The sequence below is a fragment of the Notamacropus eugenii genome, chromosome 3 (assembly GCF_028372415.1).
Source record: "Notamacropus eugenii isolate mMacEug1 chromosome 3, mMacEug1.pri_v2, whole genome shotgun sequence".
NCBI classification, from domain to species: Eukaryota; Metazoa; Chordata; class Mammalia; order Diprotodontia; family Macropodidae; genus Notamacropus; species Notamacropus eugenii.
Window position 1 is genome coordinate 228,786,818 of NC_092874.1, and position 72,089 is coordinate 228,858,906.

The 72,089-nt window shown below is 36.5% G+C and overlaps 3 protein-coding genes and 1 long non-coding RNA gene across 4 annotated transcripts; 3 read left to right on the forward strand and 1 right to left on the reverse strand.

Moving 5' to 3' along the window:
• Positions 1–27,280: 27,280 nt before the first annotated feature.
• Positions 27,281–28,219, forward strand: LOC140531399 (olfactory receptor 6C3-like). Its single transcript, XM_072650355.1, has one exon. The coding sequence runs from the start codon at positions 27,281–27,283 to the stop codon at positions 28,217–28,219; it is 939 nt and encodes a 312-aa protein (XP_072506456.1).
• A 17,631-nt stretch (positions 28,220–45,850) lies between these two features.
• On the forward strand, positions 45,851–46,804 carry LOC140531977 (olfactory receptor 6C1-like). The gene has a single exon (XM_072650575.1). The coding sequence runs from the start codon at positions 45,854–45,856 to the stop codon at positions 46,802–46,804; it is 951 nt and encodes a 316-aa protein (XP_072506676.1). The 5' UTR covers positions 45,851–45,853.
• Positions 46,805–55,304: 8,500 nt separating this feature from the next.
• Positions 55,305–59,605, forward strand: LOC140531400 (olfactory receptor 6C1-like). Its single transcript, XM_072650356.1, has 2 exons — positions 55,305–55,576; positions 58,617–59,605. Exon 2 carries the CDS (start codon positions 58,642–58,644, stop codon positions 59,578–59,580), a length of 939 nt encoding a protein of 312 aa, XP_072506457.1. The 5' UTR covers positions 55,305–55,576; positions 58,617–58,641; the 3' UTR covers positions 59,581–59,605.
• Positions 57,645–58,886, reverse strand: LOC140534194 (uncharacterized). Its single transcript, XR_011977210.1, has 3 exons — positions 58,798–58,886; positions 58,495–58,618; positions 57,645–57,856 (listed from the first exon to the last, which is right to left on the reverse strand). It is a non-coding gene; the product is annotated as an uncharacterized lncRNA (long non-coding RNA).
• Positions 59,606–72,089: the final 12,484 nt, after the last annotated feature.

The window sequence follows — 72,089 nt, forward strand, 5'->3', positions numbered from 1 at the left end:
CCCCCTGTTTATGCTTTTAGTTCTCTCTTCTCCATTCCCCTCCACAATAGAGTTTTAATTTTAGACCACTGCCTCCCTCAGTCTTCCCTCCCTTCTTTCAACCCCCTTTCTTTCACTCTGCTTTTCACTTACTATTTCTTCTTTCTCCTTTAGCATTCCCTCCATTTTCTTCCCCTCTTTCCCTACTACTGCCCATTGAGTTAGTTAGATTTCTATATTTAACTGAGTTTGTTGATCCCTCCTTGATCTAAGTGAGATGAGAGTAAATCTTAAGCTCATCTCCTTCCCATTTTTCCTTCTACTGTAATATATTTTTGCCCCTCTTCCTATGATGCATTTTACCTTTTTCTGCCTCCTCCTTTTCACATCTCCCTTACACAATCCCTTCACACCCTTAAGTCACATTTTTATCATCACATCTTTTACTCTGTACCTGCTCCCTACATCTATATATAACCCTTTTATGTATCATAATAAATATGCAATTCTCAAGATTAACTAGTATCATCAAGTATCATACATATAGGTATGCAAACAGTTTGGTCATATTGAATAACAAGTTTTTTTCTCCTTGTTTACCTTTTTATGTCTCTCTTGAGACTTGGGTTTGAAGATAAAATTTTCTGTTTAACTCTGGTCTTTACATCAGGAAGGTCTGGAAACTCCTCAATTCATTGAATAACCACCTCTTTGCCTGAAATATTATGCCCAACTTTGCTGTGTAATTGATCCTTGTTTGTAGTCCCAGATCCTTTGCCTTTATGGAATATCACATTCTTAGATTTTCTCTCCTGTATCTGCTTTCCAGGTCAGTTGTTTTTCTAATTGGATATTTTACATTTTCTTCTAACTTTTCATTCGTCAGATTCTGTTTGACTGATTCTTGAAGTCTTATGGATTCATTAGCTTCTGCTTCCTGATTCTAATTTTTCAAAATTGTTTTCTTCACTTAACTTTTGCATCTCGTTTTCCTCCTCTCCAATTATTCCTTTTAAGGAGTTATTTTCTCCAGTTAGTTTTTGTACTTCATTTTTCATTTGTCCAATTTTCCTTTTTAAGGAGCCATTTTCTTCATGAATTGTTTTTCATATTTTTAAAATCATTGATCAATTTATCTCCTGTTTCTCTAATCTGACTTTTAAAATCCTTCTTGAGCTCTTGCAACAATGCTCTTTGGACTTGAGACCAATTTACATTCCCTTCTGAAGTTTTAGATGAGAGTACAGCCTTAATGTTGACTTCTTTGGTATTTCTGTTTTGGTCCTTGTCCCCATAGAAAGATTCTATGATCTTTTCTTTTCTTCTTTGCTTCTTACTCATGATGATCACCCTTTTCCTGGTCTTTAAAATAGATCTCTGTTTCTTGGGTGCAGGAGGCTCTGTCCCACAGTTCTTTTGTCAAGAACTTTAGGCTTTGTGTGATGTGGCCTCTTGTTCTTTCAGCTAGAAGCTAAAATGCTACAGTTCACCTGGTGTTGAATTGGCTGTTGTGAGAAGGCAGAGGCCTCATGAAGTCTCTTTGGGTTTCCCCGGTGTTACCCTGGAGCTAGCTGAGTTAAGTGTGGGGAGGGGTGGTTTGTCCACAGGAGGTCTTTGCTGAACTTGAGCATAGGCAAGCTCAGTGGTGATGAACCTTTCTGCTCTAGTATCTTCCAAATTCCCCTTGGGTACTGAGGCACTCCTGGGGTCCTGGTGTTGGTGTTTGCAGGCTTCATACCCCTGAGACTCAGGATCTCCTCCTGGTTTGCTGAGGTGGGGCTGTCTATGACAGCTCTGATCCTGCACTGGTCTCCTTCAGTCACAGCATGAGGGACCCCCCTTTGTGATTTTCCTAGCTTAATGGGCTAAGGGATTGTTTGCTCCTTCAGTTGTTCACATTGTTCCAGTATTTTTCTTGGGGAAATATTTTATGGGTTTTTCAAGGTCAACAAGGGGAGTGGTAGATCAGTTACTGATCACTCCACCATCTTGGCTCCTGGGGAAGATTGCTTTTCTTATTAAAATATCAAGTGAATTTCTAATGTCATTAATTTATTTGTTTGTGCCAATGATGCAGAATACAATCCCTCCAGGTCTGCCTATTCTGTGTAATCCTTGTCCATATTCTCCATAAAAATTTTTATAAGGGATTCACACAACATACTGGAGTTTTTCCCAGATTACTCATGAAAGCCCTAGGGTAAGATTAGAACAAAGTGACTATCAAATCACATTCCTTGCTATTGTCACAGAAATAGTCCAAGTTCTCCTCCTATAACAACATTTCTTAATGGCATTTCTTTTTACTCATATATAACTTTAGAGTTCTTGGCTGATTGTATTTTTCAGCTTGTTTACTTCTACCATCCTCCATATTTCTACTTTGTGTGACTTCCAATGTTCAGTATCACCCAATACTTTTCCTTCTATCACCTCCCTTTGTTTCTCAGGTTATGGAAGACTCAGGACTTACCAACCACTCTATGTGACAACTCACGAAGGCTATAAACTTTCTTCCCCATTTGCTATCAAATATTGCCCCTATGATTTCCATTCTGTTCTGCTGTAGTAAATATAGCATGTGAATATTTAAAGCAAATATGGACATTTAACTACCCTTAATATGTTCCCATTAATGTCTGAATCCACTTCCTTCCACCCCTTCCACTGTGCCCTCTGCAACTGCCATTCCACATTGAACGTACTCTTATTCATTCAGCACCTTTCTCTGCCAGACACTTTCTATCTACTAACCTTCATGTAGACCAGGCTCCGCTCTGACTGCACTGAATGCTTTATTATCCTCTCCAGCCTGGGTTTACCTTTACTTACCTTATTCTCTCATGCCTGTACTAGAAAGAGTGTCAGAAAACTCTTTGCACTTCAATGGCTTCCTTCAGTTTATCCTTCTTTTAAAATCCACTCAATTAAAATTTTCTGCCCAATCAAAGTTATGGTAACTGTAGTATTCAAGTGCACAGGCAAATTTTCCTCATTTCTGAAGGGATTTAACACTTGACTCACCATCTTCTTTTCCTTCTCAACCACTTTTTTTGAAGACTTTCATACCCATGTAAGTTCTCCCTCAAGTCCCCTAAACTGCCATTGTGTGAATCTCCTTAAGCCCCAGTGACCTACTCCTTCACTCCTCTTCAGACACACTTAGGGATGATCACACACTAGATTTTGCCATTAGTACACTATTTCCCTAATAACAAATTATTTCCCTAATTACAAATTGCCTTACCTGATCATAACCTCCTAGCCATCAATTCCTATTCCACTGCTTCTTTTGCTTCATCCCTACTGAACCCATTAATTTTCTCATGACTAATTCCACTCCCATTCAGCATCTGTCAGGCCATTATCCCTATTCTGACTTCTGTCTCTTTCCTCTCGTCTTGCAGAAACTTAGTGCAAGGTTGCTCCCATCATAAGACTCTTCTCATGAGCTGCTGAATGAAATTGGGAGAAGAGCTTTTACTTCTGAGCTGTAGTAAGTGGTTGTGCAAGTAGCAGTGAGTTCCCCAGCTTTTGGTCCCCCCTCACCTGGTTTTCTTTCATCAACTCCAACACCTTCCCACACTGTAACCCTGATGGAACAGTTCTCTTTTGCCAAAGGCTTACTGGGTGGTGGCATAGCCCCTGCTTTCTCCAAGACTGCGGTGGCCCCCATCCAAAGAGTTATGCTACTATTTCAAGTGCAGCATGCGAGTAAACAAATTGCTGCAGATAAGCAGGACAAAAGCATAATGGATTGTGCAATTTGATCTCCAAAGGAACAAAGGGTGCCTTCCTTCTGGTGGTGTAACTTAGCAAATATCATCAGATATTTCACCACCCAGACTCTTAATTATGCCTTTAAGGATAAGTAAAAGTAGGTATTTTGGAGATGAGTGTACAAGCACACATAGTTTTGGAGGTATTTTGCTGGCAATCTTGCCTCTGATGGTGCAACTGGGGTCACATTTCTCTGCTTTTATACTCCTTGGATTTTGTGAGATCCTGCTTGCCAGCTAAGGTTGGGAAATGTGTCACTGAGAGAGAATTCAAAGACCTGGGAGACTGATGGTGACATTCACCAAGTCTTTTGGAATCTGTGACTTGTATCAAGGTTTCAACTGTCTCAGTGCAGGTACCATTATCTGTAGAACAGTTTGCTTTGGAATCTATGATACAGCAAAAGGTACGCTCTCAGATCCAAAGGACACTCATATTGTGATAAGTTGGATGACTGCAAAATCAGTGATAGCTGTAGCAGGTGTGGTCTCCTATTCCTTTGATATAGTAAAGTGATGAACGGTGATGCAGTCTGGGCACAAAGGAGCTGATATCATGTACACTGGGACAATTGACTGCTGGAAGAAGATTGCCAAATATGAGGGTGGCAAACTTTCTTCAAGGGAGCCTGGTCAACTATTCTTAGAGGCATGCGTAGAGCTTTCGTGCTTGTCCTGTATGATGAATTGAAGAAAGTGATCTAAGTACATCCTAACAAAGGAACCAGTGAATATAGATCATGCAGAATACTTAACCATACTTAACATTTTGGACCACTGACCTTCAAAAGATTCCTGTTGTATTTTTATCCAGGCAAGATCATGTTTATGGGGGAGTCAGAAAAAGCTCTTAGAGAAAGGAACTCATTTATTGTGATCCATTATTCACACAGTTTAAGTAAGGACGATTCAGTATATTGATTCTATTAGTTTTTTTGGAAAATAACAGTTTCTGTGATTTCAAAGAGGCAGATCAACTGAGACCATACAGTTTAAATGCTCTTTTGGAGGATCATAAATTTGCATGAAAGTATTCATTTAAAAACATCATGTCTCCCATTTGTACTTAAGCACTATATATAGTCCTTTGAACAGTTGACTCTTTGGCAGTTATAATGATATGTTTTGGGCATTTTGCTGTTAAACAATACACAGAAGACTCTCAAAAAAAGGAATTGGGAGCTAACTTCTCAAGGCTACTAACTGGACACATTATAAAATCATGTTATCCAACTTCAATTTGACCTTCATTCTAACAAGGCAGTAAATGTTTTTATTTCTGCCTAAATGATTCCCATCTTACTCCCCAGAGGATCTAATGCAAAATTTATGTTTAATTCTCTTATATTTGTGCTCCCATGCCCACACCTCCTTCTTCCCTACAACTCATCTGACTATCTTGTTACACTCCCTGGATAAAATTGTGGTCACTCAATGTGAATTTCCTTCCCTTTTCTCTTCATCAATGAGTTCAGTAAGTGACTCAAATGTTTTCTCCTCCCCAATTCCGTCCCTGGTGTTAGGGGATTTCAGTACATCAGTACACATATTCTAACAACTTAGTTCCTCAACTTAATAATTTTCAATGACTCACCCTTCCTTAACTTAAAATAAAGACGGTAATATCTTTAATCTTGTCATCATCCATAAATACACCACTTTGTAATTCATAAACCTTGAATTCCCTTATCTGATCCCAAAGTATTGGCATTCCACCTCTTTCTCAGTTTTCCTATTTCAAATCTTGCTCTTAATCTCAGTTTTGAAATCTAATCCTTTTATCACTCAGTTCTTTCCGAGGCCATCATTCCTAAACTAGCTACTCTCTCCTTTTATTTTATTTTATTTTATTTTATTTTTTTGTATTTAAATTTATTTATATGTTTTCAGCATTTATTTCTACAAAATTTTGCAAATTTTCTCCCCATTTTTCCCCTTCCCCCACTCCACAATGCCGAGTATTCTAATTACCCCTGTCACCAATCTGTCCTCCCTTCTAACATCCTTCCCTTCCCTTATCCCCATCTTCCTTTTTGTCCTGAAGAGCAAGATAAATTTCTATACCCCATTACCTGTATTTCTTATTTCCTAGTAGCAAGAACAGTACTCGACAGTTGTTCCTAAAACTTTGAGTTCCAGCTTCTCTTCATCCCTCTCTCCCCACCTATTCCTTTTGGGAAGGCAGGCAATTCAATACAGGCCATATCTGTGTAGTTTTGCAAATGACTTCCATAATAGTCATGTTGTGTAAGACTAACTATATTTCCCTCCATCCTATCCTGCACCCCATTGCTTCTATTCTCTCTTTTGATCTTCTCCCTCTCCAAGAGTGCTCCCTCCTCCCACTGCCCTCCCTTCCATTATCCCCCCATTCTGCTTATCCCCTTCTCTCCCACTATCCTGTATTGTAAGACAGGTTTTCATACCAAAATGAGTGTGCATTTTATTCCTTCCTTTAGTTAAATGTGATGAGAGTAAGCTTCATGTTTTTTTCTCTCACCTCTCCCCTTTTTCCCTCCACTGAAAAGTCTTTTACTTGCCTCTTTTATGAGAGATAATTTGCCCCATTCCATTTCTCCCTTTCTCCTCCCAATATATTTTTCTCTCACTGCTTAATTTCATTATTTTAAGATATGATCCCATCCTATTCAATTCACTCTGAGTTGTCTCTGTATGTGTGTGCGTGCGTGCATGTGTGTGTGTGTGTGTGTGTGTGTGTGTGTATGTGTGTGTAATTCCACCAACTACACAGTTACTGAAAAAAGTTTCAAGAGTTACAAACATTGTGTTTCCATGTAGGAATGTAAATAGTTCAGCTTTAGTAAGTCCTGTATGACTTCTCTTTTGCTGTTTACCTTTTCCCACTTCTCTTGATTCTTGTGTTTGAAAGTCAAATTTTCTTTTCAGCTCTGGCCTTTTCATCAAAAATGCTTGAAAGTCCTCTATTTCATAGAAAGACCATTTTTTCCCCTGAAGTATTATACTCAGTTTTGCTGGGTAGGTGATTCTTAGTTTTAGGCCTAGTTCCTTTGACTTCTGGAATATCATATTCCATGCCCTTCTATCCGTTAATGTAGAAGCTGCTAGATCTTGCATTGTCCTGATTGTATTTCCACAATACTTGAATTGTTTCTTTCTAGCTGCTTGAAATATTTTCTCCTCGACCAGGGAACTCTGGAATTTGGCCACAATGTTCCTAGGAGTTTCTCTTTTTGGATCTCTTTCAGGCAGTGATTGGTGGATTCCTTGAATACTTATTTTGCCCTCTGGTTCTAGAATCTCAGGGAAGTTTTCCTTGATAATTTCATGAAAGATGATGTCTAGGCTCTTTTTTTTTTGATCAAGGCTTTCAGGTAGTCCCATAATTTTTAAATTGTCTCTCCTGGATCTATTTTCCAGGTCAATTGTTTTTCCAATGAGATATTTCACATTATCTTCTATTTTTTCATTCTTTTGGTTTTGTTTTGTGATTTCTTGGTTTCTCATAAAGTCATTTACCTCCATCTGTTCCATTCTAATTTTTAAAGAACTATGTTCTTCAGTGAGCCTCTGAACTTCCTTTTCCATTTGGCTACTTCTGCTTTTTAAAAACATTCTTCTCCTCATTGGCTTTTTGAACCTCTTTTGTCAATTGAGCTAGCCTATTTTTCAAGGTGTTATTTTCTTCAGCATGTTTTTGGGTCATCTTTAGCAAGGTGTTGACCCACTTTTCATGCTTTTCTTGCATCTCTCTCGTTTCTCTTCCCAATTTTTCCTCCACCTCTCTTACTTGATTTTCAAAATCCTTTTTGAGCTTTTCAATGGCCTGAGCCCATTGAATAGTTATTTTGTATGTTTGGGATACAGAAGCCTTGACTTCTGACTCTTTCCCTGATGGTAAGCATTGTTAGTCCTCATCTGAAAGGATGGGAGAAGATATCTGTTCACCAAGAAAGTAATCCTCTATAGTCTTGTTTTTTTCCCCTTTTTTGGGCGTTTTTCTCAACCAGTTACTTGACTTTCGAGTCCTTTGTCAAGAGTAGTGTATACTGTGGGAATCTGTAATATCTCAGTTCCTCCAAGATGACACAATCAAGCATGTACTGGTCTGGACACAGAGAAGGATTTTTGTGTCCAGAATCTTAGCAGTTACCTCTCCACAGCCACCTGGCTTCGAGTTCCTCCAAGTCAGCACTGGGGGCTGATTTTCAGATAAGCTGGATGGGCAGGGCCACCATTCAGTGTGAGACAAAGACCACAGTTGCCAGGGCCTCCACATAGGGCCAAGGCAAGACTCAGCTCTTCAGTGGCCCCAGGGGTTATTACCCTCCAACAACGGAGCGGTCCATATGGGCTGCTGTGCAGCCTCTGCAGCAGCTGCCTAAGGCTGGAGCTACGAAAGGTCCTTCTCCCTTCCTGGCCAGCTGAAAAAACCCTGTCACTGATCTTTGGCACCTGTGGCTTGAGGGCTCTGTGAACCTGCTGCTGCTGAGACTGGGGATTCCATGACTGGAGACTCTGCCCCCAAGGGCTGTTCAGAGCCATTCCATGAGGCCAAGCCTGGGCTGGGCTCCATGCTCTGCTCCAGGTCCGAAGCAATCAACATTTCCCATGGGCCTTTCAGGTCACCCTGGGCAGGAAATCTCCTCCACTCTGTTGTTCTCCACTTCTGCTGCTCCAGCATTTGTTGAGAGTCCCTCCTGCAGGTGTTTAAGGGCTGTGAGGGGAGACCTTGCGTATGTGTGTCTTTTTACTCTGCCATCTTGGCTCTGCCCCTCCTCTCCTTTTGTTTTCATTCTGACACTTTAGTGAACTAGTTTTTCTCTACACTGTCTTCTTCTCCTGAGTCTCTTATTTCCTTACCATATTATCAATTGTGCTCTGCTACACCTCGGCCTTGGGTCACTCTTACCATCCACTGTCTTCCCTCCTACATACATGATACTGAAGATCGAAAAAATCAAACAACCAGTATGAGAAGGACCACTACAGATTTATGTTACACAACCTTAACAAGACCCTCAATGCTGCAGTTTGGTCCTAAATTTCTCCATTCTCCATAAATCTGATACACTATTCCTTGCTCACCTAATTTGTTTATAATATCAATCTATATAGCTAAATCATGTATCGATTGGGACTTTATTCTTATGTTATTTTCATTGTTTCTCCCATTCATTTTAATTCTTCTATACAACATGACCAATGTGAAAATGTGTTTAATAAAAATTTATATGTAGAACCATATAAGGTTGCACACCATCTGGAGGATGGAGAGGGGAGAGAAGAGAGAGGGAGGTGGAGAAAATCTAAGAGTTATGGAAATTATTGTAGAGAATTGAAAACAAATAAATTAATAATAATAAAAATGTGAACAACAACAACAAAAGAACTAAACCTATTAAAGTTGCTAAAAAAAATCAAGCAGTGAGTTTTAACAACAGTGGTGAGCCACAACAGCAAGTGAGGCCAGGTTGCCTAGTATCAAAAATTTATTCGTAGCAGGTCTTTATGAGCAGGATGTGAGTCTTGCTGGTGGTTGACTAAGCTCAAGGACTGCTAATTCAGTGATGTAGATGCAGAATAGGTCATCCAGAGGGTGAGTGCAAAGGATTGTTATTATGCCCAACTCAGGGCACAGTGTGCTTGCTGGAAAAGAACGTCTCCTAATAATAATAAAAGAGAGGAGTGAAAAGAGGAGTGCTTTTTATAGCGGCCCTGACATTCCCCCATTTTGATGAAGTGATATGGCTCTAAAGGAACAATTTAAGAGCACTCTTTCAGTAATAAGCCAACATGCCACAAGGAGAATTGCAAAGGAAGGCATGATGTTGAGAGTAAGATAGACTTAAATATTGTAATATCAAAGGTAGCCACTAGAAGAGCAGACAAGGGGAAAGTTAGAAAAGGAGTGTCACAGGTGGCCCACTTTGAGATGGGAAACTCATAAGTAATTTGACAAGGAAGAACATAAAAGAAGAACATCCAGGAGCCAAGATGACAGAGTATGCAGTAAATCACATCAACTATCCCATATTCACCTCCAAGTAACCACAAAATAGTGCTTCAAAACAAATCCTGGAACAGCACACAGAACCAGCAAAAATCCTGACTGTCAAAGTGTGCTTAACATCCAACATCATAAAAATGTGATTTTATGATGAATAATGAAAGAATATATATTGAAATTCTTTGAAATGAATGACAAATTTTGTAAAAGAAATGCTTTAAGAAAAAGGAGAGTATGCTGCATATCAAATATCTTTCAAAGATGTAAAAAGTTATAACATTTTATACCAACCATTTCAATCATTTTACTTTCCCACAAATTATTCATTTACTATTGTAGGGTCTTACAGATAACTTAATCAATTTTTGCTAAGATGAGTGTGATTTATGAAATAGTAATTTTGGGGGAAATGCAGATATGTCACAGTGGTTTTAATATATAAGGTAAATAGTACAAAGCAGTAAATTGCCTACTAATTTATGACAACCACTAGGCCCAATGGCCCTGGGGCACAGCAAAGTGACTCTCCATTAGAGATCCCTCGGCTCTGGACCCGTGTACTCAGTATCTGGTGTTCAGTCCTAAAGAAATCCATGGACCTTCTTTCTTTGATTTATAGAACATTCCAAAGTTATCTAACACCATCTGGAATGTCAGAGGAAGACAGCAAGAAGCTGAACCACTTTTCTTTAAAATATTCATTGACGTTGCACCATTGATCTTGAATAAGAGTACAAGTGAAAAGATACATAAGGGCTAGAGGAATGTCCTATGCAACCAACTATTATGATTCCAGAACACCAATGAAACTCTAGAGGAAAATGAGACTTACTTTTTCAGGCATGGCTGATGCTTAAATTTATTTTGCTTGACCTTTCCTATTTGTTGCAAATAGCTTTTGCTTTAACTTTTTTCTTTAAATTTGAAAAGGGTGGGAAATTGTTTCAAGAAAAACATGGCAAGGGGGGAGGAGCCAAGATGGCGGAGTAGAAAGACATGCATATGCTAGCTCTGAAACCCACAGCCCATAAAATACCTGTAAAGAAGAACTCCCAACAAATTCGGGAGCAGCAGAAGCCACAGAACAATGGAGTGGAGGAGATTTCTGTTCCAGAGAGCCCTGACAAACCAATGCGAAAGGTCCATTGTGCCCCAGACCTGGAGCAGAGCCGAGACCTGCCTTGGCAGCGTGGCACAGAGGGGAGCAGATCCGAGCAGGCTTCAGGGACAGAATCTCCAGCAGCAGAGCAGGTCCCTCCACCAACAGGTTCCGAACGTTGGTGAGAGGGTGCCTTTGGCTGATCGAGAGGGGAGTGGGGTGTCCCCATGGCTCGTGCCCCCTCGGGAGGCAGCAACAGGGGTGGGGGTGGACAGGGGCTCCCAAAGCAGGCAGGAGCTCGGATCCATTGTTGAAGGTCTCCACATAAACCCCCTGAAGGAACTGAGCCCCGTGTGGTGGCCCTGCCCCCACCTGAGCACCCAAAATTAATCTCACACTGAAAAGCAGCCCAGCCCCCCCCCCCCCCCCCCAAAGTGCTGAGGCTGGGAAGCAGCATTTGAATCTCAGACTCCAAGCACTGGCTGGGTGGATCTGGAGGCGAGGTGGGGGTGGAAAGAAAACTCAAAAGTCAAGTCACTGGCTGAGAAAATGCCCAGAAAAGGGGAAAAAAAAAAGGCAACATAGAAGGCTACTTTCTTGGTGAACAGGTATCTCCTCCCTTCCTTTCGGATGAGGAAGAACAATGCTTACCATCAGGGAAAGACACAGAAGTGAAGGCTTCTGTATCCCAAACAACCAGAATAAAGATTCCATGGGCTCAGGCCATGGAAGAGCTCAAAAAGGATTTTGAAAATCAAGTTAGAGAGGTGAAGGAAAAACTGGGAAGAGAAATGAGTGACATGCAAGCAAAGCATGAAAAATAAGTAAACACCCTGCTAGAGGAGACCCAAAAACATGCTGAAGAAAATAACACCTTGAAAAATAGGTTAACTCAATTGGCAAAAGAGGTTCAAAAAGCCAATGAGGAGAAGAATGCTTTCAAAAGCAGAATTAGCCAAATGGAAAAGGAGGTTCAGAGGCTCCCTGAAGAACATAGTTCTTTCAAAATTAGAATGGAGCAGATGGAGGCTAGTGACTTTATGAGAAACCAAGAAATCACAAAACAAAACCAAAAGAATGAAAAAATGGAAGATAATGTGAAATATCTCATTGGAAAAACAATTGACCTGGAAAATAGATCCAGGAGAGACAATTTAAAAATTATGGGACTACCTGAAAGCCTTGATCAAAAAAAAAGAGCCTAGACATCATCTTTCATGAAATTATCAAGGAAAACTCCCCTGAAATTCTAGAACCAGAGGGCAAAATAAGTATCCAAGGAATCCACCGATCACTGCCTGAAAGAGATCCAAAAAGAGAAACTCCTAGGAACATTGTGGCCAAATTCCAGAGCTCCCCGGTCAAGGAGAAAATATTTCAAGCAGCTAGAAAGAAACAATTCAAGTATTGTGGAAATACAATCAGGATAACACAAGATCTAGCAGCTTCTACATTAACGGATCGAAGGGCATGAATATGATATTCCAGAAGTCAAAGGAATTAGGACTAAAACCAAGAATCACCTACCCAGCAACTCTGAGTATAATACTTCAGGGGAAAAATTGGTCTTTCAATGAAATAGAGGACTTTCAAGCATTCTTGATGAAAAGACCAGAGCTGAAAAGAAAATTTGACTTTCAAACACAAGAATGAAAAGAAGTATGAAAAGGTAAACAGCAAAGAGAAGTCATAAGGGACTTTAGTAAAGTGGAACTGTTTACATTCCTACATGGAAAGAAAATATTTGTAACTCTTGAAACTTTTCAGTATCTGGGTTGTTGGTGGGATTACACACACACACACACACACACACACACACACGCACGCACGTACATGCACACACATAGAGACAGAGTGCACAGAGTGAATTGAATAGGATGGGATCATACGTTAAAAAAACGAAATTAAGCGGTGAGAGAGAAATATATTGGGAGGAGAAAGGGAGAAATGGAATGGGGCAAATTATCTCTCATAAAAGAGGCGAGGAATAGACTTTTTAGTGGAGGGAAAAAGAAGGGAGGTGAGAGAAAAACATGAAGTTTACTCTCATCACACTTGACTCAAGGAAAGAATAAAATACACACTCATTTTGGTATGAAAACCTATCTTACAATATAGGAAAGTGGGGGAGAAGGGAACAAGCAGGGTGGGGGGATGATGGAAGGGAGGGCAATGGGAGGATGGAGCAATCTGAAGTCAAGAATCTTGGGGAGGGACAGAAACAAAGGAAAGAATAGAAGAAATGCGGGGCAGGATAGGATGGAGGGAAATATAGTAAGTCTTAGAGAACACGACTATTATGGAAATCATTTGCAAAACTACACAGATATGGCCTATGTTACATTGCTTGCCTTCCCAAAGAGAATAGGTGGGGAGGGAGGGATGAAGAGAAGTTGGAACTCAAAGTTATAGGAACAACTGTTGAGTACTGATCTTGCTGCTAGGAAATAAGAAATACAGGTAATGGGGTATAGAAAGTTATCTGGCCCTACAGGACAAAAGAGAAGATGGGGACAAGGGAAGGGAGGGATGATAGAAGAGAGGGCAGATTGGTGATAGGGGCAATCAGAATTCTGGATGTTTTGAGGTGGGGGGATAGGAGAAATGGGGAGAAAATTTGGAACCCAAAATTTTATTAAAATTAATGTTAAAAGTTAAATAAATTAATTAAAAATTAAAAAAATAGAAAAGGGTGGAACAGGAAACCATCAATTCAATTTAGCAAATATTTGTTAAGCCCTTTGTCAGGTGCTATGATAATGGCTAGGAATACAAATAAGAAAAAAAATTATTACATTCACTAAAATGAAAGAAGAGAGAAAGAATTATGAGAACAAATATACAGGTCATGACAAAGGATTTAAGGGATTTCCCTTATGAAGTGGAATCAAATACTTCTGTGTTTGACACCAGAGAACATTTTTTTGTGAGGAATAAGCATTTTGGGAAGCAGGGAATGGCATTCTTGTGAATTTACAGCATTCCTAGTGATAAGAACCAATAGACTTGCCCTCATAGTTAAGCAGTTCTAGAGAATTCTGGACAGGAATGTTATCTCATAAGATCAAATAGTTAACCAGTCTGACAGTTTGGGTAATAACTAGAGATTTCCATTTGGCAACCTCCCTTATCTTTCCTTAGGTATTTAGCTTGCCAAAAGTTTGTTTGCTTGTTTGTTTGTTTTTGGTCTCTTTGGGCACTGCTTTGATTCCCAACTTGTGCTAAGGAGATTAGATTTTATATTCCTTAGTGCTTTCTAAACCTACTTTTCCATGACACCTTTACCTTGTTGTATGAATTTATCCTCCCCAGAAGATATCAGTTATAGTAGAAAAGACATCTTTTGTATTTCTAGAAAGGTATAGTAAGTATTGAAAGTTTTGAAGAACCTTATATTCTCTATAGAGTTGAGTGAGGTATTTCTCCCAACTAAAAGCAGTAGAATGTCTCCAAATCTAAAAGACAGATCATATTTGAATAGCTATATAAAAATATAATTCCAGATATGCACCATTGGATGACAATGAGCAGGAGCCTCGGAGCTTTTCTGAAGAAACCTGTGCTGGCGTGAGAGGTAGTGGACAAGCCTGGTCATATGGTCAGCATGAATTCATTACTTCACAGTTTTTAGGCAAACTCTGTAGGTTATTTTAGATAAATTTTCAGCAACAACCTATCAAAGATTGCTCAAGTAGTAAGTATTTGTCTTCTTGCATTATCCTTTTTTATCTTTACATTGGCATTTTTTCAAACACAATTGCCTCTGTGCCAGATTTTTGATCTTTGCCCCAAATTACTTTTATTTTCTCTTTCTGTCCATATGCGTTGTGTAGTATCCTCTAATGACAAAATTACTTTTAGTTTTCCCTCCATTGATCTTCTCTCAAATGTTTTCTGCCATGCTTTCCCAGTGGCCTTGCTATGAATTTTGAATTTCCTCACATGAATCTGCCTTCTTAAGATGTAACGCGACCTTCTTCTTTCTATCTTTCCCTCATTTTATTTTCTTAAATATAAAGTATATTCATTCAGAGTCATATTTCAACCTTGTCTCAATGACAAGTCTCAATGATACCTATGGTATGAGATCACATTAACTCCTTGGGTTAGAGTTTCTAGTAAGATTCCTTTGTTCTGTTGCCTAATCTTTAGGCATTTGTATATAGGCATTTTATTACTGCTCCTTTCTTAGATTTTTGTCTCCTGTGAACTAATGGGTATTTCCTCTGAAATTCTTCTTTCTTTGTGGTGGTTCTCTGTGTTATCTAGATTGGTCCATATAAATAGCCGTTTTTCTTCCTCCACACTATCCTTTTTCATTTAAAGTTATTTTTTTCAAGTCTCTTGATAAATACCTTTTCCTCGGTCTTTGGTAGATATAAACCATCCTTAGCCAGACATCTGTTGTCTCTATGACACCATGGTGCAGAAATCCATATCTGATTCCCAGACTCGTCCTTCATAGGGAGATGTTTTTATCCCAAATCAATTTGTCTCTTCTGTAGAAGAGTCACTGGCTTCAATGGGTAGCAGTGAGGAAAATTCCACTTGTACCCTATGGTCTTATGGTTCTTGACCAAGACTTCAAAATCTTCAACATGGTGTCTCATGACATTTATTTTAGCAATATCATTAGTGCTCATTACTAAAAATGGACAGCTATGCTAGTGACTTCCCTTTCAAAATAATTTTCATTGAACTTTTAAAAAATTTTTATATCTGTCAAGTTTATTACATTTATACTGTATATATTTAATTTGTGCTTCTCTCCTCCATTGAGATATAAACTCATTCTGAAAATAGATTGCTCCATTCTCTCTACTTATATGTCAAAAATAGTGTCCAACACAGAGTAGGCACTTAATAAGTACAACTAATACAATCAATTAATTAATTAATATATATTTTCTCTGTCATATCTTGCATAAATGCCCTGAGAGAGAAAAATAGTTCTTTCCTTAATGAACCTTCTATCAATTGAATGCTGAGCATATTGCTGTTCACACATACTTCACTTGTTATATTTTGAAGAATATCTATTATTCCAAAGAAACATGTAAAAGTTGTAGCTCTTAAGAGCATATTTAGATTACAGTTATTATTTTTAAAAGAGGATTGGAGAGATCTTACAGTGACTGCATGTTTATGATTATACAGGATTAGCTGGAAGAATATACAAAGGGAAATGAAGTTGAAGATGAAAAACATTATAAAGAGCTAACAAACTATTAAAACAAAATAACAAAAAACAAAACAAAACAAAAAAACCTGGTTTGTCTTCAAAGAATGAGGCAAATTCCTGGAAGAATTATAGAAAGAGATAAGAATGATAGAGAAAAAAATTGAGAAAGTTTGGCATATGAGAGCAGCTCCCATGGGATTGAGCATTATGAGAAGTAGGAAATGGGAGTTTTGTGAATTTACAGTATTTCTGGTGATAATGAATACTAGGACTTTACCTCAGAGATAAGTATACTGCTCCCAAGAATTCTAAACAGCAACATGATCCTATATGATTAGAAAATTTATCAAATATATGGTGTTGGAAATAACTGCAAACTTCCATTCAGCCACCTGCTTTCTACCTAAATGCATCTAGCATATCAAAGACAATTTTGGGGGACAGAGAGGGCAGCAAGGTCTCTTGAGACCCCTAGTCACCTAGCTTTCTTTTCTAACTTGTGCTAAGGTAGATTAGATTTTATGTTCCTCAATGTCTTCTGAAGATGGCCATCCATGGCTCATTTGTCTTGTTTACTGAATTAATCCCTTTTTCGCTGTATCAGTTATCATTGATTAAATACCCATGGAAAGCTAAAATTAGTTTTAAGAAGTACCTGCCATCATGATAATTGTGCTGGGGAATTTGTGAGGAGGAAAGGGTAGTTTCCCTCATAGCCAGGAGGTTCCAGAGAGACTATTCAACGCCAAATATTGCATAAAAGGTAAGGAAAAGAATGAGAGTGGAACTTACATTTTCCTTCAAATTCTAGTGAGTATATATTTCTGACTTGATCCTCTTATCTCCTTTTCCTAAGTGTTGTTATTACAGGATCAAGGGCCTACTGTGTCATCATCACAAGGCATCAAATCCTTCAACATTGCTTCCCACAAATGGTTCACAGAAAATGTCCCAAGGCTGTAAAGCTGACAGGGGTGCTGATTACTCCCTTTACATACTCAAAGCAGGAAATTCTTTGGCAACATTCATTAAAGGATTCATTTGTGTTTGTACATCCTTCATTGCTAAAGAGAACCATGCCATCAGAGAAATAATGACATGACTTGCACTTGACTTTGTTTTGAGGGAGGGAGGGCTTTGTGGGCTACCAGCCTCACTTCTCCTCCAGAGCCATCTGAATCCAGTGACCAGATATTCCTCAGGATGACTGGAGATGACCCAGAATGAGGTAATTGGGGTTAAGTGACTTGCCCAAGGTCATACAGTTAGTGAGTGTCAAGTGTCTGAGGTGAGATTTGAACTCAGGTCCTCCTGATTCCTGCACTAGTGCTCTATCCACAGCACCACCTAGCTGCCAAAGGATTCATTTAGTCTCTGCATGAATAACCCTAGGGAAAGAGAGTTTACTATCTCCTCATTATTCTCCTTCCATTTTGAGATGGTCAGATACAATAGGAGGGTGTTATATTTCAGAACCTTAATTTCTCTATAGGCTTCAATAGAACATTTCTAAAAGGTAAAGTCATTAGAATACCTTAGAATAAAAAAGTCAGGGTCATCTTTGGATCAATATGTAGAAAATGGTCCTAGACTTTACCCATTGACTGACTTGGAAAGAACTCCAGAAAGTAAGTGAGCATACACTTGTGTGACAAACAGAGAACAGATATAGTCGGCCTATGAGTCTCATCATGGCCAGCACTAACTTAGAGTAGTTAATTTTTGAGAAAATCAAGCAAGATACATGGGTTAAATCTTCAGTAGTTAGCTATTGGGGATTGCCAGGAAAAGTGTGTTCATGTTTGTCATATTTATTTTCTGCAACTTTCTGTTCATTATGTATTGGAACTCTCTTAAAATTCCTTCTTACACGTGACTACAAGCAACATGTCCCACTCCTAACTGTAAATTAAACCAATTATCATTGAAACCACTTAACACAAATGAATAATGCTTCATCAGTTGTCATTTTTTCCTGAACTATTTATTTATGTATTCTTCTCTATGTGATACTGGTGTTAGGAATTTTTATTTTTTGGCCTTCAATATACAAGATCATAGATTTTAAGCTGAACTCGTTCCTAGTTGAATATCTTAATGATATGTGTAAACCAGTTTTCAAGCTTGGATTTTTTGCATGGTGCTGCTTTCGTGTGATCCCAAATTGGTGGAGATAATAACTCATTGTGTGCCTCCATGAGAGGCAGAATTGCTGTGAGAGCTTTGGAGAGGAGGGATTTTCTTCATTCTTGCTTTGAAAGAGTCATCCAGATGCTCTTCAGCACCAGTTTCAGAGAGGAGAAACAGAAAAGACTCTTGAAAAGACATGTCATCTCTCACAATGTCCTTGATATTCAGGTTGCTCCCCAGAGACTTCAAGTGAACTTCATCTACTCTTTGGATGATAGTGGAACCTTTCTCTTAGTTTAGCAGAGAAATGTCCTTAGAATTATTTATTTGAGTTGCATAGCAAAGATAGTGACATTGTTTCCAGAAAAGTCAATATTAATATAATAGCGATGATAGTAGTTTGACATCATTCAGAAAATGTTTGGTGTACTACTTATCTGTATAAATAAAGTTGAACTCAGCTTCTTCGTCTGTTAAATCGAGGGGAGAGTGGTGGTAGTGTTAAATTAAATCTCTCAGGTCTCTTTCATCTTTTAATGTGTAATTGTTTGATTAGAAATTGAAAGGGAGTCAATTACATAGAAAGAGTGAGGAGTAGCAGATGTACTGTCCAGATGTTGTACCTGGTATTTATGGTATATAAAAAAAAACCCTAAAGGGGTATCCATTAGGATTATTCTTAAGGCGATTTGTAAGAAGGTATGAGAGACTGGGCAAGGTGACACATTCCTATAATCTCAATTACTAAGGGAATTGAAACTGGAGCAGATTTCTTGAATTCAGGAGTTCTGAACTGCAGGGGGATATGCAGTAGTATAGTATGCATGCCATCATTATGGAAAGCCCCCAAAACTGAGAGTGAAGTGGATACCAGGTTTCTTACAGAAGGGCAAACTGGCCCAAGTTGGAAAGAGAGCAGGACAAAGCTACAAGGCAAATTAGTAGTGGAACGGGGCTGTGAATACCTGGGAAAGATGGGGTTGGGGGACAGAGAGAGAGAGGGAGAGAAGAGAAGAAAGCAGATGCATAAAAATGCATCTCCATCCCTCCCTCCTTCCCTGTTTCTCTGTCTTGGTATGTGTCTCTGGGTGTGTCTCTGTCTCCATATCTCTCTCTCTCTCTCTCTCTCTCTCTCTCTCTCTCTCTCTCTCTCTCTGCCTGTCTCTCTTTCTCTCTCCCTCCCTCCTCATATTCATTTTGCCCACCTGAAAGGGAAGCAGCTTCTCATTGCTCTAATCCCACTCATGACTGACACTGTGCCTTTGACCTGCTCCATTGACAACCTAGTCCAGTTTTCCCCTCCATAGGCAACCTTCTCCATTCTCACTTTTGGGGGCTTTCCATATTAATGCTCCACCCCAAATGAAGTGTGACTATGCTTCAATCTGTACTATTAGAAGACTATACCTCAATAAGATTATGGATTCATTAAAGAATTGGAATGTTAATAGTTTACATATTCATAATTATTAAATATAAATAATAATAGCTTACAAATGGTTACCAAGCACTTCACGTAACACCATCTTATGTGATGCTCATAGTAATACTGTGTGAGTAGTATTGCTCCCATTTTATAGATGAGGAAACTGAGACTTCAAGAGCTGAAACAACTTCACTCTAATCACACAGTTAATTAGTGGCACATCTAGAATTCAAATTCAAGTCTTTGAATCTAAATAGAGTATTCTCTTTGCAATTCTGTATTGCTCAGATGGTAGAGTGGATAGTGTCCTGGGCCTGTCAGGAAAACCTAAATTCAAATCTGCCTTACATTGATTAGCTGTGTAACTCTGGACAAGTCACTTAATCTTTGCCTCACTGTACTCATCTGTGAAAGGGAGATAATAATAGTATCCACCTCTCAATGGAGAAAATATTTACAGAAATTTTCAGAAAAATGTGCCACTTGGAAAGAATGCCAAATGATGTTTAATTAACAAACTGAGGGTTTAGTTTTTTTTTATATCAAATTTCACATTAGAAGACAAAAAAATGTCTTGCCCTGTAGTACATTCAAAGAGAATAAACAGAATGGTGAGAAACCTTGAAAATATGTTGGCAAAAAAATGATTTAGAGGAAACATGACAACTGTCTGAAAATATCTGAAGCATCTTATATAGAAGAAAGGTTTGTCTTCTTTCTACCCTAGAATGCATAAATTAGGAGCAGAAGTAGAATAGAATTCCTTGGGTATGCTGAACTCACTAACATTGGATGCTTTCAAGCAGAGCAGTCATGGTAACGTGTTGGTTATGCCTCAGAAAAGTTTAGACAACCTTTGAAATCCTTTCTAAGCCTACGTGCTACAAGTAGGTATAATGCCAGTCATGGCAGCAGACCTGAGGAAAGCTGCTATGATTAATTTTAAGGATCACGGGGCAGAGCCAAGATTGTCAAGTAGAAGGGTGGACTTGCTCTAGTTCTACCCCAATAACCCATAACATATCTGTAAAAATGGCTTTAAACAAATTCTAGAGCAGCAGAAGCCACAAAAATACAGAGTGAAAGAGATTTCTAGCCCAAAATAGCCTGGAAGACTGACAGGAAAGGTCTATTGCATTGGATACAGAGTAGAGTGTAACCTGGCTTTGGTCATATGGCACAGACAGGACTGGAACAGGCTTTAGGGCATGTAATCATGGAGAGCAATGGCAGTTCCCAGATTATTCAACCTACAAACACCAAAGACAGTTCCAAAGGTCAGTAAGAAAGGAGTGGAGGGAGAGAAGTTGGAACTCAAAGCTTTAGGAACGAATGCTGAGAATTATTTTTGCATGCACCTGGGAAATAAGAAATGCAGGTAATGAGGCATAGAAATCTATCTTGCCCTACAAGAAAAGAGAGAAGATGAGGATAAGGAAAGAGAGGATATGATAGAAGGAGGGCAGATTGGGGGAAGGGGTAATAAGAATTCATGGTGTCTTGGGGTGTGGGTATGGGAGAGATGAGAAGAAACTTTGGAATGCAAAATCTTGTGGAAATGAATGTTGAAAACTAAAATTAAATAAAAAAAATTAAAAAATAATTTTAAGGCCTTATTGAATAATATAATGAACTCTCTATTCAGCAACAGACTAAACATTGTTCAATAAAGTAGAGTATAACACTCATAGCAACATCCTTAAGCAGAACATGCTATTTGATACACATATGTATGCATATATCACTGCATCCCCAAAGTCAGGGTGTGTCGGGATAGAGTCTTCCCTAGCATGATGCACAGTTAAGGGTAGCAGAAAATATCACACCATTCACCCATAGGTCACTGTAAAAATAATCTCCTTAATCAACACACAGTATCCAAGTAAAGTCCTCTCTCAACTTGACTCAAGGCTGACTTCCAAATCCCATGGCTCCTCCTCCATGGGCCTACCACTCCCAGCTCCTTCCTGAGTTCTCACATAGGCAGCCCTCTGCTCCTGCTCCTTCTCTCAGCTCACAAACACTTCCCACTTCTGCCTGATAACAGGCTTCAGGGGATCCTGCACACAGCTTCTATTTCTAGAAAACAAAGCTTAACAGGGTTATAATAATATTTATACACATTACCAGCACCATTGCAACAGAACTTCTGTCTGTGAAATTAACATAGACAAATAGATAGGACTTCTTTCTGAGAAATCAACAGAGATCAAGAAAAAGAGCACCTACATCACAAAAATTCTTTCTCTTAGGCCTTCCCGCAAGCTAGTTCTCCTAGCTGACTCACACTCACTTCTCTCTCTCAGCTCTGCTTCTGTCTCTACTCTCTCTTCTCCCTCCAAGCAATACAATGTACATGCTGTTTCCAGTCAAAGACTCTTGATTCAGTCAAACACTGGATTCAATCAAAGGCAAGACTCAGTGAAAGGCACTTGATTATCTAAAACTCAATCCAAGAAAACATCAAAGAATACCACTTTGCTTGCCATTACAACTGGTGAGTTTAAGTTGCAAAGGATTACTGAGGGGAGTGTGGACATAGCAGCATAAAAGTATGAATAATCATCAATCAATTGATCAATAAGTATTTATTTAGTATTTTACTTCAGCTATATGAAGATATAAATAGATTTTTTTTTGTTTTGGCTAGTCTGAGATCTATCCCCCCACTGTTTTTATGAGGCAATGTCTTCTAAGTGCAAGACAGAAATGTATCTTAAGAACATTTTCCCCATTTTGATGTTTTCAAAAAACATTATTTGAAATTATTTTAAGTTTCAGATTTCTATCAACAATATATGCATTAGCCTTTGTTAAGCTGCCTGGTAGAAGTGGTGAAAATTCTAGTTTTTTAGAGTTATTGAATCTGCAGCAACACAAAATTTGCTAAAAAAAAAAAAAAGATACGTTTTGTATATTTTTTCTAGGTCATAGTGTGCTTGAAACACTCAACCCTGCAAATTAATCCAACTTCTTCATTCCCAAGTAATAATTTACACAGCTCAGAGCATATCTTATAAGAGTTGTCTAAATTTGTTTTGTGGAAAAAAAAAATTATAATTGCTTGTAATCAAAATAAGAACTATACATTTTCCCCTAATGTTGTGTGTGTATATATACAAATACACTTTTTAGGAAAGAAAAATACAAACACTTAAACTGCTTTCAAAGGAAGGTTAAAAGTGAGCACTTCTTTCACTATTCTATGGGACTGTTGTTATTTACAACATGGGGTGAAACAGTGGAGAAAATGTTGAAACTCAAAAAGTTCATAGCTGATCCTATATTTTTTTCTCACAGGTTCCCTTCATCAGTTTGGGTAAATCCAAGAATCTTAGATACATATTCATCAAAATATTATCAAACTACATTCTGAAGGATTATTTAAGAATTAGCTAAAATTTATTTCTCTTCACACTGGTGACTTGAACAGAAAAAAGATTATAACAATACATATTAATATAATACGTTAGCATCTTGAGGAGATGGTCTTCTTTCCTCCTTCCCTCTCTTTTCCTACTCCTGTCTTGATATTCCCATTACCTAGTACAGTGTCTGGAATACACTTGTTAAATAAGGAAACTACAGTGAGAGTCAAGAAATATGGAAAGAACCAGTGATTGCTCCAGTAATCTAGTCTTGTTATTTGTACTTGATAATATGAAAGATGCCATGTTAAAATCTGCAATCTTACAGGCATAGCCATCAAGAAAGTAATATAAGAATGGTCATGTACAAGCCTTAAACAAGTATGTAAGAAGCATCTGTTCAAAGCATGAGGAAGGAGGAATGGATTTTGAAATAGGAATTGTATCTGAGATCATCCCTTCATTTCACAGCTTAATTAGAAAGATCCATTATAGAAGAGGAAATGAGATGTTGGGAGACCAAAGGACATTCCAGTATCCCCTCATGATGTAAAATACTAGAGCTGTCTCCTGGATGTCCCCAGAGAGTTTAGTGCATATTCTCCCTTGAGTTCAGAGAAAATATTATTTGACCAATATGGGAAGTCACCCACATTGAAAAGCCAACTTTGCAGTCACTCATCCTGATATTCATTTGCATGGTTTTATAAGATCTTTCTCAGTTGTTTCTGTTATCTCTATTCCCTAACATTCTAATCAAAATTTAATAGTAAAAGGACAATGTCATATTTACTCATATTATGCTTGTCTCTTTCTAACATACTGGTTTTTGTTTTCTGAATGAATTCATCACAGCCCATAGCAAACAAAAAAAAAATAAAAATGAACCTGTTTTTAAAATATATGAATTACTCAATGACCAAAAAACGTGGACTCAATTTACCTTCTATTTCTTTAGAGAAATTTTTTTTTTACAAATATACCTAGTATTTGGTAGAATATATCTCAGAATTTCAGTGAGTAAAATTTAATAGTATCTGAAATCCAGGATAGTATTTGGGTAGACAGCAACAAAATGAACTGTGAAATATTCTTTTGTTTGTCATGGGATGGATGTAAAAAGGGAGAATTCTTTATCTGATGCTAAAATGTCTGTGTATATGAGTGATCTCTATGGGGAAGATAGAACTGAGTTATAAGAAACTGAAAAATGATTCCAGCTCTTACAGGGGAATATTGGATTTCAATTCAGTTTTAAAGCAAATTACACAGGATATTCAGGATTCAACTTTTTGATGAAATCATCTAAAACTGTCCAAAAGTGAGTAATATTTACCAATGAAGATTTCCATCATATCTTTTTACTTTTTGGTTAACTTTTAAAAAATTTTAATATCATTTCTTAATATGTATGATTCACAGGTTTTCAGAACCAATCTTCTCCAAACTTGCGTATTAAATACAATGTGAGTAGCAAGTAAGCCCAGAGATGTCACTTTGATTCTCTAACTCAATATTTTATCCTTTTAGAGGATGTCTGGTTATTATTATTATTGTGGTCCTGCATTATCTGAGACTTTCAAGCAATTAGGTTATCAGGAAAGATTGTATTTCAGCCCCTTTCTTAAGAGACTCTATATGTAAAAGCTGAGGCTGAAGAAGTCCTATGTGGAAGTAAATATTGCTGATCTTGGGAGAGGAAGATGATATTTCACTAGGTTCAAGTTACGCATTTTTCTAGAATTTTTTAGAAAACATTTTAAAACAACTAAATGTTGTCATTCATAGAAAAGCTAATCAGTATCTCCTAAGGAAGTGACTTTTTATTCAATGATGGAACAGAGTCAGAAGATTAATTTTAGCTAGGAACAGTATTTGGATTCATCATTGGCCAAAACAGGAATAAATGGAGTCTTGGAGGTTTAGGTAATATTGTGAGAAAAAAAAAGTTTAATACTGTTTGGAAGAAGAAGAAGCAAATGGCAGGGGAAATGAAACCTGACATCCATATGTTCATCTTTAGTTTCTGTCATCATTTATTGAGCTATTGTTAGAAAGTAGTTAGCCATATTCACTTAAGTTCTTGAGCACTTTTGTGAAATGAGAAATCAGAAAATGTCTTAAGATTTGATAGATTATTATTTTGGGTTCCTGTAAATGAGAATTCCATAATTTAAGCAGCAATGTCTTCAGTCTTGAAGTTAAAGATTTAAAAAAAAAAAACTGGTTGACATTGTTGTTCACAGAATATCATTATAAATTAATCTATAATGATTAATGCAAATGTCAAAGTTTTAGATAGTCATTATATCACACAGGGGAAGAGTAGGTCTCAGATAACTAATATAGAATTGATTAAAGTGCTATATTTAACTCAGCATTAGCTTTCACCTAATTAACAAATTGTTATTTGTATTTGATAATCTGAAAGATAATGCAATGTTAAAATCTGCAATCTTACAGGAGTCACCATTAAGAAAGTAATGCAAGAATGGTCATACACAAGCCTTAAATAAGCATGTGAGAAACATCTATGCAAAACATGAGGAAGGAAGAACGCTAAAAGGTAGAAAGAGAAATATAACATTGTTAACGCTTATATTAAATGAGGGATGTAAGGCTGAAGAGAAAGTATATGTGCGTAAAAAAAATTATGAATTGTAGATTTTGTAGCATTTTTTTCAATTTATTTGAAAAGGTGGAGGATTATTTTATGAACTAACTTTAAATGTTAAATGAACAGTCTGCTAAATCTTCAAGAATCGTTTCTTATTCCACCATGATAATCATTATAGTTTGCATATGATTTTTTTCTGACTTGGCAAAAAGAAAATGTTAAATCTGAAGATGACTATTTTTCTCCATATATTTACAGATATAAAGAACAATAACTTGTTATTACATTTTACACATGAAAATTTTTAGTAATAAAAACAGTGATAGACGTATGTATAAAATATTCCCTGAAGATAACCTTGTCCATAAATACAATGAAAGGTCCCATTTTTGAATCTTAGGCTCTTCTAATCACTAGCTTTGTAAGTAGCTTTTTATTTATCTCCATGAGCCTCAGTTTCCTCACCTGTAAAATGAGGGTAATAATATTTGGGCTATACAACTCAAGTTGTTATGGAAAAGCCTTTGAAAGATAAGTTTAAATAATGTCAAAAAGTATTTTGAAAGATCTGACAAGTTGGCATTCTGGGACAAACTTTATAAAAGATTAAAATTAATAGGGATTAAGTTAAAGTCTTATATCGAGAAGGGAATAAGCATTAATTGAATGCCTACCGTGTGTTACATACTATGCTATACACTTTTTAAAAATCAAATTTAGAGATTCAAAATAGAGAAGATGCGACTGGAGAAGAGTTTTTTCCTGAAAAAAATGGATTTGTGGGGGGCATGAGATAGAAAACTGCAAATGCAACTTGTGAATTTATGATATGGTAGCAAAAAAAAAATTCATGTGATTTTAGGTTTTATTAAGAATGGCATATAATCTAAGATTAGGGAGATGTAAAGCTACTCTACTCTGCTATTTAGACCACATTAGGGTTATTGTGTTTGGTTCTGGGTGCAACACTTAGGATTCACAAACTGGTGACTAAGTTACATACCCAGAGGAATGGAGCTAGGACAGGAAAATGCCGTATGAAAATTGGCTAAAGGAAAAAGGTACATTTAAGCTCTACAGCAGTGAACTTAGAGGGTTACAGGACAGTTATCTTCAAGAACTTGAGGGACTGTCATGTGGGCATCCAGACGGCACAGAGTCTTCCTTCAAATCCAGCATCAGGCACTAACTGTGTGACTCTGGGGAAGTCGCTTAACCCTGTTTGCCTCATTTTGTGCATCAGTAAAATAAGCTGGAGAAAAACATGGCAAACCATTTCAGTATCTCTGACAAGAAAACCTCAAATAGAGTCACAAAGAGTCAGACATAACTAACCAACATGAAAGTTCACTTGTTCTGCTTGGTATATGTGTGGAGAAGGGGAAAATAACCTGGGAATAAGGATAAAAAATCCGTAAAGGCAGACTTTTTATACAAAGAAAAGCTTCCTAAAGGTTAAGAACTGTCCAACATTGGAATTGACTTACTTGGTACATGATAGGTTTGTATTCACTAAAATGATCAAAACATACACTGAATTTTTACTTCCCTTTTACATTATAGAATGAATTATTGCTGTGATAGGTGTTTTTTTTAAGTTTTCAAATTTTAAGAACTGATTTTGTTGTAGGTATATCTTTCATCTCCATTTGTGCTCATTCTGCTTTCTTGTTTTCACTAGCAGGTCTGGTAGTTGGAGGATGAAACAAAAATGAAAAATCACTCAGTGATCAGAGAGTTCATCCTCCTGGGATTTTCAGATGATCCAAAACTTCAGGCTGTTATTTTTCTCTTTTTGTTTATTGCTTATATCTTAAGTATTACTGGGAATGTGACCATCATCACCCTTACTCTGGTGCATCCCCACCTACAGACACCCATGTATTTTTTCCTCCGCAATTTTGCTTTCCTAGAAGTCTCTTTCACTACTGTTTGCATTCCTCAATTCCTGAACTCCATTATTACTGGAAACAAAACTATTTCTTTTAACAACTGTGCAGCTCAGTTATTCTTTCTCATTTTTATGGGGGTAACTGAATTTTTCCTACTTACAGCCATGTCCTATGATCGTTATGTTGCTATCTGCAAGCCCCTGCATTATACAGTCATCATGAGCAATAAAGTCTGCATCTTTCTTGTCCTTTGTGCTTGGCTTGGAGGATTCTTGACCATTTTCCCTCCACTCATGCTTCTTCTGCAGCTTGATTACTGTGCATCCAATGTCATTGATCACTTTTCCTGTGACTTTTTTCCTCTGTTGCACCTCTCTTGCTCAGATACAGAGTTCTTAGAAGTGCTTGCTTTTTATTTTGCTTTGGTGACTCTGCTATTTACTTTGACATTAGTGATTCTGTCCTATATGTATATTATTGGGACAATTTTGAGGATCCCTTCTGCTAGCCAGAGAAAAAAAGCCTTTTCCACATGCTCCTCTCACATGATTGTCATTTCTATCTCTTATGGCAGCTGCATCTTTATGTATGTGAACCCCTCAGCAAAAGAAAAAGCATCAGTAACCAAAGGAGTAGCCATTCTCAATACTTCAGTTGCTCCCATGCTGAACCCTTTCATTTACACCCTAAGGAATCAGCAAGTAAAACAAGCCTTCAAGGATATTGTTCAAAAGGTAGTGCTCTTCTCAAGAAGGTAAAGTGGTGTATTGTCATCAGTAAGAGACAGTATGAGGTTCAGAAATGTTTAGTGGATCACCTCTTGAAAATCACTCTTTCCCCTCATTAAAGTTGATTTCATCTTTTCCATCTTTCTCACTTTTCCATCAGTATATCTTTTCCCATTCTGTATTATGTGTTTAAAACTTGCTTATGGCCACAATGGAAAGGCTGGCTCCTACTTGAAAGTACTTTTCTCCAGATCTTACTCATCTATCACATATAGGTTTAATTGAATCTGGGATTTGGATTTTGTGCACAAATGAAAATCCTGTTCTTTGATTGAAATTTTGTTTAATGTGCTATATAGTTTAATGAACAGGTTCAAGTGTAAGTGGCTAATTTTCTAATTGAAATGAAAAGAAAACTTTCATGTTCCTAGTGGAGAGCAATAAAAGTAGTAAATATAACTATCATTTATGTAACACATCAAAATTTATAAAGCATTATAACATTAACTTATTTAATTCTTGTCATCACCTTGGAAAGGAGGTGCCATTCTTATCTTCAGTTTACAAATGAGGACACTGAGGCTGGGAAAGATTATGTGACTTGTCCAAAGTCACATGCCTAATCAGTTGTTAAGCAAATTTCAAACTCAGATGATCTTGACTCTAAGTCCTGTGCTCTATCTGTTGCTTCTCTGAGCTTCCTATAGGTCTTCACTTTAGAAATATTGGACTATAAATTAATTGAGGACAGGCTCTGAATCCTCCCCCCTTCAGCATTTGGTATGGTGCCTTACTAACTTGTAGGAAATTAATAAATATTATTAGTAATAAGTCTAAGTGATTAATAGTAAACACATTCCATATCATCTCAAATATTCAGCCTTAACCTTAGTTGAGATTATTATCATCTTTCACTTAGACTACTGCAATATCTTCTTAGTCGGTCTCCCTGTATCCAGTCTCTTACTTGTACAATTCATCTTCCATAAAGATTCCAAATTGATATCCTTAAAACACAATCTAATAATGGTTTTCTGTTGCTTCTAGAATAAAATACAAATTTCTGATTTGACATCCACTTATTGTACCTTTACAATAATATTTTCTATTGTTCTCCATTCCTTTTTTTTTCAGTGTACAAAGTAGAATTTTATTAGAACATTTTCAAGCTGATTCATGTACATAGCATCTACTAGTGCCTTTGTGCCAAAGTAGGAGAGACTGTTTCTCTTATTGCTTGGCTTTGCTTAGTACTTCTGCTTGAGGCATCACAAATCAAAATGAATATAGTTTGGCAACATTTTTTAATTCTTTTTTTTTCCAATTTATTTATTTAGTTTTCAGCATTCATTTCCACAAGATTTCAAGTTTCAAATTTTCTCCCCATCTCTCTCCTCCCCCACCCCAAAACACCATATATTCTGATTACCCTTTCCTCCAATCTACCCTCTCTTCTATCACACCCCTCCCTTCCCTTATCCCCTTCTCTCTTTTCTTATAGGGCAAGAGAGATTTCTATCCCTATTACCTGTATTTCTTATTTCTCAGTTACATATAAAAAGAATTCTCAATATTTGTTCCTAAAACTTTGAGTTCTAACTTTTCTCCTTTCCTCCCTTCCCACCCATCGCCACTAAGGTAAGCAACTCAATATAGTCCATATGTGTGTAGTTTTGTTAAAGAATTCCATAATAGTCATGTTTTGAAAGACTACCTACATTTCCCTCCATCATATCTTGCCCCCCCCCATTTATTCTCTTCTCTCTTCTGACCTTATTCTTCCCTAAAAGTATTCGCTTCTAATTGCCACACTCCTCTCATTTGCCATCCCTTAGATAATTCCTGCCACACCCTATTTATCCCCTTCTCCGCTACTTTCCTGTAGGGGAAGATGGATGTTCATACTTAATTGAGTGTGCAGGTTATTTCCGCCTTAAGCCGAATGTGATGAGAGTACACTTCACCTTTTCCCTCTCATGTCACCCTTTTCCTCTCCATTGAAAAAGCTTTTTCTTGACATTTTTATGACAGAAAATTTGCCCCATTCCATTTTTTCCTTTCTCCACCCAGTGTATTCCTCTGTCACCCCTTAATTCTATTTATTTAGATATTATCCTTTCCTAGTCAATTCATCCTGTGCCTTTTGTCTACGTGTGTGTGTGTGTGTATGTGTGTGTGTGTGTAATCCCTCCAACTACCCAAATACTGAGAAAAATTTCAAGAGTTACAAATATTACCTTTCCATGTAGGAATGTAAACAATTCAGTTTTAGTACGTCCCTTATGATTTCTCCTTCCTGATTACCTTTTCATGCTTCTCTTGATTTTTGTGTTTCAAAGCCAAATTTCCTATTGAGCTCTGGTGTTTTCATCAAGAATGCTTGAAATTCCTCTATTTCATTGACTTACTATTTTTTCCCTTGAGATATTGTGCTCAGTTTTGCCTGGGGAGGTGATTCTTGGTTTTCATTCTAGTTCCTTTGACTTATGGAATATCATATTCCAAGCCCTTTCATTCCTTAACGTAGAAGCTGCCAGAACCTGTTTTATCCTGATTGTATTTCTACAGTTCTCGAATTGTTTCTTTCTGGATGCTTGCAATATTTTCTCCTTGACCTTGACAACTCTGGAATTTGGCTACAATATTCTTAGCAGCTTTTCCTTTCAGATTTCTTTAAGGAGGTGATCAATGATTTTTTTCAATATTTATTTTGCCCTCTGGTTCCAGAATATCAGGGCAGTTTGCCTTGATAATTTCATGAAAGATGATGTCTAGGCTCTTTTTATATCATGCCTTTCAGGTAGTCCCATAATTTTAAAATTGTCTCTCCTGTATCTATTTTCCAGCTCAGTTGTTTTTCCAGTGAGATATTTCACATTGTCTACTATTTTATTTATTCTTTTTGGTTTTGTTTTGTAATTTCTTGGTTTCTCATGAACTCATTACCTTCCACCTGCTCCATTCTAATTTTTAAACAACTCTTTTCTTCATGAGCTTGTGAACCTGTTTTTCCATTCAGCTAATTCTACCCTTTAAAGCATTCTTCTAGTCATTGAATTTTTTGAGCCTTTTTTGCTGTTTGAGTTAGTCTATTTTTAAAGATGTTAATTTATTCAGCATTATTTTGGGGTCTCTTTTAGCAAAATTTTGACTTGCTATTCATGATTCTCTTGCATCACTCTCATTTTTCTTCCCAATCTTTTCTCCACCTCTCTAACTCGATTTTCACAATGCTTTTTTGAGTTCCTTTATGGCCTGAGACCATTGCATATTTATTTTGGAGATTATGGATGCTGAAGACTTGACTTTTGGGGGCTTCCTCTGGTGTTAGGCATTGTTCCTCCTCATCCAAAAAGATGGAAGAAAATATCTGCTTCACAAGAAAGGAACTTTCTATTGTCTTATTGTTTTCCCCTTTGGGGGCATTTTCTGTCAGTTACTTGAGTTTTGAGTTCTTTGTCAAGGGGAGAGTATACTCTCGGTAACTGTAACTTCTCAGTTCCTCCAAGATGGAACAATCAAGGGAGAGGAGTTTATTCTTCTCCTGGCCTCCTCTATGGTCTGTGAGCAGGATTTCCTCTTCAGAGCCTCCACCAGCTCTACCATGCCAGCACTCCTCCTTACCCCATGGTTACACTCAGGGCCAAGATCCAGATCAGCTGCTCAATTCCCCCAGAAGCTTTAGACCAGGGCTCCAACAATGGAATCTTCAGCTGCCTGGGGCCAGGGCTACACTGCTGCATTCACTTCTCACCCAAGTGAAAGAGCTTTCTCACTGACCTTTGAAGCTGTCTTTGGAATCTGTGATTTGAGGAATCTGGAACCCGCAGCTGGTGGTGGCACCTTGAAGCTCACTCCAGTCTTGTTCATGCCTCAGCATGGTCCACCCTATGTTCTGAGCCTGATGTGATAGACCTTTCCTGTTGACCTTCCTGGCTGCCTTGAACTGAAAATCTCTTTTACTTTGTCATTTTGTGGCTTTTGCTACTCTAGAATTTGTTTAGAGCAATTTTTTACAGGTATTTTTGGTCTATGGGAGGAGAGCTTCTAGAGGTGTCTCCTTCTACTCTGCCACCTTTGCTTAACCCTCTTATTGTTCTCCATTCTACTAACTCTTTCCCTATATACCATTCTGTCCCTTGCTTTACAGGTTTCGAGCCAAAATTCTCCCCTTTTTGGAATCTACTTCCACCATACTTTTACCTTTTATAATTTCTAACTTTGTTTATATCATAGCCCTAATACCTATACTTGACATTTCCTAACCTCCCAGGTTGTGAATCTGTCAATAAGCAATCAAATAGAATTTATCAGGCATTTATTATGTGGCAGACAAATACTTGGGCCTCATAATAAGAATACAAGATTCATTGAAAAAGACTCTGATGTTGGAAAAGATTGAAGGCAAAAGGAAAAGGAGAGGGGAGAGGACAAGGTAGATAGAGAATGTCATAGATGCAATGAATATGAGTTTGGGCAGACTACAGGAAATAGCAGAAGACAGAAAGACCTGGTATACTATGGACCATGGTGTCATTGGTGAGATGTATATGACTGAATGACTGAATAACAAGGAACACTGTTGGACTCTGGAAATACTAAAACAACCACAAGAATAAAATAAAACAACCTTTGCTTTCTGGGTCCTTATATTCTATCAAGAAAACAACAGTCATAATTATGTATGTTCACATGTACACATGTTCATTTAATATATACATAAATAAAGAATAAATGTAAAATAAATATAGGTAATTAATTCAAGCTTCTCCCCACTCTCTCCATCCTTCATTCAGCTGCCAAAATTATTCAATTAAAACAAAGGTCTGACCATAGCACAACCTTTCCCATTAATTCCTGTGGGCTCCTACTACCTCTAGGGACAATTATAAAATCATTGGTTTGGTTTTTAACATTCGTCACAATTTGACTCCTTCCTTCCACTCCGTGCCTCTTACGTTTTAGTCTCCTCTATATTTTCTGGTATCTAGTGATGCTAGTGTACCTTCTGCTCTTCACACATGACACTCTCTGTCTTAACTCCATACCTTTTCACCAGATCCACCCCCTACCTGGAATGCTCTCCCACTTTAACTCCATCTCCCAGCTTCCTTTGCTTCCTTCAAGTGTAAACTCAAATCTCATCTTCTGTAAGAACTTTCTAGATCTCCCTCAGCCATTGCATACACACTGAATCCATATGTACACTATATACATCACATAAGCACATATACTATGTATATAGCTCTGTGAGCTTTTTGAGTTTTTCCCTTACTTCTCTTTTTCTAAAATCTCCAGTACCTAGTACAGTATGTGGCATATAGTAAGCACTTAATAAATGTTTACTGACTTGACTTGACTCAACTTGCAAAACAGTCTACTTTGGTTTCTAAGAGATGCCTGTGAGCTGGAGGGACTGTTATCCATTCCTTTGCAGCAATATATAATCTTCCTGGAGTTTGAAAAGCACCATAAGACTATTAATAAAATAGCTGCCAACACTGCTTTGAAGGAAAAAAATGCTTGTCCTGGGCAGGATAATACAAAAACTAAGTACTGGAAATGGGGAAAAATAATTTTTGTTGATGAAACTCACTTGGTTGTTTGAAGTTCCAATAAATCTCTCAGATCTGAGCACCTTCATCAGACTGTAAAATTTCCACCTAAAAAAATGTTTGGGGATTTTTTTCTTACATTATTCTTTGAAGTCTAATTCCCCTTTAGAAAATGCATTTTGAGAAGTAGAATTATTCCAGAATTACAAACTATTCCCAAACACGGATGGAATACCATAATATTCTGTGTACTACATGACACATTTCAAATGTTTAAGAACTTTTTCTGAAAGGTGAAGTTGAATATGCCTTGGTTTCCTGGAATCTTGCCTAACATAAAGCCCGTTGAAATCTTGTGGGCAAGATTATGACAACAAAATGACTACAATTAGGACCTAGAGAAACAGAGGTCCCCCGATCATCCCCAATAAATGTCTAACATGCACCACGTAAAGAAAATGAAAGAGAACACCTTCTAAGAATGGTAGAGTACTGCAGAAGCACTGAATGGAAAGTGTCCAGTTTTGGCAAAAGGTACAGTTTATAGTAGCCTGATCCCACAGACAGATTATCCAAGAGTATGATTGCAAAAAGAAAAAGTCCCTGAGCAGTTTCAAAGTCCCTCTGTAGCAGGGGTAAGGTCTTGATGCAGTTGGTCCAGAGCCCAACCCAGGAGAAAGATCCTGAACAGAGCTTAGTACCAGGCCATCCTAGGGCCCTTTCATAGGGAAAGTAAGGCTACAATAGCAGGATGAGTTAGTATAGAATAATCACCCCAATCAGTACACAAGCAGCCTCTGTTCACCTCAGCATATAGACTACCTTGGTCTGAACCACAGCAGATAATAAGGCCAAACAGTTCCTACAGAAATTAGAACCAAGTTTTAGGGACCACAATCAGGACCACAGTGGTCTACCCACACCTCCTGGGAGTAAAGCATCAAAATTTTACTTAAACACAAGTCTTCGATCCAGACACTGAGACTGGTGAGCAATCCCCCCTGCCCCACTCTAAACAGAACATAGAAATAGCTTGGATTGAGAAATACCTAAGGGTCAAATCCATAAGAGTTTTCCACATAGAGGAAAGATAATCTAAGGTTCATCATATCACCTGAAAATCAATAAGGAGTGCTAAGAAAAAAACAAAAAAAGCTTGAAAATCATATTTCAAGAATTCATAAATTGCACAAATTTCTTAGGACCAGAGGGGAAAGAGAACATATAACTAATCTACCATTAAAAAAACACAGAAATAAATACTCCTAGAAACATAATAGGTATTCTTCAGAATCTCCAGGTCAAAGAAAAAAAGTGTTCTTTGCATTCAACAAAAAAGAAAGAATTTCTCGGCAAGGAAACACAATCAGGATCATACAAGAGTTGGTAAATTCTATAATAAAATGGAAGCGATCTTAGGATATGACATTTCAAGTTGCAGAAGACAAAGAAAACCAAGAATAACCTGTCCAGCACAACTAAATGTAATCCTATGGAATGAAAATGGCCTTAAATGTAACAGAGGATGTCCACACATGGTTGACGAAAAGGCCAGAATTTAGTGTACATTTTGAAATGGAAACACAGGAGTCAAGAGAAACAGACTGGTACTCATATTTATTCAAATGGAAGGAATAATTTGACATTAAATCATTTACATGTTAATGGGAACCAGAATAAATATATTCTCAGGGCATGAATATTTTCAAAAGTCATAGAGAAAGGTAAATATCACAGAGGGCTCAGAAATGGTGTTGTTCTTAATGGATTAAATAAAGACAAAAATGAGAGGGGTGGGAAACTGTACTGGGGAAGAAAGGGAAGGAAGGTTATCTTTCTTAACATAATAGGAGTGCATAAGATGAGGAATATTCAGAAATGGAGGAAGGGGTAGTGTGAACAGGTATTCCATAAATCTTACTTTAATATGAATTCAATAAGAGAAGAATGAACAGGATTACATAGATACACAGAGAGTGTAAAAATATATCATATTCAACAAAGAAATGAAAGAGACAGGGGAGGTGGAGGAGGAGATAAGGGAGAAAGACAGAAAAAGGAACTGTCATAAGTGCAACAGACTCCAATGTCAGGGTAGGATAAATGAAGAATTAAAAGAAAAGGAAGGAAGAACAAATATCTGTGACTGGTGAAACAAGTGGAAAAGAAGGGGAATAATGAAGTGGAAAGAGACTTCATTTATAGATAACATTTTAGGCAATCTTCTTTTCTTAGTCCAAATTATTTATAAATAGAGGAGTCAGAGCAAAGAGTAGGAAAAGTACAAGATGACAAAAGATACATAGTTAATCATAAATGTGAATAGGAAGAACTCATAGATAAAAAGGAAGATAATAATAGAGTGGATTGGAAAATACAAGCCAATAATGTTATTTATAAGAACACAAAGATTCTCGTAGTTAAATAAGGAGTTGAAACAATTTACTATGTTTCACAAAAACTGAAAATGTTGGTGATGGTGGTAGGAATAACAGTCATACGTTTAGATAAATCTACAGTAAATATAAATATGATAAAAAACTGATAATCAGGGAAGCTGCATTATGCTTAAAGGACCATATACAACCAATGAATAGAAATACTTAATTTTGCGCACTGACTAGATTACCATCTAAATATTCATAGGAAAAGGTAATTGAATTTCAGAGAGAAGTTGACATTAAACTATAATAGCGAGGGACCTTAATATACCTCACACTTAAATAAATCTAACAAAAATACAAACACAAATGAAAGACTTGAACGGAATTTTAGGAACATTAAAAATGGCAATGCTCTGGTGATTTGTGAAAGACAACAGAAAAGAATTTTCATATCTCCTAATCTTGCATTGTACTTTTTCAAAAAGTGACCATGGTGCTCTGGCATAAAAATCTCACCAAAAATACGTAAAAGTAAAAATATTACACATATATTTATTTATCACAATGCAATAAAATTATATTCAATAAAAGAAATTTGAAGAAAGAATGAACTATTACTTTGAGAATAAACAATTTAAAACTAAAGGAATGTTCAAAGCATAAATCATAGAAGTAACAGAAATTTTCATCAAGAAAATAGTCATAATGAGACATCATTCCAAAACCCATGGAATGAAACTGTAACAGTAAATAGGGAAAATTTTATAACTGTGAATTCTTTCAACAACAAAAAGAAAACAAGTCAATCCATTGGACACACATCTTAAACAACAGAAACAATATCTGCAATAAAAACAAAATCTGTGTTCCCAACCAAATGACAAAATAAAAATTCTCAAAACCAAAGATGGAAATAAGAAGAGTGAAAATAAAAAAAGGGAATTGATAAATAAAAAATAAGTGATCATTTAACTAATAAAGAACTACAGAATCACTTATTTTTATAAGGTAAAACATGAAATTATCTGTATCAGAAATGAAAAGAAATCAACAACAACTGAAGAGAAAGGAATCTCACAGAAAGTCTTTTACCTATTTGTTTCTCAATAAAGTTGATGGCTTAGATGAAAGTAATTCATACTTGCAGAAGTATAAAAGAATCAAGTTAATGAATAAAAGAGACTATTTAAAATTCTTGATACCAGAAAACATAAATTTAAGAGGCCATAAATGAACTTTCAAAGAAAAAAAAAACTGCCAGATCAAATGGATTTAAAATTGGATTCTATTATACAGAGAACAATTAGTTCTAATAGCATATAGACTGTTTGCAAAAATAGGAAAAGAAAGCATTCTTTTGATTTCTTTCTCTTTTATAACGATTATATTGATACCTAAAATAAGGGGGCAAAAACTGAGAAAGAAAACTTTAGAACAATATTCATAATTAACATTGACACAGGATTTTAAAATTAAAAAATTAGTACACGTGCAGCTTAATACGTTAAATAATCAAAGTACGATAATGGCAATATATATGTACATTTTAAAAGCTTTTGATAAAATTGAGAATCAGTTTTTTTTAAATCACTAAAGTAATAAATGGACTTCTTAATATATAAAATGATATTCATCTAAGAATAAAGTTAAATATTGTATGTAATGGAGGAAAGTTGGAGGCTTTTCTAATAAGATCAGCCGTAAAGCAACGATGTTCATTATTGTCCTTCAATATGACAATGTTATTGTCATAATACTAACTATGTTAGTTATAGCAATAAGACAAGAAAAAAGAAATTGAGAGACTATATACAGGAATATCATGAACAAAATTGAAGCTTATGCAGGTGACATAATAGTCTATCTAAAAAACCCTAATGATTGAACTAAAACTGAATGAAATGATATATTCTGCAAAATTGTGAAATACAAAATAAATCCAAATAAATCATCAACCTTTCTATACATTAAAAAAAAAAACAGGAAGATTTAGAAAGAGAAACTCCGTTTCACATATTTACAAATGTATGAAATGTCTATTAAAATGTGCCTAAATCATGTCCAATAACTATAAGAAGGCATTCGATAGAAACAGATAGACTTAGAGATAGTTTCATTGCTCAGAGGTAGATTCTGCTAATATAAAATATGATAGCACTACCTCAATTATTTGATTCATTCAGTGTTATGCCAATTCAACTGCTAAAAGATTGTTTTATAGAACCAGGAAAAGAATAAAGTTCATGTGGATGAATAAAGGTCAAGAATAAAACAAAGTGGTAAAATATTGGGAAATAAGAGTACCTAGCAATGGTAGATCTCAAAGTATAGTACCGATAATAATCATCCAAATGATTTGGTACTGGTTCAAAAATAGAGAGGTCAATTAGTGAAAGACATTACATAATATGCAGAAACAAACACAATGTTTGATAAATCCTCAAACCACAGTTACTAAAATAAGGAATCATTCTTTGGGAAAACTGCTAGAACAGCAGGACAACAGTATGGCAGAAATTAGTTAGAGACCAACATCTCATGCTATATAGCAAAATATCATCAAAGTTGATATAGAATTTAGACATAAAAGAGAAATCATAAGCAAAGTAGAACAAGAACTATATTTACCATGTAGATCTATGGTTAACGGAAGAGTTCGTAAAACAACAAGGAATAGACAGGATCACAGAAAGAAATAGGAAATTTTGATTATATCAAATTAATTTTTTATAGAAACAAAACCAATAAATTTAAAATTAGAATGGCAACAGGAACCTGGGAAAATATTAGTAGTCAGTTTCTCTAGAAGATCTCTTACCCAAGATATACAAGGATTCAAGTAGAATAAAAGCCATTCTTGAATTGATAAATTGCCAAAGGATGTGAAGAGATAGTTCCCAAGGAAAGAAAACCAAGTTATCCATAATCATAAAAAATTCTCCAAACAAGCTATTGCTATAAAATTAAAATTTAAGTAACACTCATTAGATACTCATTAGATTGTCAAAGATGATAAAGGCAGAAAGTGAGAAAAGTTGGAAGTGCTATGGGAAAATAGACACTGTTAGGGAAACTACACTATGCATTGTTAAAGGAACCATGAATTGGTTCATCCTTCATGGTAAGTAATTTGGAACCAAGCGCAAAACATCATCAAATTGTTCATATCCTTTCACTCAGCTAAACCATGAGTAGTCTTATTCCTCAAAGAGAAAAAACAAAATTACATCTTCCCAAGAGGTGAAAAGTTGTGATATACTGTATATTGATAAATTCAATTATTTTACCTTTCCACAAGTAATTCATGTACTGTTGTATCATCCTACAAATGACTAGTCCAATTTTGCCAAGATGGGTGTGATTTATGAAATGTAATTTGGGGAGAAATGGAGAAACATTTCAACAGCTTTGATACATAAAGTAAATAGTACAAAATGACACATTGCCAGCTAATTATAAATGTTACTAGATCCATGCAGCATAGCATCCTCTTATTTTTTATTAAGTACCCCTTCACTCTATCTCCAAGTACTCAGTGTAAGGCTCTCAGTTCTAAAGAAATCTATGGACTTTCACTCTTTGGTTTTTTGGCAATTCCAAGCTGATCTCATGCCACCCAGAAAGTCAGAGGAAGAGACAACAAGAAGTTGAATCACTCCCATTTAAAAGATTCATTTATCTTGAATTATTGGTCTTGAATAAGGTTAAAAGTGAAGAAAGAGATGAAGGCTAAAGGAATGTTCTATGCAAACAACTGTTATGATTACAGAAGCCCAATGAAGCTCAAGGGGAATAATAAGATGTACAGTTTCATGCAGGGACAGTGTTTAAATTTATTTTGCTTGACTCTGCCTATATATACTTACATATATATATATATGTATGTATGTATGTATGTATGTATGTATGTATGTATACATCAGTCCCAGGCACACCATTAACTCACGCCAGAGAGTGAGTTCAACTCCACACATTCCTGACTACTGTCCAGTCCCTCTCTCTGACACTCCTTGCTGCTTATATTTATTACTGCTATCATGGTGTGTGTGTGTGTGTGTGTGTGTGTGTGTGTGTGTGTGTGGTTCAAAGATCATCAGCACCTCTGGTATGAGGGCATGCCAAGCTTTTTTCATGTCTGTTCATCCACCTTTGGTTTCTACTTGTCTCCAAACTCTCACCTGTGATTCCAAAAGGTGTAGCATGCACTGTGACCATACCATGCTAAAACGATCTCAGAAGATGGTTACCTAACAGGCCTCAGACCCATCTATGTGTTATAAGAATGGCTACCTCAAGTATGTGAAAATTTCTCCTCATGGAATGGATGGATGAGAATAATACTTTTCAATGGTCATAAAGGTGGCTGAAACAGGTTCTATGGAACACTTACAGCTTGATCCAACATGAAAGATTTCAGTGTCATCAGCTACATACTTGACCATTGCCACTTTCTTAGTGTTTCTCTTACCATTGGTCATGGATGACTCTGGAACAGAAAGGATGGCTGAGAACTTTCTGCAACTCTGTCTCACTTAAATTCAATTCATGTGAAAGTCAAGATATCACCCTGTAGTGTCATTCATCTTCTTTGAAAAAAGGAAGGACTAAAAACATTACTATCATTACTATCTCATTGATACATCTATTCTTTTATTTGTCTCTAAATAAACAGTCCTCTAGGGTAATTCCCTATTGCAAAGCAGATAAATTTTGAACTTCAGGATTCTACTCATTAGTTTGAGATTTTGACTGTATTCACTAAAGTAAATCAAGGGAGAAGGGATGGAGAGAACAAAAATATAGGTTATGGGCATGGATATATAATTTACCTAAGAATTTGGAAGCATGTGCTTTTTTTGTAATTGCCATAAGGGAACAGTTTCATGAGGAATGAGCATTATGGGAAGTAGGAAATGGGATTCTTCTGAATTTGCAGCATTTTTGATGGTAAGGAAGAGTAGGACTTGCCCTGATAGTTAAGTCGCTCCAGAGAATCCTGGGCAAGGACATTATCCCATAAGATTATATAATTAATCAGTTGAATAGTTTTGGAAATAACTGTAGATTCCCATTTGGCCATCTACCTTACTTTCCTTAGGTATTTAGCTTGCCAAGAATTTTTTTTCAGGTCTCGTCGGGCTCTGTCCCCCAAGTTTCTATTTCCAACTTGTGCTAGAGTGGTTTGGGTTTTATATTCCTTAGTGCCTTCTGAATCTTCCTCTCCAAGATACTTCTGCCTTGTTCAATGAATTAATCCTCCTGAGAAGGTATCAGTCATAGTAGATAAAATATCTTCTGCAGTTCTAAAAAGGCAAATCAGCATTGAGAGTTCTGAGAAATCTTACATTCTTTGTAGAGTTCAGTGAGGTATTTTCCAGAACTAAAATCAGTAGAATGTCTCCAAATCTAAAAGACAAGGTCATATCTGAATGGCTAGGTAGACAATGGTTCCAGATATGCTCTGTTAGCTGACAATGGACAGGACTCTCAGAGAGTGTCTGAGGAAGCATGCACTTGTGTGAGAGGTATTGGGCAAGCTTGGCCATATGGTCAGCATGAATTCATTACTTCCCAGTTTTTAGGCAAATTATGCAGGCTATTTTGATTACATTTTCAGCAGAAATCTCATCAGGACTGCAAAAGTAAGTATTTTTTCAATATCCACTTTTTCTTCCTTCCATTGGTATTGGAACAAAACTGTGTGTGTCCGCGTGTTCATTCCTAAATATGACCACACATATAGGCATGTTCTCACAAGGGCAATTTTAGTCATGAAAATCACAGAATGAAAATCAATTCTGATCTCTAATGTGTCATTTTCTTCTCAACTGCTTATTCATTAATTTTGGCCTATGTGGGCATGTATTGGAGACAGTTATTGTATATATTTTAATCCATAGTATTATCATATGTATTGAGAGAGAGTCCTCAGAAGTCATCAGGTTCAATCTTCTTAGTTGTTTATTTGAGAAAAACTGAGAAACAGAGAGGTTAAATGACTTATCTAAGGATAAACAGATATTAAAATATTAATTAAACAGAGAGGTTAAGTTAAACAGATATTAAGGGACAAAGTCCCTTTAATGATTTGGATTACAGTCCCTTGACCCCATATACAGCATTCTTTCCACTATAACACAGAACTTCTAATAGGAAGCATTCTAAATCTCCAGGAAAAAGTTTCTAAACATGACTAGATCATTGCATGAACTCTACTGGTCCTACTTAGAAAGCCAGATTCCCAAAAACCTTAGTCTAAAGTATGACGAAGAGAATAAGAAAAAATGAAATGGAAACAGTGAGGTCCTAGAAAAAGAAGAAGTCCACTGATTTCCTTAGGGTTAGTGAATATTCAGAGAAAGACCATGAAAACTAAAGGAGTTGCAATGATGAAGTGTAAAACCAAGTAAGAATTTATTAAGGGACATGGCAGAATCATAGACTTAGAAGAAGAAGGGAATGAGGGAGATCTAGTGCTATTGCCTTCTTTTACAGATAAGGAACGTGATATCCAGGGGATTAAATGACTCGCCCAAAATCATAGAGCCAATAAAAGGATACACAATATGATCTGAGCTAGTAAGACTCAGATACTATGTGTACTCCAAGATATTTCCTTCAGTCTACCATCTTACCATTGCTCTTCTTATATACAAGCTCTTAATTTCCCTCCAGCAGAGCCATTCCTTTGAATTGCAAAATAGTGACAGTGTTAATGTTTCCAAAATGTCAATACTAAAGAAACTATGATTGCTTAAGGCTTTCTAGGAAATGTATAGTTTTGTTACTTATCTGGAAGACTGAATGTTGATGATAACATTAAAGACTATCATGGAAGGTAGGAACTGAATGATTTCTTAAGTTTCTTCTTTCCCTTAATCTGTCATCTTATGATTGGAAGTCATGATGAGAAAGAAGTTGAGGAGGAGTAAGGCATACAGAGAGATTGAAATGATAATAACCAGCATCTGTATAGTAGTGAAAGTGTATAGAGTACTTTATAAATAGTCTTAAAAATTCTGTGAGTCATGTGCTGTTATTATTTCCATTTTATGAATGGGGATATTGAGGCAGACTTACCCATTGATTAAATTTCTTTCATAGAGTCACAGAACTAGCAAGTTTTTCAAGCCAAACTTGATTCTAGGTTCAGAGTTCTACCCACTGAACACCTCAATTCCTTAGTTAGTTAAAGGAAAGTTATGATCAGATAGAGGAATGTAAGAATGTTTGAACATAAAATAGGAATGCTTTTGGGTGGGTGATGGAACCTCATCATCATGATTGTCGTTATCTCTAACCCTCAGCACTTTCTGCTCTAACTTCCCTTTCCTCACTTCACAATCTCAGTCCTAAAAAGATTACTAATGCAAGTCCGTCTTGTCTTTTCCTCTCATATCTCTTGAGCCCTGGTGCTAAATTTCTACTTTCCTGCTGCAGAACAGAGGAAGTGGAAGTCATGAAACTGAGCTTCTGGTAATATCTGGGATATGACTGTTTCTGTGTGTGACCAAGGTAGAAGAGAAGAGTAGTCCATAAGACTTAAGATGACTGAAGAACTGGGAATTTAGGCCATTTGAGGAATATCTTTGTGTATGTATATAGTGATTTATAATTAAATAATTATAAATATCTTTTTAAAGTAGAAAAAATCATTTGAGAAAATTTGAAACCCTTAAGTTGAAAGAATTTTCAGGCTTAAACAGAATATGTATAACATCGCAGCCCAGATCTAGTACACAGAAGATAAAACAAGGAAAGAAATACAGTTGGTATAATATTATTACCTGGCAGGCACTGTGCTGAACACTTTTTAGGAGTATTTTCTCATTTGAGACTCACAACAGCATTGCAAGGTGGGTACTATTATTGTCTCCATTTTACAGTTGAGGTAACTGATGTTAAGGGTCTTGCCAAAGGCCATACAAAAAACAAGTATTTATGGTGGGATTTGAACTGAGGTCTTACTGATTCCTATCCCAGTGCTGAATCCACTGCTAGAGCAGGTATTTCTTAGAAAGTGAAAAGAAAAGAAAGTGGAGACACTTACTCTAGGGAAAGGAATAAGCATCAATTCCTGAAGTTGAAGGTGCGGAATAATGGATGCTTAGGTATATATCTCAGAGATTAGTTAGCAGAGGTGTTAGCAATGTTCCTATATTATTTCTGTTATCATCACCATGAGAATGAACTCCTTGAGGGCAAGACTTTTTTGGCTTTCTTTGTATTCACTGCACAAAGCATCTGGCACAGAGTAGGCACTTGGTAAATATTTATTGATAGATGAGTGTTAGATTGGAAGGAAAAAAAGGAGATAGAAAGAGAGGGTGATAAATGGATTGATAGACAAATGGATTGATACTACAATTACAGGTTATAGAAGGAGTGTGTTGTAGTAGAATCAGCCCTAGATTTGGTTACCAAATAGCTATTTGCATACAGATCTTCTCCTTATCATCTTTATGACTGAGGAATCCCTTCACCACTAGGTTCAGTTTTCCTATCTACATAATGAGGAGTCAATCAGAAGATCCATAAGGCTCTTTCCAACTTTAACTTCTATTATCTAACATCTGACACTGGCAAACCTTTTAATTCCTTTCATACAGAATTTCAACAGAAACTGTTAGGAGTTTTGTCCTTTTTCCCTCCTGTACTTCACATAAAAATAACAGTTGTGGCATTTAATACAAATAATTAGAAAATATCCTCCCTATATAGAAATTGAGATCATCATGAATTTTACTAGGCTGCACGACATTATAGGAAAAGATTCCTGTAGGACAAGTGTTTTACACTTTTTAAAAGTATATAATTTACAAGAAATTGATAATAGTGATTGGAAGTGAAGAAGGTTCTTCTTAATACAAGCTTCAGGACATTTTGCTCCATGCATAGCTTCCCTTGCCTTTCTAGGACTTAAATCTCCCGTTGTGGTTTCTCTGATTAGTTTTTATCACCATTTATGGAAATATAGGATGAGTGATAATAATTGGAGATGAGAATTATAGATGACATGAGAGTGTGTCCTTAATTTTATGGTGACAGACTAGTAGAGGTAAATAGAATATATAAAAGGGGAAAATTCAGAGAAGTTTATTATTGAGATTAGAGTAATATCATTATCCATTGTATAGGGGGAAACTGAGGCAGACTTAAATTGGACACCATGTATTGGATTGGAAGGGAGGAGGGAGAGAGGACTAGAATATTTCACACATAAAGAAGGAGGATTGTGAGCAAAGTGCACAGTTTGTGCCACATACTGAAGCATATCCTAAGTTTTTCGAAGCTGGCTGAAGGGTACCATGTACAAAAGATGGTAAATAAAAGATAAGCCTAAAATGAGTAGAACGGTCAACAGTTACTGTTACCTTAATTCATAGGTTAAGCAGAAAAGGGAAGTTGTTGTTTCATTTGGAGGCATGTGGTACTTAATCACTATTCTACATTGTATTTTATTTGGGTACGTATCTTCCCAGTTATGTTAAGGTCCTTAAAGACACCAACCATGTCTTATTTATCTTTGAAACCACATTCATATCTACTATAATCACGTAAGAGGGACTTCATAAATGTTTGAATGATTGAATGACTTAATTCTAAGACTTCATCTCTTTTCCATTTCAAGCATAGCCAATATACAGGTTTTCTGTTTCTTCTTTCTTCTGTTATGTTTCCTTTTATTTTTATTATAGATCTACTAGAAAAGAGAAAAAAGAAACATGAAAAATCACACACAGGTGACAGAGTTCATTCTCCTGGGATTGTCAGATGACCCAGAACTTCAAATGGTCATTTTCTTCTTTCTTTTACTAGCCTACATCCTCAGTATTGCTGGAAATGTGACTATCATTGTCCTCACCCTGATGGATTCTCACCTCCAGACCCCAATGTATTTCTTCCTCCGGAATTTCTCCTTCTTGGAAATTTCTTTTACAACTGCCTGTGTTCCCAGATTTTTGGGCACCATTATTACTGAGGACAAGACCATTTCCTATAATGGATGCATGGCTCAGTTGTTTTTCTTCATTCTCTTGGGAGTAACTGAATTTTATCTTCTAGCTGCCATGTCCTATGACCGCTATGTCGCGATCTGCAAGCCCCTACATTACAGAACCATCATGAGCAACAGAGTCTGCATACTGCTTGTGTTCTGCTCATGGTTTATGTCATTGATGATCATCTTCCCAGCAATCATTTTGGTGCAGCAGCTGGACTTCTGTGCTGATAACATCATTGACCATTTCACTTGTGACTATTCTCCCCTCATACAGCTATCCTGTACAGATACAGAGTTCTTAGAGACAATGGGTATTTCCTGGGCTGTGGTGACTCTTATGTTCACACTGGCATTAATAATTCTCTCCTACACATATATCATCCGGACAATTCTGGGAATCCCCTCTGTCAGTCAGAGGAAAAAGGCTTTTTCCACCTGCTCTTCTCACATGATTGTCATCTCCATTTCTTATGGAAGCTGCATCTTCATGTACATTAAAACTTCAGCAAAAGACAGAGTGTCTTTAAGTAAAGGAGTTGCTGTGCTTAATACATCAGTAGCCCCCATGTTGAATCCTTTCATTTATAGCCTGAGGAATCAGCAAGTGAAAGAAGCCTTCATGAAGATGGTACAGAAGATCCTATTTTCTTCAAACAAAGGCAAACGTTTGTAGAACTCATGAAAACGTGCCATGAGAAGCATAGATCTCTAACAGTCTGCCCAAGGTTTTATTAGCTCCCTCATATATCTGTACCTATTCATTCCTGATATGTCAATATTTCAAAAGATTTTCTTAATTCTTAGGCTGCAATCTCCCACCAAATTGTCTTCTATTTAATTTACATGCAATTGTATGTGTATATGTCATCTCTCTCAACAGAATATAATCTCCTTGAATTTACAGATTATTTAATTTCCTATTTTTATATTCTGATCACAGAGGATAGTGCCTTCTATAAACATACATTACAGATCATATGTAGATAATAAATCATCAGTTCTTATTGACTGATTTTTAGAAGGATTCCCTGAATTAATCCATATCCCAGTATTTCCATGCCTAAGTAAATGGCTTTGGAAAAGATATGGAACCTACCAAAAATGAATCATCATTTTGCCCCTGACTTACTTTTGATAAATCTCTCCATTGTGAAGGTCTTAATCAAAGTTTTTCTGGTTTGATAGGATCTAAAATCACAGACCATAAAATCTGCCAGAACTCCCATTACACTAGAATAGCATTCAAGATAACAATGTCCATTCCACATGTAGATAATACTTTGTAGTTGGTTGCTTAGTGGAAGATTGCTTTTCCTCTGAAAATATCACATGAATTTGTTATCTTATTAATTTTGATATTTGTGCCAACAATGCAGAGTACAATCCATCCAGTTCTGCCCATTTTGTGTGATTCTTGTCCATATTCTCCCTAAAATTTTTTATAAAATATTCACACAACATGCTGGAGTTCTTCCCAGATTATTCATGAAAGGACTAGAGTATGATTAGAGCAAATTCAATATCAAATCACATTCTTGGTTATTGCTACAAAGCTAGTCCAAGTTCTCCTATCACAAAATTTCTTAATGGCACTTTTTTACTCATATTTATCTTCAGAGTCCTTTGACTGATTGGATCTTTCTGATAACTTACCTCTACCATCCCTCATATTTTGTCTTTGAAGAACCTCCAATATTCAATATCACCCAATACCTTTCTTTCTATCACTTCCCCTTCTTTCTCAGGTTATGGAAAACTCAGGCCTTACAAACCAATCTCTAACAATCTCTGGAGGCTATGAACTTCCTTCCCACTCTGTCACCAAATATTTCTCCTGTGATTGCCATTCTGTTCTGCGGTAGGAAATACGGCATGTGAATATTTAAAGCAAATGTGGACATTTAGAGAAAACAGTCTGCAGTCTCTTTTCATACTCTTTCATTCCCATTACCCTCAATCTGAGCCCGTTAACGTCTGAATCCAATTCCTGCCACCCCTTCCACTGTGCCCTCTACAGTTACCATTCCACACTCAATGTGTACTCCTGTTCATTCAGCACCTTTTCCTGCCAGACACTTTCCGTCTGTTAGCCTTCATGTATACCAAGCCCCACTCTGACTATACTGAATGCTTTATTATGCTCTCCAGCCCAGGTTTACCTTCACTCCCTGTATTCTCTCATGCCAGTTCTAGAGGGAGTGGCAGAAAACTCTTTGGACTTCTTTGATTTCTTTCAGTTCATCTTTCTCTTAAAGTGCACTCAGTTAAAATTTTTTACCCAATCAAAGTTATGGTAACTGTAGTATACAAGTGAATAGGTAATTTTTCCTCATTTCTGAATAGGTTTAACACTTGGCTCACCACCTTCTTTTCCTTCCCAACTACTTTTCTCGCAGATTTTAATATCCATGTAGGTTCTCCCTCAAGTCCCCTAAACTGCCATTGTGTGAATTTCCTTAAGCCCCAGTGACCTACTCCTTCACTCGCCTTCAGGCACACTTAGGGATGATCACACACTAGATTTTGCCATTAGTACACTATTTCCCTAAGTAGAAACCTGACATTCCTCTACCTGATCATAACCTCCTAGCCATCAATTCCTATTCCACTGGTTCTTTTGCTTCATCCCTGCTAAATTCATTAATTTCTTCATCATGACTGTAATTCCACTACCATACAGTATTTGTCAGATCGTTATCCCCATTCTGACTTCACGGACTTCACCCTCTAAAGTCCTCTGTCCTTTTCCTCTTTTCTTGCCAAAATTTAGCTCAAGGTTCCTCCGATCGCAAGACTCTTCTTCTCAGGAGCTGCTAAATGAAATTGGGAGCAAATCTCTCAAGTGTACTAACTGGACATATTATAAAATCATGTTGTCCAACTTCAATTTGGCCTTCATTCCAGCAAGGCAGTAAATGCTTTTTTTTCCTTCCTAAATGATTCCTCTCTCACTCCTCAGATTATCTAATGCAAAATTTCTGTTTCCTTCTCTTATCTTCTTCTTTTCATCACCCACACCTCCTTTTACCCCTAACTCATCTGATGATCCTTTTTCACTCCCTCTATGAAATTATGGCCACTCAGTGTGAACTTCCTTCCCTTTTCTCTTCATCAATGAGTTCAGTAAGTGACTCATAATCGTTTTCTCCTCCCTAATTCCCGCCCTGATACTAGGGGATTTCGGTATACATATTGATCATCCCTCAAACAGTCTAACATCTTAGTTCCTCAACTTAATAATTTTCAATGACTCACTCTTCCATAACTAAAAACAAAGATGGTATTATCTTTAATCTAGTCGTCACCCATAAATACACCACTTCCTTGTGGATAAACCCTGAAATTCCCTTATGTGATCACAACGTTTTGGCATTCCACCTCTTTCTCAGTTTTCATATTTTAAACCTTGCTCTTAATCTCCACTTTGATATCTAATCCTTTTACCACTCAGTTCTTCTCAAGCACATCACTCCTGAACTGGCTACTCTCTCGTTTTATTGCCATTCTGACATTTTGATGAACTGTTTTTTCTCCACACTGTCCTCTTCTCCTGAGTCTCTTGTTTCCTTGCCGTATTATCAATTGTGCTCTGCTACACCTCAGCCTTGATGTTCTATCCACTGCCTTCACTCTTACATACATGCCACTGAAGATGGACAAAATCAAACAACCAATATGACTAGGACCACTACAGATTTATGTTACACAACCTCAACTGGACCCTCACTGCTACTACGTAATCCTTGTATACCGACTTGTCACCTCACTAACCCAGTCTCTCTAGTGACTTTTCTAAACCTTTCCATCCCTCCTCAAACATCCCATAGTTTTACTTCCACCTATTTTCTCAGCTTAAAACCTTGTATCTTGTTATTAAAGGGCTGAGATCATTTGCCTAGAACTCCCCCTTCCCCTCTCTTCATTTCACATTATCCAGATGCCTTCTCCCATTATCTCCTTTTCCACTCCCTTTCTCACATGATGGGAGCCCCTTTTTAAAGTCAATCCCTCTATATGTATGGTAACCCTGAAAATACCAAAGAGTCCTTAGAGGTTATACACTAACTGCTAACTCTGAAAAAATAAATGTTCAAAGAGCCACAAAGTGTATAGCAAAAAGCATTACACTGTCAACTCCAAAAAATAAAATAAATACCAGCCTTCTTTATTCTGTTGGAAAAGGCAAACTAGACATTCACACTAGAGTCTACTCTCGAACCAAGGAGACCCCATGTAGCAAGGTTAAAACTTGATAAATTTGATCATGGCTAGAAAAAGAATCAAGCAGTGTTCCACCTCTCCCACAGTCTTCTCCAAAATGTATCATCTTCTTTTTTTGTCATGTTAGTGAATCTGATACCTGTGATGTGGTGCCTCAGAGGTGTTTTAATTTGCATCTCTCCAATCAATTGTGATGTTGAGCATTTTCTCATATGACTATAGATGGGTTTAATTTCTTCCTCTGAAAACTGACTACTCATATCCTTTGATCATTTCCGCCTTGAGTTTCATTGCTGTTTTGGAATTATAATAGTTGTATGCATAGGACATTACAATATTTATATCTGTCTCTCTCAACATCATACCTTCCTTTGCAATTCTCCTTGTGACATGTTGGCTTATTCTTGCCAGAGTGCTCTTAAAGTGTTCCTTTAGACCCATATCACTTGACCAAAATGGGGGAATGTCAGGGACCTTATAAAAAGCACACTCCTCTCTTTTATTATTATTAGGAGACATTTTTTTTTTTCTAGCAAGCTGACTATGCCCTGAGTTGGGCATAAAAGTAATCTTTGATTCACCCTCTGGATGAACTCTTCTACATCTACATCCCTGAATTAGCAGGCCTTGACCTTGGTCAAGCACCAGCAAGAATTACATTGTGGTCATAAATCCTTGCAATGAATAGATTTTTGTTACTAAGCAACCTGGCCTCACTTGCTGTTGTGGCTCACTGCTGTTGTTACAGCTCACAGTTTGATTGTTTTCTTTTTTAGTAGCTTTAATGAGCTTAGTTCATTTGTTGTTGTCATTGACACTTTTTATTGCTATTAATTTATTTGTTTTCAGTGTTCTACAATCACTTCCATAATTCTTAGATTTTCTCCCTTTCCCTCCCCCTTCTTTCCCCTCTCCATCCTTGAGATGGTGTGCAATCCTATATGGGTTCTACACATACATTCTTATTAAACACATTTTCACATTGGTCATGTTGCATGGAAGAATTAAAATGAATGGGAGAAACCATGAGAAAAACCAAAAGAATAAAGTTCAAATGGATACGTGATCTTGGTATAAAGACTGGTACTATAAACAAATTAGGTGAGCAAGGAATAATGTATTAGTCAGATTTATGGAGAATGGACATGCTTTTTCAGGCATGGTCAATGTTTCAATTTATTTTACTTGACCTTTCCTATTTGTTAAAAAATAGGTCTTGATTTTTCTTTTATTTTCAGTTTAAAAAGGGTGGAACAGGAGAGTTTCAATTCAATTTAATAAATATTTACTAAGCACTGTGCCAGGAACTATGATAACTGCTGGGAATGCAAATAAGAAGAAAAGACAGTTCATATTACCAAGGATTTCACAATTTAGTAGAAGAAGGCAGCACACAAAAATAATCTGAAAACCAAGAGTATGAATCACAAGTGAGTATCTCACTTTTTAGAGGGAATTATGTTCCATGGAATCAAAGCCAAGCAGAGCTACTGATAGAAAATGAATTTTATTGAAAGGCTGTGAGCCCAGGATAAAGGAAAGGTTTTGGAGGAGTATAATACTCCGTCAACGCAATGGGAGTAAATTGAAAATTTCTTGAGTACTATCTATGGAAAGAATTTTTAAAAAAATAAAGCAAATGGAGCCACTACATATATATAAATTTTTCGGAGACTAGAAGAAAAGCCAAAGTGAAACACAGATAAAAAGGAGAGCTTAAAAATAAAAACAAACAAACAAACAAAAAACATTTCATATAATAAAATTTTGCCCTTTCATGTGCTAATTTCTTGTTTGGTTTATTTGTATTTAGTATTTTTTAATTATGCAATAAAATATTTTAAAATGTAGAGAAATGTTTTACATGATTGCATATGTATATATGCAATATATTTAATTACTTAGTATCTCAGGAACAGGATAGAGGTGGGAGAGATAGAATTTGGAATTCAAAACATTGAAGAAATATTAGAAATTGTTTTAATGTGCAATTTGGTAAATACATGTATAAATATGAATACACGTGTGTATATGTATATACATATATATATATATATATAGAGAGAGAGAGAGAGAGAGAGAGAGAGAGAGAGACAGACAGACAGAGAGACAGAGACAGAGAGAGAAAGAGACAGAGAGAGACACATACAGAGACAGACAGAGAAAAAGAAGAGGGACAAAAGGAGCCAGGGCAGAGCTTTGGACAATCCCACTACAAAGAGCTCTGGTAATCCATAGCACTACCTACAAAAGAGGTCAGTAGGTTTAGTGCAGCAGTAGAAAAAGAATCATGAAAAAGGAATATCAGGAAAAACATTAGAGGAGAAAAAATGAGGGTTTGAAATGTTATTATTTACTTCAAATGTAAAGCACTATTTTTTTTGTATGTGAACAAATATAGTCCTCAAGACTCAAAATTCACTTTACTGACAAACATCTTAACCCATTTTCAGTTTTGCAGTTGAGTCCTAGAGAATTGCCTGAGGCACAGAAAGAAAGGTTCAGAGTGAGGCCCAAGTACACCACTAACCTATGTCAGGGAGTGGCCCTGAGTCTGTACTTTTCTAAGTCAAATCCAGTTCTACTCTCTCCTAGTGCTTGTTTCTATTACTGCTATCATGGGGTATATGTGATGTTCAGGGGGTACTAGCACCTCTGGTGTGAGGACTTGCCAAGCTTTCTTCAGGGCTACTCATCCTCATGCTCATCCGAATGTCACCCAACTCTCACCTATAGGTACAAAATCTGTAAGCATGCACTGTGGTCATGGTATGGTAAATACCATCTCAGCAGATGGGCTCATAATCAAGATTAAGGGTAAAGGAAGTCTCAAATCCACCAAAAAGTTAGAAGGATGTTTATCCCAAGAATGTATGAAGTTCTGGTGGAATGGGTAGATGAGAATAATGTTCCAGTGGCCATGATGGGTGAGTGAAGCAGATTCTGTGGGGGCAATTAGAGTTTGATCAGACATGGAAGATTCCAAGGTCATTCACTACCTCCTGGACCATTGAAAGTGCCTTAATTTATGTCTTCTCATTGGACTTTGAAAGAAACAGTGAGACTGATAATTGTGTGCAACTCTGTATCACTTAAATACACCTTACACAAAAATCAAAATATCAACTCTGTGATCTCACTGGACCTCATCCAAAAATGAAGAACTAACAATGTTGCTGTCATTATTACTATAATGATCCATCCATTCTATTTTATCTTTAATTAAATTATTTTCTGCAGTAATTCCAGATTGCAGAGTAGATAAATGTTGAACTTTGATATCTCACTCAAATATATGAGAATTTGACAATGTTCACTAAAAGGAGAGAAAGAATGATAACAAATATATAGGTCATGAAGAAGGATATATGGGATTTCCCTTATGAATTGGAATTGAAAACTTTTGTGTTTGACACCAAAGAACCGTTTTTGTGGGGAACAAGGAAGGAAAGGTATTCCTGTGAATTTACAGCATTCTTATTGATAAGGACCCACAGGACTTGCCCTCATCATTAAGCAGTTTTAGAGAATGCTGGACAGGGATATTATCCCACAAGATTAGATAATTAAGCAGTCTGACAGCTTGGGTAGTAACTAGAGATTTCCATTTGGCAACCTCCCTTATCTTTCTTTAGGTCTTTAGCTTGCCAAAGGGTTTTTTTTTTTTTGGTTGTTGTTGTTCTCTTTGGGCACTGCCCCCTAAGCTTCTATTTCCAACTTGTGCTAAGGAGATTAGGTTTTATATTCCTAAGTGCCTTCTAAACCTACCTTTCCATGACACCTTTACCGTCTTCACTGAATTAATCTTCTTGAGAAAGTATCAGTCATAGTGGAAAAGACATCTCCTGTATTCCTAGAAAGGTATATAGGTACTGAAATTTCTGAAGAACCTTACATTCTCTATAGGGTTTAGTGAAGTATTTCCCAAAACTAAGATCAATAGAATGTCTCTAAATCTAGAAGACAGGTGATATTTGAATACTTAGGTAAAAAAAAATGGTTCCAGACCTGCACCATTGGATGACAATGAGCAAGAGTCTCAGAGAGTGTTTGAGGAAAGAGGCATTATGTGAGAGGTAATGGGCAAGCCTGGCCATATGGTCACCATGAAGTCATTACTTCCCAGTTTTTAGGCCAACTATTTGTGTTATTTTGAACAAATTTTCAGCAGCAATTTATCAAGGATTTTGCAAATAGCAAGTAGTTGTGTTCTTTAATTATCCTTTTTTATGTTCTTTACATTGGCATTTTATCAAACTCTCTCTGTACATATGGGTGTGTTCCTTCTTAAACATGATAAATATTGACATGTTCTCATAATAGCAATTATATTCATGAAAATAACAGAAAAAATAAAATATGATCTCTAATTTGTCATTTTATTCTCAATTGCTAATTTACTAATTCCATCATATATGAGCGTGATGTTAAAAATTGTTATTAATTGTCCTTTAATCCACAGGATCATAGATTTAGAGCTGGAAAAACCTGAGAGTTCATGAAGTTCAATTCTCTTAAGTGTTTAGGTGAGAAATCTGAAGAACTGGTCAGACATTAAGTGACTTTCCTAAGGTCAAACAGGTGTTCAGTGGTAAAGGCAAGATTTAAAGGAAAGTCCCTAGGCCGCCAATACAGTATTCTTTCTAGTAAAACATGTTTCTTCCAAAGATGAAGAATTTAAAAACCTTCCATTAAACCTCATTAAACACGACTAGGTCATTCCTTTCCTTTCCTTAGAAAGTCAGATAATGTGGATTGAAAAGAAGAAAACCTGGTCTTAAATTTTGTCTCTGTCATTTAAGAGCCATATGATGCAGGGCAAGTGACTTTACCTCTGTAGAACCATTTCTTAATAGTTGAAATGATGATGATGGATAAATGACCTCAAAGCTATGTTTCAGTTCTAAATTCTAGAATGCCTTGACTGATTCGTAAGTGGAAATAAACTAGAAGCTAACAATTCCCGTTTTGATATGAACAAAGAGAAAGACAAGTACTCAGAAGACTTAAGAAAAGAAGCTCTCTGAAGAAATAATGAAGAATGTTATAGAAGAACCTAGTAAAAGCCAATCATAAAAAATTTCATTAGAATCTCCTGGGAACTTGTCTTTCTATCAGATGAATAAGAGTGGATAAAATTTTTAAAGCAGCCATTGCTATCATTAACCTGAAACATCTGCTATCTGAAATATAGAAGTACATCACTGCCTTCAACATTGGCACAGTAAGTCTATATCTGTACCATTCCTCAATGATCATAATAGCTATGTAATAATTGTTTATTCATTTGAAATTGAACACTGTGGATATCATGAAAGAAAAGGAAAGTGATTACACTTTAAGAGTAGCCACAGGATCTTGCAGATTTCTTTGGTCTCTATTTCTTTCTGATATATTCTAAAGAAACTGCATATAAGTGAGTCTTGATTATACTATGATAAATGAGAAGGAAGAGAACCTAATATTCAAGATAACTATGGAAGCTATAAAACATTCCCACAAAAACAGCATGAAGCATGACTAAAAGAATAAGAAAAAAATGAAATGAAATCACTGAAGCTCAAAGAAACAGAGGAAGTCAGTCGATTTCATCTGGATAGGTGAGTGTTCAGTATAAGGCTATGAGAAGTAATGATCTTTACATCTTCAGTCCTATAGATAACTAATTCAACTCCATTCTGTCTTTTACTCTCATAACCTTCGAGTCTTTGCCCCACATTCCTACTTGCCTGCTGATGAACAGGGCTAGTGAAAATCATGAAACTGAGCTGCTGATAAGACCCAGGATGTGACTATCCCTGTGTATGAGTAAGGTAGAAGAGAAGAGTAGGCTATGAGATTTAACATGATAAAGAAACTAGTAAGTTAAATTATATTAGGAATGTCTGTATATGTGTATATAGTGATTTATCATTACCAGAGTACTAATATCGTTGATAAAGCAGAATATATCATTTAATAAAACTTGAAACCCTGAAATAGAAAGGATTTTCGGTCTAAAATAGAGTATATACGATATTGTTGGGCAAGTTTAGTAGACTTGATAAACATACACACAAGATAAAGAAGGGAAGGAATAAACTTGGATATAATATTTTCTATGTGGCAGACTCTGTGCTAAGCCCTTTTTATGTATTTTCTCATTTGAAATACACAACAGCCCTGTAAGATTGATATTATTGTCACCATTTTATAATTGAGGACACTGAGGTTAAATGTCCTTAACTATGGTCAAACAGCAGTTAAGTGTCTATGATGAGAGAGCTAGAACTTACTCTTGGGAAAGAAATAAGCATTAGTTACTGAAGTTGAAAATGTAGAATAAGGAAAAGCTTAGGTATATGTGCCAGAGATTGGTTGGTAGAGGGAAGAAGGGTTTTAGAAATAGTCCAGTGTTATTTCTGTATTATCACTGCCATTAGAATGTGAACTCCTCAAGGCTGAAACTTGAGTTTTTTCTTTCTTTGTTTCCTTAGCACTTAGCAGTGCCTGGCATGGAATAAGTGTACTTTAGAAGTGCTTATTGATAGATGATTGATAGAAGGTATGTGTGCATGTGTGTATGTGTGTGTGTGTGAGAGAGAGAGAGAGAGAGAGAGACAGAGACAGAGACAGAGACAGAGACAGAGAGACAGAGAGACAGAGAGAGACAGAGAAAGAGAGAGAGTTAGAGAGAGAGAGATGAGATGATATGAGATAGAGGGAGGGGGGGAGAGAGAGTGAGAGTGAGTATATAAGAGAGAGAGACAGAAACAGAGATTAAGAGACTTAAAGACAGACAGACACAGAGACAAAGACAGAGAGACAGAGACAGACAGATTGATATAAATCAATAGAGAAACTGATTGATACCTGAATTAAAGGCTATGGAAGGGGTGTATTACAGGAGAAAAAGCCCTAGATTTTGATATAAAGCAGCTGTTTGCACACAGATCTATTCCTTATTATCCTGGTGATATTGGGCAAATACCTTCATCTCTCTGCTCAGTTCCTCCATCTGATTCACTCCTCATTGTACAGACGGAATTTTCAACTTTAAATTGTATTATGTAACATCCCACACTGGCAAACATTTTAATTCCTTTTATATAACATTTCAACATTATTAGGAATAATATTAGGAATAAATTAGGTATTTTTCCTTCCTTATCACCTACCGTAACTCAAACACAAGTGCAGCTGTGGTTTTTAGTATAAATTATTGGAAAAATAAAGTCCCTTTGTGGAAATTCAGATTATAGTGAATTTTACTGGAGTGTATGTCATTATAGATAAAGATTCCTGTACTCCAATTGTTTTGCATTTTTTTTAAAGCAAGTAACATGGGAAAGGTGATGACAGAATATCATCATGGAAGAAGGCTGTTCCCAATATAAGCTTCAGGACATTTTGCCAAGATTCCAACAAATACTCTCAACTTTGCTTCATACTTAGCTTCACTCAACTTCCTGGAGCTTAGCCAGATCTCAGCTTTTGGTTTACTTAACTCTCTTTTTCATCGTTCCTGAAAATATATAACAGGAGATTAAAACTGTGAATGACAGGAGAGTGTGTTCTTAACCTCATATTTACAGTCTAGAAGACATATATGGTACACACAGAATTGTAAAATTCACTATGATAAGGGCATCAAAGATGCATGAAGTACAGTTAGGTTGGAGGCAAAAAAAGTTTATTACTTAGTACAGTAGTATTATTATTCTCATATAAGAGATAAGCAAAGTGAGACAGGTTTAAATGAGACATTGTAGAGCAGGTGGGATGTAGAAGGGAAGGGGAATAGAATATATCATACATAAGGAAGAAGAATTATGAACAACGTGCAAAGTTTGAGGCATATACTGAAGTATATGCTAAATTGTTCTAGGCTGGCTGGTGGTTACCATGCACAAAAGATGGTATTATAAGACAAGCCTAAAAAAAGTAGATTGGTGGGCAATTACAGATAACCTTAAATGATAGGTTAAAGAGAAAAAGGAAGTTCTTATTTGACTTGGAGGCACATGGTACTTAACCCAAACTCCCTTGTGTTTTATTGGGTACCTATCTTCTCAATTGTGTTAAACTCCTTAAAAGTATCAAACATGTCATTTATCTTTGTGACCATATTACACTCATTACAGTAACATAATAGTGACTTACAAAAATTTTACTGATCAGATGAATTAATTCTAATACTTCTTCTCAGCTCCATTTCAACTATAGCTGATATACAAGGTTTCTGTTTCTTTTCTATATTTTGTTTTCTTTCATTTATATTCCAGATCTGCTAAAGAAGAGAAAAAAAACATGAAAAATCACACCCAGGTGACAGACTTCATCCTCTTGGGATTGTCAGACGACCCAGAACTTCAAATGGTCATTTTCTCTTTTCTCTTACTGGCCTACATCCTCAGCATTGCTGGGAATGTGACTATCATTGTCCTCACTCTGATGGATTCTCACCTCCAAACTCCAATGTATTTCTTTCTCAGGAATTTCTCCTTCTTAGAAATTTCCTTTACAACAGCCTGTGTTCCCAGATTTTTGGGCACCATTATTACTGAGGACAAGACCATTTCCTATAATGGATGCATGGCTCAATTGTTTTTCTTCATTCTCTTGGGAGTAGCTGAATTTTACCTTTTAACAGCCATGTGCTATGACTGCTACGTCGCCATCTGCAAGCCTCTTTATTACACAACTACTATGAGCAACAGAGTCTGCACACTGCTTGTGTTCTGGTCATGGTTGATGTCATTCATAATCATCTTCCCATTACTCATGCTGATGCAGCGTCTTGACTACTGTGATGGTAACATCATTGACCATTTCACCTGTGATTTTTCTCCCCTCTTACAGCTATCCTGTACAGATACACAGTTATTGGAGACAATGGGCTTTTCCTGGGCTGTGGTGACTCTTATGTTCACACTGGCATTAATAATTCTCTCCTACACATATATCATCAGGACAATTCTGCAGATCCCCTCTGTCAGTCAGAGGAAAAAGGCCTTCTCCACCTGCTCTTCTCACATGATTGTTATCTCCATTTCTTATGGCAGCTGCATCTTCATGTACATCAAACCCTCAGCAAAAGACAGAGTCTCTTTAAGCAAGGGAGTTGCTGTGCTTAATACATCAGTAGCCCCCATGTTGAATCCCTTCATTTATAGTCTGAGGAATCAGCAAGTGAAACAAGCCTTTGTGGACATGATACGGAAGATTGTATTTTCTTCAAAAAAATGAAAAAATTTTTTAACCTGAATAAAAAGATGTGATGAGAAGTATAGATTTCTAGCAGGTTTTATCAGTTCCTTCCTATCTCTGTATCTTCTTCTTTTTCATATGTCTGCTTCAAAACATTTTTTTTACTTTACAGGTCAAATTTTTTTCACCAAATTTTAATGTATTATTTGTTTACATATATGCATATGTGTGTGTATATATCTCTCTATATATCTGTATCCATATCTATTTCTATATCTATATCATCTATCTATCTATCTATCTATCTATCTATCTATCTATCTATCTATCTATCTATCTATCTATCTATCTGTCTATGCTATGTAGATCAAGAAATATAAGCTCCTTGAGGAGTGGGGTCATTAAATTTTCTGTCTTCATATTCCCCACACATAGCACAGTCTTTGTACAAATTTGATCAGTTGTAAATTATTTTTAAAAAAACAGATGTATTGTGCACATTCTTGTTTGCTGATAGATTTTAAAAGTCGGCATTCTTTTCAGTAATCTGTATTAGAACACATATATGCCTAAAGAAATTATCTTTGAGTTGCTCTGTCCTCTCAAAAATGAATTATAAATTTATACCTGACTTACTGTTGATAAACTTCTCCATTGTGAAGGTCTTAATCAAAGCCTTTCTGGTTTGATAGGACCTAGATTCATAGCACATAAGACCCGCCAGAATTTATGTTACACTAGCATGGAATTTAAGATGTCATTGTCACCTCCATTTGTAGATAAGGCTTTACAGTTGTTTGCTTAGTGAAATATTGCTTCCTTTACTTAAATGTTTACATAAATTTGTAATCTCATCAATTAAGGAGCTTATGCTGAGGCTGCAGTTTGCAATTCGGCCATGCTTGCCCATAATTTGGAATTCTTGCCCATATTCTTCCAAAGGATTTTTAGTGGGCGTTCATCCCACATGCTAGAGCTTTTCCTCGATTTCTCATGAAATCACATAGGCATGATTAGAGCACACTGACCATCTATGTAACATCCATTGCTTTTGCTACAGAACTACTCTATCTTCTCTTCCTATCATTAAATTTCTAAATTGCATCCTTAATGTTATACATCTTTAGAGCTCCTGCTTGGTTTTATCTTGCAGCATGTTCACATCAACCATGCAGCATTTTTTTCCTTCCTGTGACTTCCATCTAGCAATATTCTACACAACTTCATGCAATATCTTTTCTCCTATCCATTCCACTGGTCTCTTAGGTGACAGAAGACTCAGATTGTAACCAGCTGTATCTGCAGTAACCATTTGAGGCTGTGAGCTTTTTTCCCCATCTGCAACCAACTATTGCACCTGTGACTTCTGTTCTCCTCTACTAATGGACGTACAGCATGTGGATATTTAAAGCAAATGTGGACATGTAGGTAAAACTATCTGCAGTCCCTCTTCATAACCTTTCTTTTCATTCACAATCTCCTCCTTTTAATTTCACAATTTCTTTCCATGGTACCATCATTTATTGATTAATTCTCATTAGTTAGAAACCTTTGACTTCTTCTTCCCATTTCCTCTCATATGTAATCAGGTACTAGAAGTGGTCATTTAAATTTTTTAATATTTCTCTTGATCATTCCCTCCTTTTTCTCCCCTCTCTAGTCCAAAATTTGTTGTTTCTCTTATAATCACTCTTTATATTGTCAGATTAATAATCCTGAGGCATACGTCTTTGTAAATGCTCTGCTTAAAAGCCATCAGAATTTTTCCCCATTTCTTTGCAGCTTCCTGTCCTTCAAAATGTGATATAGTAAAGCCATAAGAGGAAAATGAAACCATCGTCTAGTAAGTAAATGTAAGAGAAAGAATAAAAGAGTAGTGGTGAATGGGGATGCCGTACTCACAAGTAGTGACACACTTATTTCTCAGTTTGGAAAATAGAGAGGTCTGTTATCTTCCCAGGTCATGCGTGCATCCAAAACATCACAGAAAATCTACCAACACTTATGAAAGCAGATAGATACTTTACTTCTACTGAATAGACAATTAATCAAACTACAAGAAGACATAATACTAAAATTATCAAGAGCAAAAAGAAAAATCTGAAACTAAAGGCAAACAAGTAGAACTTTCCTCTCTGCTGTCCATTGAAGACAAGAAATGAAGAAAAGGAAAATTTACCGAGGAAGAGAATGTTTCACTACGAACATGGTATCTGTAAATGCAATTTGGATGTTTACACTACATTTTAAATATAGAGATGACTTATTCTTGTCCAGGAATAAATGCACCTACCAAAACTTGGCAAGAAAATAATTGTCAACCAGGGAAGACAAATGCATTGATACAAAATTAATTGAGGAGAATCAGGAGAAGAGTGTATATGAGAATATATGATGATCAACTGTGAAAAACTTAGCTGCTCTAAGCAATACAGTGATCCAAGACAATTCCAAAGGACTTATGATGAAAAATGCTATTCACCTTCAGAGAAAGAACTAATAGAGTTTCACTCAAAGAATATTTTAAAAATGAATAATAAAATTTGTTTTTACATGTAGTTTGAAAAACTATAATATTAAAAGAGTAATTGGTAGAATTTTGCAAATATAATTAAAAGAATTTTAAACAAAAAAGAAGTGAAAAAGAAAACTGCTCATCTATACCTGCCAAGGTAGATAAAACAAAGAGTAGTTGGCAGGAGTGGGAGGTGGGGCAGAGCCAAGAGGGTGGAATAAAAGCAGGGACTTGCTTGAGTTCTCCTTCAAACTCCTCCAAATACCTATACAATGGCTCTAAACAAATCCTAGAGCAACAGAACCCTCGAAAAATGACAGGGTGAAATGAATTTCTAACCCAAAATAGCCTGTGAGGTCAAGAGAAAAGGTCTGTTCCACCAGTTCGAGAGAAAAGTAGAGTACTGTCTAGCATGGGCTGTATCAGTACAGACAGGAATAAAATAGGTCTCCTGGGACTGAATTCCTGGCAGTTGTGGAGTTTTCCAGGCTTCCACATCCACAAAAGCCAAAGACAACTTAGAAGTTTAGTAGGAAAGGTTTGCCAGACATAGGTGACAGAGAAGCATGATCCTTCAGTGTGGTGGTAGTGGCAGAGGTGGAGGCAGAAGTGGCAATAGCAGGTGATTCTCAGAGCTCTCTATTTCTGAAGCTTTTGGTCCACAGACTGTGAAGGGACAGAGAGGCTAATCACAGGACTTTTTCAGGGACCTCTTTGTTGGCACTGAGACAGGATTCTCTTGTTTTGCCCATGATTAGATCTGGGTCACAGTCCTGTGTGGTAGTCCTGGTATGAGGAGGAATGCTGGATTGGTGAAACTTGTAGCAGTGGTAGAGAGTAAATCCTACTTTCTAAGGCAGCAAGAGTGCTTGTGGTCACTCACAGACCAAAGCACAGACCAGGAAAGTACTAAACACCTCTCCTTTGATCATACGACCTTGGAAGAACTGAAAATTTACAGGCCCCTTAAAGTAACTCTGAAAATAGCTACACAAAACCCCAGAAGCTTGGGACAGTACACTGGGTGTGGAGTCCTATCTTAACAAAGAGCTAAAAAGTCAAGTAATTGGCTGGGAAAATGAGCAAACATTGGGGAAAAATTAGACTATAGACTCTTATTTTGGTGACCAGGAAGATGAAAATAAATGCTCAGAAGAAGACAACAAAGTCACACTTATTATATCCAAAACCTCCAAGAAAAATGTGAATTGGTCACAAGCTATGGAAGAGCTCAAAAAGAATTTTGAAAATCAAGTTGGAGAAATAGAGGGAAAATGGGAAAGTAATGAAAAGTGATGTAAAAAAAAAAAACATGAAAAAGGAGTCAACACCTTGGTAAATGAGAACCCTCCCCCAAATACTGAAAAAAAAAATACACTAACCTAAATGACAAAACAGGTCCAAAAAGTCAATAAGGGAAGAATACCTTAAAAAGTAGAATTGGACAAAAGTAAAAGGAGGTTCAAAAGCTCACTGAAGAAAATCATTCTTTAAAAATTAGAATGGAGCAGATAGAAACTAATGACTTTATGAGAAATCAAGAAATTATAAAACAAAACCAAAAGAAGGAAAAAAGGTGACAATGTGAAAAGTCACTGGAAAAAGAACTGACCTGGAAAATATAACCAAGAGACATAATTTTAAAAATATTGGACAGCCTGAAAGCCATGATCAAAAAAAGAGCCTAGACATTGTCTTTCAAGAAGTTAAGAGAAACTGCGCTGATATTTTCGAACCAGAAGGGAAAATTAAAATAGAAAGAATTCACCAATCACCACATGAAATAGATCTCAAAAGGAAAACTCCTAGAAATATTTTAGCCAAATTCCAAAGTTCCCAGGTGAGGGAGAAGATATTTCAAGCAGTCAGAAAGAAACAATTCAAGTATAGTAGAAATGCTGTCAAAATAACTTAAGATTTAGCAGCTTCTACACCAAGGGATAAGAGGGCTTAGAATATGATATTCCAGAGGTCACCGGGGCTAGGATTAAAACTAAGAATTACCTACCCAGAAAAACTGAGTATAAACCTTCAGAATAAAAAAAATGGCAATTTGATGAAGTGGAGCACTTTCAAGTCTTCTTGATGAAAAGACAAGAGGTAAATAAATGGAAAATTTGACTTTCAAATGCAAGACTCAAGAGAAGCATGAAGAGGTAAACAAAAAAGAGAAAAGCATAAGGGACTTATTAAAATTGAACGTTTTACATTCCTATAAGGAAATATAATATTTGTAACTCATGAGACCTTTCTCAGTATTAGGGTAAGTGCATGCAACACACACACGGCACAGGGTTAATTGAATATGAAGGGATGATACCTAAAATTAAGAAGTGAAAAAGAAATGAAGAGGTAGAATGGGTAAATTATCTCACATAAAAGAGGCAAGAAAAAGCTTTTACAATGAAGGAGAAGAAGAAGGAGGGTTAGATGGAATGAGTGAATTGTACGCTTATTGGATTTGGCTTAAGGAAGGAATAACATACACAATCAAGTGGATATGAAAATCTATCTTACCTTACAGGAAAGTAGGGGGAAAAGGGGTAAGAAAAATGGGGGATGATAGAACGGAGGGCAAAAGGGAGGAGGGGCTAATCAGAAGTAAACACTTTTGAGGAGAAGCAAGATCAAAGGAGAGAATAGAATAAATGGAGGGGCAGGATAGGATGGAGGGAAATATAGTTTGTCTTTCACAATATGACTGTTGCAGAAATGTTTTGCATGAATATGTATGTCTTACCTATATCCAATTGCTTGCTTTCTATTTCTGTAAAATTGTTTTTATATGCAACTGAGAAATAAGATATACAGTCAATAGTGTATAGAAATCCATCTTGCTCTACAGGAAAATAGAAGGGAAGGGGATAAAAGGAGGGAAGAAGGATGGAAGGGAGGACAGAGTGGGGGAAGAGGTAATCAGAATGCCTACCACCTTAGGGTGGGAGAGGGGGAGAGATGGGGAGAAAATTTGGAACTCAAAATCTTGTGGAAGTAAATGTTGAAAACTAAAAATAAATTAATTCTTAAAAATATGCAGTAGGTACAATGAAAGAATAGCAGACAGCGTAACTATTTGTTCACAGGAGACAAAATTCAAGAAAGGAACCATTTGTAAATCCCTTTAACCTCAAATCTTCATACACAAAATTTCCAAAGTTTGGACAACAAACAAGAGTAACAGAGGCCTTAATATGAGGATGCAAATTTGCCCTCATATTGAATTTGTCACTGACATTTGATAGGATGAAACTCGTGAATGGAATATTTCTCCAGAGGAACATATATTAATCCAAAAATAGAAGACAGATAAAATGGAGCGGAGACAGAGAGTAGCATTTTGATACATTCATGTGAAGAAATCAGTGAAGCAGAGGAGACTTATGAATATACTATAAGCCACCAAGACAGAAAGAGTAAAGAGAAGAACAGTTTGAGGAAAGTATCAGGACCTTGGAATAAGGAGTCATGATGTATTGATGATGAGGCATTTTAATTATCTGGAATCATATGGAAGTTTTTCTCCATCTTTGCAAAAAACAGTGGAGTTAATGCTAATTCTTTCCTTCATAAGGCAAAAGAACCAACAACAAAGTGAAATTCTATTTTGAAGTGCTTCTCAATAATATGGAGGAAATGGTTGCTGTGGCAGAAATTGCAGGATCCCTCCGTGGAATTAATCACTTCTTCCTTGTATTTTTAAAAACCTGGGACGAGTTACTGCTGAACAATATTTCATCGACAAAGGAAAACAGGGGAGGTATCTGGGAGTGAACAAATAAGAAGAGTTTGTATGATACTAAAGGGTTTTGAGACCTAGAATAGGGAGAAGAAAGAGCTCGTGCAAATAGTATCTTTTCTAAATAAACTATGAGGGAATTTTTTACTGAGTTCTATTGAAACCCAATCTTACTAAGCTCATAACACCACATTATCAAATACATTAAAAAAAAGTGAAAATATTTCGAAGCAGATATAATTTCAAACATCAAGTTCCACATTAGACAAAGGTCTGGGCTCTTGAATCTACAAAGTTGAAAAGAGCTTTTAGCAATGGCCTCTGATTCTTGGTCTGTTGAATTACATAGAACTCACATATAAATTTACATGGCTTCAAAGAGGACAAAAGGGATGAAGCAGACAGGCCAAATTCTCATCTCCAGAATTTCCCTCTAAACAACTTTAAAATAACATGTCAAATATAATTCTTGGAACAACACAGGAAACAAGAGGTAAGAATGGGTATTTTTTTTCAGTCTAAGAAAAATTGGGAGCATGGAAGAAGTCTGTGACACTGAGTTGGGGTCAGGCCAGAAAAACAGCATGGTAGCAACACCAGCAGTTGCCTTGGAGGCTATGGTTTTCACAGTAGCAGCAGCAGTCCTGGGAGCTCTCACTTTTCAGAGAGGGTGACGGGATTCAACAATTGATCAGAAAGAGATTACAGGGGATTGCTCTGCTTGCACTAGATTTAGGACATTGTACTGTTTAACAACTCCATTGCTAAATATCCAGTTCTAAGTCATAATTCCAGGGCAGAGAAATAGAGCAGAGTCACAGTTCAAAGATGCAATTCTGGGCTCAAGATCACTGCTAATGGTTTCAGTTAGAAGGGAGTACTGTCCTTATCTAGGTAAAGCCCAGAGGGCAGCCCAGCATAGCAGTGACAAGGTGTCTCTTCAGATCACGTCATCTTCGAAGCTCTTAGAACTAACTGTGAAAGCAGCAGGGAAAAATAAAACCTGAAGTGTGAGACAGTGATACACCATCCCAAGCTCATCTAACTCCAATTCTGACATATAGTACAAAATCAAGAAACAGGCTTGGAAAATGAGCAAATGGCAAGAACAAAACCAGAACCTGACCACCAAAAGGTACTCTGGTGACAGGGACACTGAAGAAAAAAATTCAGAACACAACAAGGTGGAAACATCTGCAAATCTCAAAGAAAAATGTAGATTTGACAGAAGTCCAACAAGAATTCCTGGAACAGAAAGAATGAGATAAAAAAGGACGAAAGTATTTTAAAAATAAAATAAGTTTTTTAAGGGAGAAAATTAGAAAAGAAATGAGAGCAATAAAGAAAAATTATTAAAAGAGGATCACCAGCTTGATTAAAGAAGCATAAAATAATGAAGAAAATGACCCCTTGAAAAATAGCATTGGCCAAATGTTATAGGAGATACAAAACCTCACTGAAGAAAAGAATTCTTAAATATGGAGAATTGTTCAAAAGGGGGAAAAAAGAAAGCCTCACTGAAAAAAAATCTTTAAAAATTAAAACTAATGACTCAATGAGACATCAAGAAAAAATAAAACTGTCAAAAATGGAAAAAGTAGAAGAAAATATGAAATATCCTCATTAGAAAAGCTGATAAAGTGATACACAGAGGAGATAAATGACTTACTCAAAATAACAGAGGCAATATAAGGATATACAATGAGATTTGAGCAAACAAAGCTCATGATGTTATGTGTACTCCAAGATATCTCCTCCAGTCTCACATCTTAGCATTGCCCTTCTGCTTATATATAAGCTCTTAATTTCCCTCCACTAGTGTCACTTTTTTGAATTGCAGAATAATGACAGTGTTACTGTCATTACTATTAATATAACAATAGTGGCTTAATGTCATCCAGGAAATGCACAATCTTTTTACTTCTTAGCTGTAAGACTGACAGTTGATAACATGAAAGAATATCATGTGAAGGTGTGAATTAAATTATCTCTAAAGTTTCTTCCATCCATTAATCTTATGATTCAAAATCATTATGAGCAAAAAGAAGAGGCTTAAGAAGTGTAAGGCTTACAGAGAGATGGAAGTGATAATAACTGGCATCTATATACTATGTAAAGTCTGCAGAGTACTTTATAAATAATCCTCAAAATTCTGGGAGGTATATGCTATTACTATTTCCATTTTATTGATGGGGATACCGAGGCAGACTTACCCAGTGATTAAGTTTCTTGCCTCAGGGCACAGAGCTAGGAAGTTTCTAAGGTCAGATTTGCTTCCAGGTCCTAAGTCCTCAATGAGGAAAAGGAAGTGATGATCAGATAGAGGAATGTAAGAATGTTTGAACATAGAATAGGAAGACATTTGAGTGGGTCATGGAACCTCCTCATCATTACTGCCATTATCCTCACCCCTCAGTACTTTCTGCCCTAACTTCACTTTCCTCCCTTTACAAACTCAATCCTATACATTACTAAAGCAAGTCCATCTTGTCTTTTCCCTTCATATCCCGTGAGCCTTTGTCCTTCATTCCTTCTTGCCTGCTGCAGAGCAGAGTTGATAGAAGTCATGAAACTGAGCTGCTGGTAAGATCTAGGATATGATCAGGGTGGAAAAGAAAATTATATAAGATGATTAAGGAATTGGGAAGTTATGGTTTTTGAAGAATACATGTATGTATGCATGTATGTATGTATGTAGGTAGGTAGGTAGGTAATGATTTATATTTAATGAAGTACAGATATCTCTGATAAGTAGAAGATACTATTTAACAAAATTTGAAGCCTCTAAAGTTAAGAAATTTTCAGGCTTAAACAGAGTAAGCCTAGCATTGCAGTCCAAACCCAGTAGGCTTAGTAAAGATAAATCAAGAAAAGAAAGGAACAAGCTTTGATACATTATTTTCTATGTGGCAAACACTGTGATAAGCACTTTTTACAAGTATTGACTCATTTGAGTAAAGAGGTAAGGTTAAAGCAAGGTAGTTACTGTTATTGTCATCATGTTACCATAGAGGAAAATGAGGTTAAGGGTCTTGCCTAGAATCACACAACTAGTAAGTGTCTATGATAAGATTTGAATTAAGATCTTACTTAACCTTGCCCCAGTGCTGTATCCATTAATACAGCAGCTTCTTCTTAAAGAATGAAGAAAAAAAAGTAGAGATTCCTATTCTAGGGGAAAGAATAAGTGTAAGTTCCTGAAGTTGAAAATGTGAGTAGGGGGTACTTAGGGCATATGGACCAAAGATTAGTTGACAGAAGTAAGGAGGTGTTAGAAATGTTGCATATTGTTTCTTACTATCACCACCATGAGAATGAGCTACTTGAGGGTAATAGCTATGCCTTTGATTTTCCTTGTATCCTAAGTATTTAGAATGCTACCTGACACTTAATAAATATTTACCGATAGGTGATTGATAGATAGGGAGAGGGAATAACACAAAGAAAAAAAGAGGGAGAAAGAGAGAGTCAGACAGACAAACAGCTAAACTAGCTGATCGATATTACAATACAGGATATGGAAAGTGTGTGTTTTTGTAGAAACAGTCCTGGATCTGGTTATAAAACAGCTGTTTCCATCCGGATTTGCTCCATATCATCCCTAGAAATGAGCAATTCCTTCACCTCTCTGCTCATTTTCCTCATCTGTACCATAAGGAGTCATTCAGGTGATCCATAAGGCCTTCTCCAAGTTTAAGATCTATTATCTAACATCCCATACTGGAAAATATCTTGAGTCCTTTTATATGAAATTTCAACAGAATTTATTAGGTTTGTCCTTTTTTTCCCCTCCTGTCCCTCACGTAGAGATTTAATTGCTATATTTAATATAAATTATAAAAAATAAACTTATTTTATAGAAATTCAGGTTATCATGAACTTTACTAGGCTGCATTCCTTTATAGGAAAAGATTCCTGTAGTACAAGTGTTTTGCAGTTCAAAAAAATAAATAAGTTGGGGAAAAGTGATTGGAAGTCAAGAAGGCTATTCCTACTTCAATCTTCCCAACATTTTGCCAAGGCTCTAACAAACAGAATCAAGTTTGTTTCACAAGTAGCTTCCTTAGGCTTCCTAGAGCTTAGCCATATCTTCCCTTTTAGTTTTCTTTACTCTTTTATTTTTCACTATTCCTCAAAATATAGGACAGGTGATGATGACAGGAGATTAGAAGTAAAGAAGAGAGGAGAGTGTGTTTGTAATTTCATGGGTGCAATCTAGTAGAGGAATATGGAATATATAAACCTGTATAATTCAATCTGATAAATAAGGGCACCAAAATGCACAAATTGCATTTAGGTTGAAGGCAGAGAAGTTTATTACTAAGACTAGAGGAGTAATATTATGCCTATTTTAGAGGTGAGGAAACTGAACCAGACTTAAATTGGACATCATTTATTGAAATGGAATGAAGGGGGAGAGAAGCCAAAAATTAATTAATTAGTTAATTAAAAATAAACTAAAAAAGAAAAAAGTTATTATTTAATCCAAATGTAAAGTATTATTATCTTTGTGTGAACAGGAACAATCCTCAACACATGAAACTTACTTTACAAACAAAGATCTTAACCCATTTTGGTTTTGTGGTTGAGTCCTAAAGAAGTGCACAAAGAGAAAGACACACAGAGAGAGGTTCAGTCAGGTCCAGTAACACCACTAACCTATTGCACAGTCGGTTTGAGTATTGCTTTCCTAAGAGCAATCCAGTCCCACTCTCCCCTACACTTTGCTGCTTCTATTATTGCTTTTGGAAAATGTATGGGATGTTCAGGGAGGACCAGAACCTCTGGAGTGAGGGCTGGCCAAGCTTTTTCTAGGTCTCCTCATCCACCTTTGGTGTCTGTCTTTCACCTTACCCTCTCCTGGGTCCCCAAAATCTATAGCATGCCCTGTGTCAATACAATGGTGTAAACCATCTTTGCAGATGGATTAAACCACATTGAGGGTAACTGACAGGTCTTAAATCCATCAATCAGTTAGAGGGATGTCTATCCCGAGCATGTGAAATCCTGATGGAATAGACAGATGAGGAGAACTTGTTCCAGTGCCCACAAAAGAGGATGAAGCAGCTGCTGTGGGGCAATTTGATCTTGGTTAGACATGGAAGATGCCAATATTATTCACCGCATAGTGAGATATCCCCAGTTCCTTATATTTTTGTCTTTTCATTGGACTTTGAAGATTCTGCAAGAAATAGAGAGACTGACAACTTCATGCAACTCTGTACTGCAATTCATACAAAAGTCATAAACTGTTTGATCTCATTGGACCTCCTCAAAAAATGAAGCACTAACAACATTGCTGTCATTATTATTACATTGATTCATACATTTTATCTTATTATCTCTAATTAAACAGTCCTCTAGGGTAATTCCAGAATGGAGAGCAGATAAATTTTGAACTTGGAGATCCAATCCATTGCAATAAAATTTTTAACTCCGCTCAATGAAATAGAAGAAGAGATAAAGAAGGATGAGAACAACTATTTAAGTTATGGGGAGGATTTATGAAGTTTCCCTTGAGAACTGAAATTACAGTATTTTTGTGTCTGGCACCCGACAGCAGTTTTTGCAGGGAAGGAGCATTATAAAGAAGTAGGAAATGGAATTCTTGTCAATTTACTCATCCCTGGTGATAAGGGACAACAGGACTTGCCCTGAAAGTTAAGTAACTCCAGAGAATTCTGGACAAGGATGTTATCCCCTAAGATTAGATGATTAATCATTTAGATAGCTTTAGTAATAACTAAAGATTCCCATTTGGTCACCTCCCTTGTCTTTCCTTATGTATTTAGCTTGCCAAGAATTTTTTTGGGGTCTCTTTGGGCACTGTCCCTTAAGTATCTATTTCAAACTTGTGCTAAGGTGGATTGGGTTTTATTTCCTTAGGGCTTTCTGAATCTGCCTCTCCATGACATGTTAGCCATATTCAGTGAATTAATTCTCCTGAGCAGGTATCAGCCATAGTAGAAAAGACATCTTCTGCATTTCTAGAAAGGTTTAATCAGCACTGAAAGTTCTGAAGAACCTTTTATTTTTATACAGTTGAGTGAAGAAATTTCCTAGAATTTAAATCAGTAGAATGTCTCCAAATCTAGAAGACAAGATCGTATTTGAACGGCTAGGTAGACAATGGTTCCAGTCATGCCCCTTTGGATGACAACGGACAAGAGTCTCAGAGAGAGTCTGAGGAAGCATGCTCTTTTGTTAGAGGTAGTGGGTGAGGCTGGCTATGTTGTCAGTATGAACTCATTACTTCTCAATTAATAGGCAAACTATGTAGAATATTTTGGATAAATT

What these genes read in the sequence shown, in the direction of transcription:
- LOC140531399 (XM_072650355.1), top strand. Translation starts at nt 27,281, where the DNA reads ATGAAAAATCACTCAGTGATCAGAGAGTTCATCCTCCTGGGATTTTCA.
- LOC140531400 (XM_072650356.1), top strand. Translation starts at nt 58,642, where the DNA reads ATGAAAAATCACACCCAGGTGACAGACTTCATCCTCTTGGGATTGTCA.
- LOC140531977 (XM_072650575.1), top strand. Translation starts at nt 45,854, where the DNA reads ATGAAAAATCACACACAGGTGACAGAGTTCATTCTCCTGGGATTGTCA.